General features: G+C 45.6%; 6 protein-coding genes across 9 annotated transcripts; 3 read left to right on the top strand and 3 right to left on the bottom strand.

The window, feature by feature from the left end:
- Window positions 1–737: 737 nt before the first annotated feature.
- lmf1 (lipase maturation factor 1) lies at window positions 738–13561 on the bottom strand. The gene is made up of 11 exons (XM_040176427.2): window positions 13322–13561; window positions 12450–12759; window positions 11781–11791; window positions 10671–10819; window positions 7441–7506; window positions 5508–5675; window positions 5191–5371; window positions 3607–3760; window positions 3287–3470; window positions 2911–3023; window positions 738–1514 (listed from the first exon to the last, which is right to left on the bottom strand). Exons 1-11 carry the CDS (start codon window positions 13530–13532, stop codon window positions 1319–1321), a joined length of 1743 nt encoding a protein of 580 aa, XP_040032361.1. The 5' UTR covers window positions 13533–13561; the 3' UTR covers window positions 738–1318.
- Window positions 13562–14436: 875 nt separating this feature from the next.
- On the top strand, window positions 14437–17708 carry LOC120819241 (transcription factor Sox-8-like). 2 transcript variants are annotated; one of them, XM_078102745.1, is made up of 4 exons: window positions 14437–15198; window positions 15960–16228; window positions 16343–16900; window positions 16971–17137. In XM_078102745.1, exons 1-4 carry the CDS (start codon window positions 14789–14791, stop codon window positions 17000–17002), a joined length of 1269 nt encoding a protein of 422 aa, XP_077958871.1. In that variant the 5' UTR covers window positions 14437–14788; the 3' UTR covers window positions 17003–17137. The 2 variants fall into 2 exon arrangements, with proteins under 2 accessions (XP_077958871.1, XP_040032392.2); XM_040176458.2 differs by having other exon boundaries at window positions 16343–17708.
- A 2052-nt stretch (window positions 17709–19760) lies between these two features.
- Window positions 19761–41194, bottom strand: LOC120819238 (arf-GAP with dual PH domain-containing protein 1). 2 transcript variants are annotated; one of them, XM_040176453.2, is made up of 11 exons: window positions 40880–41194; window positions 28721–28848; window positions 26650–26741; window positions 24784–24866; window positions 23242–23354; window positions 22994–23140; window positions 22063–22146; window positions 21856–21918; window positions 21212–21283; window positions 20910–21138; window positions 19761–20663 (listed from the first exon to the last, which is right to left on the bottom strand). In XM_040176453.2, the coding sequence occupies exons 1-11, from the start codon at window positions 40968–40970 to the stop codon at window positions 20635–20637; spliced, it is 1131 nt and encodes a 376-aa protein (XP_040032387.2). In that variant the 5' UTR covers window positions 40971–41194; the 3' UTR covers window positions 19761–20634. The 2 variants fall into 2 exon arrangements, with proteins under 2 accessions (XP_040032387.2, XP_040032386.2); XM_040176452.2 differs by having other exon boundaries at window positions 23233–23354; window positions 40880–41192.
- A 551-nt stretch (window positions 41195–41745) lies between these two features.
- cox19 (cytochrome c oxidase assembly factor COX19) lies at window positions 41746–42736 on the top strand. The gene is made up of 3 exons (XM_040176456.2): window positions 41746–41981; window positions 42131–42242; window positions 42322–42736. The coding sequence occupies exons 1-3, from the start codon at window positions 41900–41902 to the stop codon at window positions 42413–42415; spliced, it is 288 nt and encodes a 95-aa protein (XP_040032390.1). The 5' UTR covers window positions 41746–41899; the 3' UTR covers window positions 42416–42736.
- A 1376-nt stretch (window positions 42737–44112) lies between these two features.
- LOC120819239 (RNA-binding protein with serine-rich domain 1) lies at window positions 44113–47603 on the bottom strand. Of its 2 annotated transcripts, none has more exons than XM_040176454.2 (7): window positions 47380–47603; window positions 46471–46617; window positions 46111–46269; window positions 45860–45962; window positions 45340–45493; window positions 45001–45142; window positions 44113–44864 (listed from the first exon to the last, which is right to left on the bottom strand). In XM_040176454.2, coding segments are annotated over exons 1-7 (807 nt in total). In that variant the 5' UTR covers window positions 47382–47603; the 3' UTR covers window positions 44113–44764. The 2 variants fall into 2 exon arrangements, with proteins under 2 accessions (XP_040032388.1, XP_040032389.1); XM_040176455.2 differs by having other exon boundaries at window positions 46111–46260; window positions 47380–47466.
- LOC120819237 (solute carrier family 2, facilitated glucose transporter member 11) lies at window positions 47471–51077 on the top strand. Its single transcript, XM_040176451.2, has 2 exons — window positions 47471–47538; window positions 47661–51077. The coding sequence occupies exon 2, from the start codon at window positions 47970–47972 to the stop codon at window positions 49581–49583; it is 1614 nt and encodes a 537-aa protein (XP_040032385.1). The 5' UTR covers window positions 47471–47538; window positions 47661–47969; the 3' UTR covers window positions 49584–51077.
- The last annotated feature ends 9871 nt before the right edge of the window (window positions 51078–60948 follow it).

Here is a 60948-nt window from a genome sequence, read left to right as displayed (position 1 = left end):
TGTGGCTGTTTGTGTGGTTTGTCCACTGTGAGCTACTGTAGAAACATGGCCTTGTTATCTAGTGATAATACACTATAGAAACCATAAGTATTAATATGATATTCCAGCTCTGCCAATAAATCCCTTCTTGATGCTACATGCAGTTTTATGTGGAGCAATAACAACATAAAAAGTCATTGTGAATCAACTGTGAGGATGATGTGGCACATGACAGGAAGTAGGCAACAAGTAGAAGCATCCACATTTAAGCTGCACCGCACCTACTAAACAATAGGGACAAGATTCAGGCTACTCCTCGGAAAATATCTTCGATAGGTGGGAAGAATTCAAAGCCCCAAACCGGCTTGACAGGCGAGGGTCTGGGAAGGCTTGGTTGAATTAAGATAATTGTTTCATTTAACTTCCATACACATTACTTCTTTTTTTATTGTTATGAGGGACAAAGATTTAAGGCTGCTACTGGAACATACACGGTACCCAACTCTAACTTTAAGAAAGTATTCAAGAATGTGGATGCAGGAGTGAAGCATAAAGCCCAGATAGCATGAATTATCTGGGGAACTGCGCTATCTAGTGGCCTCCCACCATTACTACTCCATGTTAATGTGGACAATATGGATATATCTGCTCAACATTGGGGGTTTTTCTTCATAAAGTTGTTGAAAACAGTTTATACGTATCGAATTTCTCGAATCATAATTTAAATGAGGTTTTGTCAAATATACACACAGACTGTATTTCATTAAGAAAGATTTACTTGTGCTGATGTGGTAATTAAAGACTGTTTGGCATAAGTAGTTAGAGGTAAATTCCCTCGTAAAGCCATTCCAGAGACAATTAAAAATGTCAAGAGCTTGACAGGCATTAAAAAGTTAAACATGGAAATATGAATTTCGACCAATAATGAGAAAATGGACCAGCTAGAATGACATTTTCAGCATCACAGAGATGAACAGCAACAACATAATAATATTATAAAATGAAGCTGTTTTCTATGGAAATAAAATCTGCACTGAACAATTCCGCATCATCGAAATTTAAATACACACATTGTGTTGTGAGATACAAGAACTTCATTCGAGACTCATAGAATCAATCTCACAGATTTATTCCGTCAATGAAACCTTAAAAAGAATCACATCGCTTCCGAGAACCTTCCAGGTTTTATGAAGCAGTTCTCGTCCTTGACGGCATCCTTGGTCGTTTGAACCCACGTTCCACACCGGAAGCAGCGTTCCGACAATGACCTGAGCTGACCTCTCTCCCCCAACCGGACCCCCGCGGGGCTCCGATTTGACCCGGATACCCTCGTCGGGCATCACTTCTCCTCCCGCCCGCTCCCTGCTATGTGTGGGTGGGGCCAGCTCCGGGACTTGAAGTAGCCCCTGAGTCCTTCCAGGTCCACGGGGGGGAAGTAGGCCCCGATGCGTTTTCTCAGCCACCACTTCCCCTGAGCTGCGCTGGCGCTGCCCGGCTGGCTGAACTTGTACAGGAAATGTTCCCCTCGAACCCACCTGAGAAGGAGGAGGACACGGAGAAGAGTGACGTGATGCTAGAGGTATTTTAACTGTCTGCAGCTTAACATAAAAGCCCAGAATAAGCCACACAAGGTTTCCTCTTTGTCGTGGTGTTGTTCACAATGAGCAGTTTTTGACCTGATATGCTTGCAGACATGTCTGTTTACCGCTTTGGACCAATTCCTTCATTATTAATATTCTTCTTGAGCCTCACCAACATTCACGGGTTAATGCAATTGAACTTCTTATAAACTTTTAAGTCTATGAACACACCGTACAAACATTGTTTTGAAGCTATTTTTTTTCAATGAAAAGGAAAATGGCCATTTATTCCTCTCGTGGCCAAAATAAGTACCACAACCAATACAAGATCCTGACAACAACAACGAAATGCACGTTAAGTTTAAGTTATACAACGTTTTCACAGATGGAGAAAAATGACTTAAACCAAACTTGCTCACTCTCCTTTCAGGGCTTCTGCATATTATTACACCGATTATATTTGTAACTACTGTCATCACAAATGACTGTCGTCATTGCTTCCCTGGAGCACAGAGAGAGAGAGAGAGAGAGTGCTCATGGGTTTGTAAGCTAATATTTAAAGAGATATATTTATGTAACCATTAATGAACAAATGGGTTTGTTTGGTGAGGTGGATGTCTTCATAGAGTGCTTTGTGCTCTAAAAGTTGCCTCGTTCCGTAAAGGCTGGCGCATGCTTCTGCGTCTTTATGCGCAGCTGTGTCGACGCACTCGTTTCAAGTCATGGTTCTAAAAGTCTTGCATGTGTTGCAGAGCAATTCACCGCCAGAACAACAGGTGGAGTAATGTTTTTTTTTCTCATTTTTCACATCTTGTGTGTGCAAGTTGTTGGTTTGTTTATTTATTTATTATCATAGACTTTATTGCCCCGTGCATCGCCACTGTTGCTTTTCATCACAGACACATTTGTCCCATATTTTCCTCCACAACTTTGTACAAACCGACGTTTGCGGAAATCTCCCTCCATGAATCGGTGACCATCCACGCATCTTTGTAGTCCGCCAATGACGGGTAGTATAAGCGGTCATATTTACGCATTTCTTCCGACAAAAGTTCTTCAATCTGATCCGTTCTCTCGTCAAAAATCTTCGTTTTAATAATGGCGGTATTGTGCTATGAAAAGAGAAATGTGAGACTCCGTAAAGGATGTAGTTAGCCGACCAATCGCAGCCTTGCGCGCTGCGTGAGGCTTGCGTAGCTTTTGACGCAAGCCTAGAAAAATGGGTCGACGCACGCAAGGACGCAAGGAGGTGTGAAACGGCACGCAAGGGGCTCTTGCGTCTGCGTGTCCTTGCGTCTCTCTGAAAACGCAGAAGCGTAAACTTGGCTTAACCCTGCGGAGGGATCTTTACCTGGGAGTCTCCCTGCCCTGAAAGGGGTTGTGGTCGAGCAGCGAGAGGACTGCGCTGTCGTTGGACAGCAGACGCCCCGCTATGTGGATCACCCACTCGCTCTGCTCGTAGGTCTGTGGGGAAACAGGACGTGTTAAAGGAGAGGAGATAGAGACAGAGATGGAGACTGACCCCTTATTTCATTGAGGTTAGTACATGAAACTACTGCCTCCTAGTGGCTTGTTTGCCGTAATGCCACTAAGGATGGTAAACCAGCTGCACTCTCCTATCGGAATATAAGAGGCAACAAGAAACACTTGCCAAGCGACCATGGGTTTTTTTGGGGGGGGGCTGGTGGTGCACTTCACTCCTTACAAAATGTCTCGCACCCTCTCACCTGGAAGGCAGCAAACCACATGAGCCAGTCCAGCCGGTAGTGGTATGGTGATATGAGGCAGGGCCTTCGGTGGAGGTCCCCTGGCTTACACAGGAACTGGTACTCCTCCCACAGCGCCTGCGGGTCCTTGGGATCCTGGCTCAGTGTGCCCTGGAAAATCACCTCGGTACGCTCCTTGGTAATGCTGGACAGAGGTCAGGGGAGGAGTAGAGGTCAACTTTTTTGTTTTTTTGATAACTGAAACATTATGTGAACCATTCCTCTGAGAGCATTAAAGGCCTCACACTGAGACGTGGTCTCAGCTGCTTCTCCGGCTGTACCTGCCAAAGGCCCCGTAGGTGTTGACGATGCGCAGCGGGTCGAAAGAGGTGTTCATCACCTGCTTGGAACTGAGCAGGTTCATCACCACGGGAACACTCAGGCAGCCAATCAGAAGCCCCAAAGAAATGTTCACCGCCCGGCGCATCAACATACCTGTAATGCAAGCATTACGTCAGCCCCCGACACACACACACACACACACACACACACACAAACGCACGCGCACGCACACGCACACCTGTCTTCATTCTGTCTCAGCAGTTTGTTTCCTTGTTCAACGACTTTTAGAGAAAATCTTGTGTTTCCAATCCAGGGGAAAAACGGCAATTACAGCTGACACCAAGGTGACATATTTGTTAGTGTCTGGCTGGTTTGTGTGCATGAACATAATTACTGCTTTTAAGCATGTCAGTCTAGGTGTGTGTGTATGCAAGAACTTTGACAATTCCTGGGTGGAAGTGGATCCTCCAGTCCGTCCACGGGACGGCTGGTAGAGACAAACCTTGGCTGAGCCCTGCTTGTCCCAGGCATGTGGAGTACATCATAATCACACTAAAACCCTGTCACTAAATGCTCAAATGGTTGAACGCACCAGGCAGAAGCCCATTTCAGATTCAACGTCCTATGATGGAGCAAAGACACTCATGGGTCCAATCAGATTTTAAGGCGTCTGTATTGTAAAAATGGATTAATCACAGATTAATCCATTTTCTTCCCATAATTCCCTGTTTCTTTAAAAATTCCTTCGCTCTCTTATCCATTAGCATCAATACCAACATGTTCTACAAGAGTCCAAGAGAAAAATGTATTATTTTACAATAGCATTGAGTATATGTATAATTTCTGAATCTGGGGTCATGTGACAGACAACAAACAGATCTTATCGTACCTCCCGAAAGGCACTAAAAGATTTCCTCTAAGCCAGGTTAACTCTGATAATATGGATGACGTCATGTTTCAAGAATGAATGAACCTTCATAACATGTCACATCGATTGACAGGTGACCGGTCGATCACAGTTACAGTTCAAATTAAAATAATCATCAATACACAGGCGCTCGAAAAACAACATGGATGGACTTTCCCGGTCTCAGATTTGCACCAGCTGTCATTGTGACTCACTCGTTGGAGAGTCTACTGAATCAGGCGACAACATTTTCTAAACGCACTACATTTCTCTACTTTTCAGACACCTGTCGGTGTGGAATCAGAACAATCGCCTTCGCAGAACATTTCCCCCATTTGAGAGTTTGCCTTCTCACCTGTTAGTTCTTTCTGGTGATCGGTTACTTGTTTGTGTAATCGTGTGACTTTGCTGAATTTGACCTAATTAACCCTTTAAAACGCTTGATGCAGCAACAGAGTAGCAAAATCACTTTTTTTGTCAGAGGAGTCTGGAGGCTCTAGTGGTGACACAGCGTGGACCCTAACACTGTCCTAAAGGGCTGTCAGATTTCCGTGCTGGTGGGAGGTTGATGACCGGCATCCACTTCAGGTAACTATTAGGAGTATTGAAACATACCCCAAACCCCCGGAGCTATCCCTTCAACCCGCCACTCAGCCTTCAGAGTTTTTGTAAATACCTTTGGTGGGTTTGGCGGTCCGTCCGGCTGAGTCCTCATTCTGGATCTCGAGCACCGTCTTCTTGGCTCCTCCTCGAGAGTAAAACAAGAAGGCCAGCGACGCGTCATCAAAACAGGCCAGGCTGGGAACGATGGTCAGCCAGTTGAGGAAACTGAGGTTCCCACTCACTATCAGAACCACCTGTAGCACGAGACAGGAAAGACACACAGGAGACAAAACTTACTTTCAGTCATGCAAAATCGACTAACGTTAAATCTCGTTTGATCAGCTGTAATCAATATGTATATTATATTAAGCCCCCCCGAGGGACGCTTACCTGGAACAGGATCTGGGTTGCTCCGTTGAACATGCACATCCTCCGGCCCAAGAAAGTGAAGAGCGGGAAGATGAGCTCGACGAGGTGGTTGGAGAGCGTCTCCAGGCGGTGAAACCACCACGGCGAGCGATGCATGTAGTAGGACATGGGGTTGGGAACTGGCTGGGTCTGGGAAACGGGGGGAAATACAAAACCCAGATTATAAAGTGCTTTGCAGCCAGCGAGTGTCTGAAAGTGGGCGGTTTGTTGACATCACGTCCTTCGATCAATGGATTTTAGTTTATTTGCATTTATGCAAAACCTTTTAGGAAACCTTTTATAAAACGTAGACTTCTTCTAATGCCTAATAATGGATACTTTCTGAGCTTTGAGTCCAGGATGGAAAGAGGAAACATTTTCACGTCTAAATAAAAGGTGGAACTTTATTTAAATGAAGGCAACCTCAACTACACTCTAAAAGAAAGAAAAAACACTCGCACAGAACTGTGCAGTGTTCGTGTAGGTATGATTAAGTGTGTGTGTGAGACGTGTAATAGCTGGACATGCAAATAGTGTCAGGTGAGCTGGTAAAAATAAAGGCTGCACAGAAATAGGTGGTGGGGGAAAGAAAACAAGACTTTGGAGCACTAGTCTATACTCTTGTTGTTTTTTTGTGGAATGGAAGAAAAATAAATGGAAGGGAGGGGGGGGCAAGGAGCCTGCAACCTCAGATGACCAAACAACCCCCCACCTGGTCTGCGAGCTGGCTGCATTACGACAAACAAAACGCCGCCTGTGCTGGAGCACACGCGTGCAAGAGGGGATCTGAATGAGAGCAGTGTGGTCAGAAGGGGGTTAATGACGCCTCACCTGGCGCCAGAGACTTCCGGCGCCGTGTGTGTGTTCACGTGTCTGTGTGTGTGCGTGTGCATAAATCCCCCGTGGCCGTTGACAGTTGAGGTTGGAGCAGGTCAGAGGAAAAACGACCCAGCATGGAATGAGTCCAAAATGAAATACGACTTGTCAGGCGACAACATTTTCTTAACGCACTACATTTCTCTACTTTTCAGACACCTGTCGGCGTGGAATCAGAACAATCGCCTTCGCAGAACATTTCCCCCCTTTTCAGAGTACATTTCATTGCAGAACACACTACTCGGCCGTCGCAGCAAACTACGCCCCACCAACAAGTGTTGGTCAGGTTAGGAATGAAATCTCGGGGAAATGTACTGGTTGCGTAGCAACTAGCGGCGCCTTGGAACTGTCGCAGTAATTAGGTTGGTCTATGCTAGCAAGTTAGCATGTTAGCGCTTTCAGTATATGGCCGTAAGTCATCAACAGGCCCAGTCAATTGAAAGTGAACCATGATATAGTTGAGAACACCTCCGGTAGTTTTTATTCCCGATATTAAATCGACTACACGCACGGTGGTGAATCTACATTCAGAGAGCTACCAAAACATCATTCCCCCTGTCCAGTCCATTTCATCCCATTATTATCTGAGAGGACAGAGACAGAGTTTGGTATTTTACAAGAAATAGAGACAATGAATAAGGGTAGTGTACATATTAGCGTAGATCTAATCAATATTCGTCCATGAATGTTTGGCAGATGACAATGTCTACTGTTAATGTAAGACTCTTAGGTGTAGCCTGTGGCGATGAACATAGAACATGATGATTGAAGTTGTTTATGGCGCATTCTGGTTTTCAGCAGATTGTTTTAGTTTCGCAGCCCACGACTTTTTGCTTTGGTGGAGTCTCACCGCGCTCATCTGTGTAGTTTCTGGCAGCGGCGGTTTTCAGCAAAAAGAGAAAACGCTCCTTTGCCAACTGATAAGTTGACCACTGGCCAGTTAAATAGTAGAGGCGCTCTCAGTGATTGCAATTCTGGGGCAAACCGCGGCTAAAGAGAGAACCCAACACAGTTATTAATAACCATTCTGTACACGCACCTCGTAGTGGTAGTCCATGCAAGTGAGATCCCTCCAGCATTTGTCGCCTCGGATTTTTATGAGACCCTGAAAAACACCGAAAACATTTATGGTTCACGAGTTCTGTTGCAAATCAAGTCAAATAAGCAACCATTACCAACCTATTAGAAGCTCACATTGCTTTCACTCGAATCCCCTCAACCATCCAAAAGGAATAAAACCTGATTAGGATTCAACTTCGCCCAGCTGGTGCTATGAATGCGTCGACCTCCGCCAACTCATACCCAGCCGTGCTCTGGCACTGTTATCCAAGGAAGGAAGATGAAGGAGGCATGGTCCTTTGTAGAACCCAGCACCAGAAGATGGTTTGTTTGGGGCCATTGGCCGTGGTGGTCCATGAGAGAGGGAGGGACTTTGCCTCTCTATAGCAGAGGGTGTTGTTACTATAGAAACAGTCCCCTCGTGACAGTGCACGGTTAGCAGGGTACCATAGCAGCCTTTATCAGACGGGCCGTTATATTCTTCGGTAAGCTTTTCTTTCTCATCGTACTCGGATTACCTGCTCAATACAAAGTGGACAGATCACTTAAAAGACCAAATCTAAAAGGACAAATGGGATTGGCTTGATGACTTGCTCTGGCCTTCCAACGTTCAGCAGCACAGAGAGCTACACAGACCGGCTACTAGCCCTAACTAAACCACACACACACACACACACACTAAAATTGCTCCCATACTTTGGGAAACACAGAATGTATCCTCGGCACCAAGCTTGTTTTTCACCAAGTGAACTAAATAAAGCGACCCAGGACACGAGACTGTCAATATTGACACATCAGCCGGCCACATGGAATGCGGAATAAATCAACGGCTAACTTCTCTAACCAGATTTACAGAAACCAGGACATTTCACTCTGATTGTGAGCTTCGCTGTTGACTGCAGCTGCTGGCGTGTTGGGTTAGATGTTGCTGATAATCCAATTCAGTCATGAGACCCTGAAATGTCAACAATTACAAGATGACGGGTCTCTGACCTGACAAGAACCCAGACGAGAGATAGTGATGTAGATTTAATCAAAAACGTACATACATCTAAATACATATAAACCGGTGGCTAGAGGAATAAAAAGGTAAATACTCAATGTTTATCACTAAAAGAGGCTGTGACAGGCATCAGCATGACGTACCAATAAGTCACAGTGAGAATTGAACTTTAGCTAAAAAAGGAACATTGGTCTTTCAAAACAAGTTCTGTCCTCCAGGTGAACAGAGACTTCGGGAAAGAAAATCCACGAGCAATATATATATCCATCCATCCATCCATCCATTGTCAAACCGCTTATCCTGCACACAGGGTCGCGGGGGGGCTGGAGTCCATCCCAGCCAACTTCGGGCGATGCAATATATATATATGAAATATGAAAAATATGGTGTTAAGCTTAACATATGGTCAGAGGATAGATTTTTCTACATGGCCGCCACATGTTAGAAATGATTAGGTTGGGGCGACCTGTTGTACCAATACCCTGGGTGTGTGTGTGTGTTACAGCTGATTAATCCTCCTAAGAGGTGGTGATTTATCTACGTTAGCAGTTTATTATCAAAGGTAACCAAGGAAACATTAAATTCCTTTGATTTGAAACTAATGGGACACTTTTCCACAGCAACTCTCTCATGTTTATTTCCCCATTTGTGTTGATTGAGTACTACAAATGGAAATGCTGTCACAAAATATCAATGTACCGTGATGTCGGGAAAGAAGGAGCATCACCTCACAGATTAGAGATCAAAAGCGTGTGACAATTTGTGACATTTCTTCGAGCCACTTCAAAAAACACTCAACGGACATGACGGGTGTGCTCATACACCCCATCTACCTCCCATTTCCTGCGAGGGAGGGGTCCTTTGAATTGTTGTCCTCACTAGCAGAAACTCTGTGATACTGACGGATTGTTGGTGCCCCTCTGTCCCGGGGAGCGATGCATGAGACCAGGGCGGATCAAACACTGAGGGGCCGCGCTGTACTTCACGCTGTTGAGCTGCTACACTAATTCACTGTGACCGAGTCTCAGCTCCACCTCGTCCCATAAAACTTTGTCTCTCCCCCCGCATGTAATCAGGAGTGGATTTGTAGAAAAAAAGCTGTTTCTAGGAACATTGCAGTCGGGTTTGCACAAAACACAAAAGTCACGGAGTCGAGTAGCCACGAGGAAATCACATTGGTTCCCTTTGAATATTGTGTGACGTCGGAATACGATTTCCTGAAAAGCTTCAGAATGTCTAAAATTTTTACAAGCACTCAAAAGCGGCATTATTACAAAAATAAATGTTTTAATCTCAACGTGGGATTGCCAGATCTAGATTATTCGTTAAATCTAATGATTGGGTCCAATTAGGCAGAGAGTTACTGGAGTGAATTCTTGAAATCTTTTGCAAAATCAACACATTCTGTTGCTGTCAATGGCAATCAACCTTCACAATTTAACACAAGCAGAACTTGCGTTGTAATGTGATAACTAGTCAAAAAGAAAGTGTAATATTCAACAGCTATCAGTAAATGCACAAGAGGAGATTAAATTGGAGGCTTTCTAACTATCCCCTTGTATTTCAGGTCTCTTTGTGGTCCTTGTAGGAAAAACCCAGCTGGATTTGTGGCAACTGCAGTGATTGGAAGGTCAAACTGAGTTGGTGGTCTCAAATTCACTATGGAAACTGTCAAACAACCAGACATGTTGTTTAGCCAAGCATATATTTGGGTTGGATTTTTAAATACTGGCAGTGTTCTATAGCAAAGGACTGCTCCAAAAGAAACGTTCTCAAGTCAGGAGGAACTAAACTGTTGCAAAATGGCTTTATTTCTCCATGTTGGCTTGCTGGATGTACTGAAGTATGTCAGTGTGTGTGTGTGTGTGTGTGTTTGTGGATGTGCGTGTGTGGGTGTTTATGTGAGTGTGTAGGCAGTACATGCCTTTCTGGAATATCATCAATGTCCATGCAGGGTCTCCCTGCAGGACATGTGTTGGTTGAGGGGCTGGTTGCATCGAACAAGTTTCAGGAATAAGACATGTTGAGAGTCATGTCCTATTATTTTGTCTAATTGTGTCTGGCGAGTTGAATAATTGCTTTGAGAAGTTCTTTGCTAAAGAAAAAACATCCAGAAATAATATGAAAATGTGTCAAAACTGTCCCCCTTGTTTGGGTCAGAGAGAAGCAGCAAACGTGTGCATGGTATTGTTAACTGTTTTACTCACAGCTCCCAGCATGATGCGAACGATGAGCCATCTGAAAGTCCAGATGCAGATGAGGGAGGGGGGACAGCGGCGGGGGACCTGGGACAGAGTCCACACCGGACACAGGAAAATGGCTAGAAATCCGGTCTCCAGCAGCTGACTCTCCCAACCTGGAAAAGTAATCAAAATAATTTGTAAAGAAAACAAAACGAAGGGAAGTTCTTGTAAACTGTAAACTAAGACAATTTGTCACAGGGGAGGAAATGATGCTTGATGATATTAGCTGCACACAGAAGACATATTTTGTGAGGCTATGGGTGGCTTGTAGAGTAAACAGTAACAAACTTGTAACGTAACTGATGAAGACCGTGTTACATGGTCAAAAGCCCCAGAAGACATTACAGGTGTAACTGTCCTCTGTTTTCTGATCTACACTTGGAAACAACTGTTGGAGCTGCACTGCGAGCAACAAGGTGACATTTGCTCCAAAGGAAAGACAGTGAGAGTGAGACAAAAAGAAAAGAAATAAGAGAAACCGAGGCCACAATTGACAAACACAGACATTGGCCTGGTGTCTGTAACACCGAAGCGTCACCAACCAATCACAGAGCTGCCACTGACCTCGCCACTTGTCTTGGCTGGAGCTCAACCTACAACCTCCCATTTATAATTTAATATAATAAGTCTTTCCGTTCCGTCCTCCCCGCTGTTTATTTTTGCGTACATGAGAGGTTATTGGGTTCACTGTGTAAGTAAACACCGTCCTGTCAGTGGCAGCGTTTTAACCACACAGCTGGCTGTAAAATATCTGGGGAACAATCCTGAGAAAATTGGGAGTGTCACTGAGAAGCTTTAGGATTAAGCAGATTCATGCTGTGATGGTGCTGTTTTTTCATAATAAAAATCATACAATGCTTCTTGAATTGAATAAGAAGATAAAACATTTATTTTACACACACACACATCCATATATATATTATATATAATATGTATACTGTGAGTATCTCAGGTAAATACTTAATTTCAAAACCTCTATTAGATGTGGAGGACGAAATGAGGCAGTCCTGTATTCGGGATAAAACTTGAAAAAACTTGACGGAGCACTCGGTGTCGACAGTGAAGTTCACTTACCGAAGGAGTACCTAGTGAGAGGAGAAAACAAAAGAAAGGACACGGCAATATTAAACTACATTTTCTTAAACTAATAAAGAAACAGTCCTCTCGATAATGTTCACATTTACTTACAGCAATTAAAGTAACTTATCATACTGTTTTCCATATAACACAAGTGTTACCTTCTTTAAAATGTGTAGTCAATGTGGGCAGAAGACTTCGCCAAGACAGGTTGAGTGTGGTCAGATATAATGTAACTATGGTCACAGTGTCTGGTATAAATGAGCACTTGTGATGTATTTCTTGATCCAACAAACTAAGGGTTAGAATGGAGTAGCTGGAATTAACTTGACTAACTTGATTAAGTTGACTAAACTGGAGATTATTTGTATTGATTTATTTATATTTTGGCCACTTTGGGGACAAGCATTAAAGTGCCCTTTTCCGCATCTGGCTGTCGGACACAAACAATATAGAGAAACAGCAAAGTTGCAGGCCAGAAGAAGAAAAAGAAAAATGATCCAAAATAGACTACAGTTCCCTTACAATTCCCTCTAATGCTTGTTAGCGTACAAAATGCAAAAGATCACTAGATATCATGGAATTGAAATGGGGTAAATTGCACGTATAGAGTTCTTGTCAATCCTCGTTTATGTTTAATCTGTAATGTGTAATTCCCAAACTCACCACAGCTGCCCCACGCTGACCAGGGAGTGGTAGAGCACCCACAGCGTAACCATGACAACCACGTTGGCCATTCCCGTCACTAGGACGAAGGCAGACAGCGCCATCCCCACCAGGGCAATGCCGTCCAGGTTGCCATCCATGTCGCTCCAGTCCAGCAGCCAGAGGACGGACGGCGTGTAGGCGAAGGCGGCCATGCCTATCCGCCCCCCCACGTAGCGCTTCACGCTGTTGAGGTAGCTCTTGCAGGGCATCAAGCCTCGCTCGCCTATCAGCTGCTTGTTTTGGTTGTACGCGACACTGAACGCCACAACTGCAGAGGGGAGACAGAAGAGGGGCGGGGTCCAAGATCAGCAACAGTCTGAGAACCTGGTTTTACCCATGGAGGGATTTGCATTTGCCCCAACAAGGTGCATTTTCCCCAACAAGGAGGTGATGTTCTCCACCTCACATTGTTAAATCTCGTTGCGAATGCAGGATTTCTGCACTGAAGTTTTACTACTTCACATAAACAAAATGAAAAGTATGTTTAATGGCAAAAGACAATCAACACTTCCATTACCAACTAAATGACCACTCGTAATTGAGTGTCCCCAACGTGTCAAACCCATTCAGAGATGTTTTTGAACGTGCTAAATTGATTATTTACAGCATAGCAGAGCAGTGGGTCAGGTGACAGCTAACGGGACACCGACCTAAGAAGATTGTAAAGAGTCGCGTTAGAGCTTAAAATGAATACAGTCCGCTGCTATTTTAACACCAGCACAAAGGACAACACGAGCAAGCTAACTAACTACGCTAACTAACCAGATTAACTAGTACACTAGCTATGAATAAAACAACATGTTTGACCAGCAGCGCTACAGCGTGCTTACAGTAAATAAAGGCAACGGAGCGCAGCAGCACGATGCGAGTGAGCCAGTGAGTCCCGGTCCGTAACGACTGAGGTGCCGTTTCTTCCTGCGGGTCCTCGGCGCTGTTCGCTGCATCCTGCTCGCTGCTGTCCGCACACTTTGACTGTGTCTTTCTGCCGTCAACACGTCTCCTCCGCACCGAGCTCTCCCAACTGTCAGCGGCGGCCGCCATGTTTACGGGGCGTCATGGTCACGTGACTAATACGGAACTTCTTTATAATACTTATTATACCCTTATTATTGATATTATTAATGTTGTTAATATTGTTGTTAGCATTTATTTGACGTAAAGTAGTTACTGAATAAAGTAATTATAAATTAGTAATACAAATAAAAAAGCACTAATGGAAAAACAGGTTCGTAGGGCTTCCTCTTATTTTGGGAGTATATTTTACAAATAAATAATTTGATCAAAGTAATATTAAGCAGCAGAATTTTAATGTAATTCTTCCTCAAGATGGAGGGAACTCACAGTAGGCCTACGTCTATATTCTGCGTAGGCCTACATATTTTTTCGATAATAATTCTAAATACTGACTATAAGGGCTTACTATTTATATAGAAGAATAATGTATGCAATTTATATCTTATGTATTACATTACAGGTAATTTTAGCTGACGCTTTTATCCAAAGACTTACATTACCCTTTAAACCCATTGTCACTGTGTGGTTTTATTTCCTGTCTTATTTTGTAGTTTTCTGCTTCTTGTCTCCCTGGGTAACTTCACTTCCTGCCTTGTCATCGTCTGTGATTGTCTGATTGTTTCCACCTGTGTTGGAGTTTTTGACTATTAAAGTCCTTTTTGTTTCCTTGCGTTTGAGTCCTGCCTTCCTACTCCTCCCTGACACCCATGACTTTTTTGCCCGGTGAGAAATTAGGGGTTAGGTGTCTTGCTCAGTTTTGACTTGAGACATGGCAGCCTGGACTCGAACTAACACTAACCTTGCGGTTCCCAGCGCACCCGCTCTACCCCCTTCGCCACGACGACCCCAGTATATGGATATACACCTAAAAGTGTTTATCTTAAGATAGCCTAAAATGGAAAAGCTCAAGAAAAAAAATGTCTCTCTAAATGTGGACAAATACAATCCGGGATGAATTGCTATTCGAACCACCATACAATGTTTTAAATTGCAACTGCGTGCAACATTCTGACAAAATAGGAGGAACTGTGGTTGAAAAAGGCCAATGGGACGCGAGGGGCGGAGAGATGCAAGTGGACTAGTAAAAAAAGCACCAAAAGGAAAATCTAAACTGGTCAAAGTTTTCCCAGTTGTGGCAGAGAACGCAGAAGGGAAAAGTTCAAGAAAAGACATTTGGGAAATTACGTAATTTCGGTGGTGAAACGGAGTTCCGATCGGAGCCGTGCGCATTTACGCACTCGGAGAGTTCCTTGGGAGTCCAAGCAACGTTTTACCCGCCAACAATGACAGACGAGAGCATGTCCTTCACAGACCATGCGTGCAGTCCAACAGGCAGCGACAGCTCCGTGTCCCAGCATGGAGCCGATTCGGCGTCCCCGACCGCTCCAGCGGGGTCCGACGCGTGGGATGCAGCGCGCCAGCTCGGGATCGCGCCCAAAAAGGAGGGCAGCGTGGAGGCTGAGCGCTTCCCCGCCTGTATCCGCGACGCGGTGTCGCAAGTGCTGAAGGGCTACGACTGGTCTCTGGTGCCGGTGCACTCTCAAGGGGAGAGAGGACTAAAGAGCAAACCTCGTGTGAAACGGCCGATGAACGCGTTCATGGTGTGGGCGCAGGCGGCGAGGAGGAAGCTGGCGGACCAGTATCCTCACCTGCACAACGCGGAGCTCAGCAAGACGCTGGGCAAACTGTGGCGGTGGGTACACATCTATCTCAGCTTTGACCAAAGGGCAATTGTATTTCATCCAGTTTGAAGAGCACCGCTGATGAATACTGGTTTGTCCCCCAGTTACTCTTCGTCCCAAATGGAAATTTTACCTTTTTGGCGGTCATGACTCCTGATAATATTGGATAAGTACAAAGTAAATGTGCTTGTTATTAAGCATTTAAAGGATGCTGCTAATTGACTGGAAATTTGAACAACTGCAATAAACATATAAAAAAGTACTTGTAAATAGTGATGCAGAATTATAAGTTGGTGTGTTTTTGTACAATAAAAAACTATTGCAACTGATGGTGGAAATCAAGTAAGTAACAGTACTCCTGATACATAAAAACTTTTAAAATATACTATATCATACGTTTGCATACTTATTACTGTTTTACATTGTTGTGTAGCATTTTTCTATTTTTATGTATTTTTTGATATACTATTGGGTGGTTTAGTCTACAACAATACATCCAACCTTTATTATCGCAACATCTGTGTTGCGTGTTAGTTCTTGATCTGTAAAGTAATTCTGTTCAATAGTGGAGTAAAGATGAATTAGAAAATAGCACAAAATGTCAAAGTAATATGAAGGATTCTCATTTGGGATTTCCGGTCTGGTACTTTTGAGAATTCCACACAGTGAGCACAGAACATGGCGTCTGTATATATATATGCGCTGTATATATATGCGCTTGCTGCTGTTCAAAAGTACCTCCAATCCAATGACCAATGACCTTCTTCCTCAGACTCCTCTCTGAAACCGAGAAGCGCCCCTTCGTTGGGGAGGCAGAGAGGTTGAGGATGCAGCACAAGAAAGACTATCCGGACTACAAGTACCAGCCGCGGAGACGCAAGTCCACCAAGCCCACGGACGCTAGATCCGACCTCCAGGGGGACTGTAGACCCGGACTGGCCCAGCAGCAGCTGCAGCAGGGCTTGTATAAGACAGAACTAGGGGGAGGCAGGCCGGCCAATACGGGGGAAGTGCACCATCATTACCACCCAGACAGGACAGGTTAGATAACTCACAACTGAATACACTTGTTTTAAGTGCATGTGTTACCACTTATTATTATGTAAGTGCATGAGTATGATATTGATCGGTGCTTCTCTTGGTTTTGGTTTCCAGGTCAGTCTCACGGACCTCCAACGCCACCCACAACCCCTAAAACGGACCCTCACATGGGGAACAAACACGGGGACAGCAGCGCCGGCTCCGCCCCCCCCATTGGGCGGCAAAACATTGACTTCAGCAACTTGGACATCTCCGAGCTCAGCACCGACGTCATCGCCGCCATTGGCGGATTCGACGTCCACGAGTTCGACCAGTACCTGCCCCCCAACAGCCACGGCCCCGTTCTTTTGACCCCGCCAGACGGCGGCCAGGCCCACGGCAACCTCGCCGGGCCCTCCACGCTGCTGCCCGGCATCCACTCTCACTGCCACAGCGCCCCTGCTTGGACGGCCAAGGGCGGAACGCCGCCATCCAGTCGCGACGGCCGTGGGCTCCACGAGGACGCTGGTCAAAAACGTCAGATTAAAACTGAGCAGATGAGCCCGGGTCACTGCAGCAGCTCATCCTCCTCCACCCCGCCGCCGCCCAAGTACTTGTCCCTCGGCTCCCCCTCCACTTCCCCCTGCTCATCCTCCGCCAGCCAAGCTGACTACACCGACCTCCAAAGCTCCGGTATGTACAGCGCCTTCTCCGGGTACCCTGCCAGCCTGTATCAGTACCCGTACTTTCACTCCTCTCGCAGGCCTTATTCCACACCCCTTATCAACAGCCTGACCTTGGCGCCACCTCCACACAGTCCTCCCCCCGGCTGGGAGCAGCCCATCTACACAGCACTGAGCCGGCCTTGAAGAAGAGGAAACTACCCCCCCCCCATCTCAAACAGAAAAACCCATTAATGACTTTCGGAGCGAGGCCGAACAGTAGCCAGCTTTAATGACTTTTGAGAGATTCAACGACTTAAAAGAGTTCGTTCCGGAGGTTTTAAATAGGGATTTCTAAATGAATCCACTGATATCTATCTGCCAGAGCTCATTTTCTCCATCAATATAAGTAGTTACATTTGCTCATTTCCATGGAAACGAATACACAAGATAAGTGTAGTGTGAGTGTAAAGGACCATGAGGTCTATGAGCGCGAAGCTCAAACCTGCACTGGACACGAAAAGATTCCACTTGAACTCCACACTAATGAGATTTCGGTGTGTGAGCAGCACCTATTTAAGACGGGCCGTTTCACGTTTAATAGCAGTTTTTTCCACGGAAAAAACATAGTCGTTTCTTTACCCTCACCTTCATTCATGGGGTTCAGAGTCAAAAGTGTTACATTGCAACTGAATCCAAAGGTGTTTCTTGTCTTTTTCCCTTTTTTGGGGCAGAATTATATAAAGGGTCTGCATTGTTCTGTGAGGATTTCCAAGAGATACAAGCCAAGAGTTTGTTCTTCTAAATAATCTGATTAAAAAAAGTAGTAACTTTGAAAATGTCATATACGTTTTTGTGCTGATATTTCAATGGGAAAATTGATAGCACTCTCATGTCTGCTCACTGAATACGAAGGGACAAGCTGCCATTGACAGGCTGAATACTACAAGGGACCCCTTTTCTTTGTATTCACCTTGTCATTTGATACATTAAAATACATAAATAAGGTTATAGCTCTTTAAGATCACAAATCAATCCATACACAAAATAACTGGCATTTTATTTCTGGGCCGGGTTTATACATTTGGGCTTGTTTAATCTGAACCAAAACCCAACTCTAAATCCTCTTTGGAGGTAAAATGGAGCTCATGTTCAAATATAATCTCTCAAATCTTATCAAACAGGTTTCATATGATCAAAGATCTACCACTTCTGTAACCAGGAGAAGCACCATCACCATGCTCCATATTGGGATCACATGCTTGCATGTTATAGCGTAAAAACGTGTCGATCTCAACATTACACAGTGCTAAAATAAAGGAATGCAAGAGGCAGCACTCGGCGGACAGCAGGCGTTTCAGATCGGATGTTCTTGCTCCTGCTGCCGACCCGTCCCTCTCTCCTGCTGCACTAACAGTTGCTTTCCAATCCAGCAGCTGCTCCCGCTGCGTTTCCTGTGCGGAGATTAGCTGATTTCACAGTCCCGGCCCGGGTGGGGGGTGTCGGCGGCAGGGCCTGATGGACGGGACAGCTGGATTGGGGTTTTTCACGCATTGTAGCGCGGAAATGCTCGGTTGATTTATGACACATAGAAAGGAGTGTACTTGTATGGACAAATCCTATCTGACTTGTGTGCGTTTTAAAATTGATCCTCTGGGGTCACGGCTCGAACACATCACAGTAAAGTGTAATCCCCAAATGCTTCGAACATAGAAATCCAAGAAAAAAAGGAAATAAAGCAGAGCAGCATCTTTAGCTGCTCTTAATAATTATTGTCTTCAGGACAAACAAGGTGGCTGCTGAGCCGACTTCCCCTGCCGACCTTTTAACCACTTCCTGTGTTGGTCCCCGCTGGCCTGCATCAGCTCAGTGGCTCTCTGTCCGAGCGGTGCACGGCGGCGACCTGGCTCGCCAACGACAACAAGGAGGGCCAGACGGAGGCATTGAGTTTACCCTGCAGTTCTGCAGGGGCCCCTGGAAGCCAGCATGTGGAAGGGTGTGTCAGAGTGGCGAGATCATCGGGCGACATTTACAGCGCCAGTCCAGTTCACGCTGGGTACACACGGTGATCTCTTTTAGCAGGTGACTGATGGGCGCCATCTACGGGGACAGAAAGTAAGTGAACACTGGCGTGGAAGCACGTCGTGCAATGAGGGCCTCAGCATTGCTTTGTCTTTTCTAAAATAAATAATGAAAATAGTTTAACTTGTTGGGGACTACACCTATATTGAATGTTATATAGGTTTATTAGTCAATCAATCGAAGCCTTATTGCTATTGCTTCTTTAAAAGACAACCTACTTACACACACTAGAGCATAAAACAAGAACCGGCTGGCTTCAGAGAGAAATGATCTTACCAGACCTGCTCCTCATCTCTGCTTCCAGCATTTCACACCTGATCCTCTGTCTTTGGATGAGTTGCCTTGTGGGTAATGCGGGTTCCAGGCTTTTGGCAAGGAAGCATGTGTGGAAAAGACGGATGACCTCTCCGATTTTGCTGCGTCAGTTCAAATATGCATTCATTTTTATTGCTAGTCCGACAACGTTTTAGGAGCGCAATCATTGTAGCACAACTTAATGCAGAGATTGACAGGGAATTCAACCACACCGGACCAAAGTGCCAAAATAATCCTGTCACCTGTCTTCAGTATTGTCCAATGAGTGAGCTCCCAAAGGAAACATTAAGAAAATCCTCTGCTGGATAAATGGCCGGAACTACTTTCAGTATCCGCTTTAAAAGGATAATTTGCAATTATTTCAACTAGTTAGTTAATAATTAGTTTAACTAAATGAAATGCTGTAGTGTTCAAATGAACTCAGCCGAACATTTGAAAATTAGATCCAAATTGTAATTAACCCGAATAAAAAAAATCAAAACACTAGATGCCTCTTTATTTCAGATTCATCTGTATTCATTTTAAGATGTTCATGATGAAACAAACTCCCACTGTGATCAGAGTCAACACAACAATGTGTCTTTAAAACAAGATGCACAATGCAAATAAAAACAGTTGTATAGTTGAAGTGTTGTATAAATTACAATCCTGACACATTACAATCCTCTAAAGTAGCGATAACTGTCGACGAGAGAACAGCTGTCAGATTGAGGTCGCTGAAGAACCCCGTTTGGATGCAGATCAGCCACCTCCAGCTACGTCGACAGCTACGGTGATCACTCGGAGTTTGTTTGTGTGTGTGTGTTTAATGCATATTTGTTGTTAACAGCACTTTGTAGATTTCAGGTTTAACAGGGTCTCAGTGCCAGAGGTTCAACCTCACAGCGTCCTCAACAATAAACATCACGACTCCACCCGCACGCACACATAACGCCACTGTCATCAAAACTGTACATTCAATCAATCGACAATGCATTGTCTTTGTTAAGCGACCAGTGAAATGACTCTAGATTACATAATTACAATAGGTTACAGGGAAAGGGGTCCACATGGCAGATGAAAGGTAGGTGTGATGGTGTATAGCACAAAGTTTGGTAGGCGCAATCGTGATGACATCGTCGACCCTTTGGCTCCACGTTCCCGACGTTTCAGCCCCTCCATGGGCCCTCGGCCCCCGTTAGAGTTCTCCACACACAGATGGGTTCGAGCCCCTCTGTCTCTGTCTCTCGTCCCCTCCCTCCTCCTGTCCCAGTGAACCCCACCCCACCCCCCGCCCCCTCCAGCCATAGCGTCTGCTGACACACTGGGGTTGTCTCTGATCTGAATGAGACTGGGCCGGTCCGGCTGAGTCGTGGCGTCCCGCCGTCTTCAAGGCTTGTGTTTGAAATGGGCCTCCACTGCAGAGACACAGAACAACGCCGTCGTCAGCGAGAGCCAGAGCGGTCCAAGCGTTCTCCTATTTCCCCCATGCTAAATTGACAAACTTTATATTCTCACGTGTGATAATGACTTCTGTTTAAATAGCACAGGACGAGCTACTGGAGATACTACATGTTAATGCATGACACATAACTTTAATAACTAAAGAAAACCTTGGCTTCCCTTGTGCAAAGAAATACATTCAGTACGCTAATGTCCCGCACCTGCGTATTCCTGCGGCCTCATTGGTCGATTGATGACCCGCTGGAAGGCGGCTATCCAATCCCGTTGCTCGGCTTCGGTCTCGCAGGCGAACAGGAACTTCCGGTCCGGCGTGACGATGGTGATGCCGTGGTTCCAATGGTGGCCCTGGGTGGAGGAGGGTAAGCCGGACAGGACGGTGTAGCTGTTCTCCTTACTGCCGATGAAGACCTCGCCGCGGGCGTAGGCGTCCTGGGAGACAGGCGGAGAGAGTGAAGGGGACGTCCTGTGGACGGACTAGGCGACGGGGCAGGAGGCGTCTTACCAGAGGGTCTTTGAAGTACATGAGCCTCCTGTCGTCCATAGTGAACCACCTCTTCTTGAAGCCCTCGGTGTGCTGCGGCAGAGCGACAGAGACATTCAGCGGTGAACCAGCCGTTACGGCACTGCACAGGAACAATGACATATCCATACTTCCAGTTTTTTGTTAAAGTGTGGGTGGTTGCCAAGTACGGTTTTCAGCCGGTGTTATTACTATTATTCCTTTTGAAAAGAGAAACTCTCATCATAAATGGTTTTGTCATGCCTGATCTTTAACTCAAAGCATGTCGTATGAAATCGGCAGTGAAGATCAACTGGATTCAGGTTATGTAAGCAGTAAATGGGAACTCAAATTTGAGTTGATATTAATAAATGTATTGTTTTTAGGTTATGCTAAAGTTTAATGTGTAGTATCATGCAATGGTTTAAAAACTAGGCGCAATCATAGGATTTATTGGAGGCTTTTGTACTAATTCATAATTTTCCTAACTAATCCCAAAACTTTGCATTTGTTTGAGTAAAATACCAGATTATTGTACAAGCCTTAGCAGCTCAAATAACTACATCAACAATGATTTAAATGAAACATGCTGGGAGGGGAAAAAACATTCAATGAAAAGTCTTTAGCGAGTTCCAGGCAGCACAAACCTTTGGACCGGTTTTCTCCATAAATCCTTCCTTCATGAAGTTACGGGTCAGTTTGGGCACCAGCTGGAGGGGAAGAGACAACGGCCGTGAAGGATCATAGGAAATAAAAGCATGCGCTTACTAGTAACATGTGATGTGATGTTCTTGGTTTGGTAATGCGTGATGGATCACCTTTAACAATTACTTTCCTTCACAACCATTTCTCACCTCCTCGTCACTCGCTCCAGGAAAGGCAACCTGTAGGTAATGGAACCTTGCCGCCCTGATAGCGTTGAACCAGTCGACCATCTCCTGCAGGAAACAAAACAAGCCCCCTCAGTGGCGATTTGTCATGCTTGAGCGGTTTTGATCCACAGCCTCCACTTTGGGCTCAGGTGATGTAAGACGTCACTGCTGTTTTCTGCCGTGACAGTGAAGGGGGCAGCGAGGTGCAGTCAGAGGCATCTGTGCCACGTGGATGATGCAGAAGCTGTTGATAACTCCACAACAGAACAAGAGGCACAGTGACACCGAACAAACTCAGTGAACTCGCCCCGTCACAACCTGCAGTCACACTCCTCCGCCAGCAGGGGGAGCAGCGCTGCTTCTGTCTCAGGCTCCAACTGCTCTCTTTATTTGCTCTCTCAAGTCAAACCCTCTGTCTCTCTCCAAAAATAAAATAATCATTCTTGCTAGTTGCTAGTTGGAGCATAGGCTCTGAAAATCCAATTCCCCTTTCATTCCCCCGAAATGATTCTTTGCGGGAAATGATGTGATGCAAAGGTGTTCACAAATAATTCAAAGGTTGGCTTCTGACCCTCCAAATGAAACAACGTCAGAATACTTTGTAGTTCAGTCAGCTTGGTACGTGGGCTCTAACCCCATCCATGCTCCAGGGGGGACTGAGCTGAGCACAGCAGGGAGTGGGAAGTGATGACGGTAACCCCCCCCCCCCCTCCTCTGGGGTTTTCATGATTAAATTCAATTCTATTTAACCAAAACAAAAGCCAGAATAATGAAAGAAAGCAGACGTTTCTACCCACGTAGATGTCAATAAGCAGGACTGCGACACATTTCCTATATGTAATAGGCTTCGATCTTTGAAATGGATCAAGGCCAATGAAGGTCAATGTGGCAAAGCAGTGTTTAAAGGGCGTACCTTAGCATCACTGTGGTAGACAAAGATGTTCCTTGTGCTGTTGTCTTTCAAGTAGGTGATCTGGAGGCCGCAGGGGTTGCCAATCTTGGCCGGTTGGAAGGTGGCGTTGAGGGTCTCGATTTTCATCAGCGCTTTGGGATCCCTGGCCTACGCAGAGGGGGACAAGGACAACCAATAAACAACAACCACCCACTTGTTTTCCTTCATTTTTAAACACCTTTAAAAATCAGCTGAATCACCTCACTTACATCCTGCTTGTTGAAGTACTTCAGCGCCCCCTCCCTCTCTGACAGGATGAACTTTCGGCTGAGAAACTGACCGTTGTCTCGTCCTCGTTTCCATAGAAACCCTTCTCTGTACCCTGGGAAGAGAGTGAGGGAAAAAAACAAAAAGGTGTTTGAGGTTTGGAGGCTTTTTAATCAAAAGGAACATCGGAGAAGAGCTTGAACAACGGTGAGATGTTGTGATTGGTTTGTGGTTGAATGAAACCTCAGCTAAGCAGAAATCAAATAATTTGCAACTGCATTCAAAATAGGGGGGAGAACAAGAGAAAATGCCAAACAGATAAGAGAGGGGCAACTTTAGCAGGAAATGAGACAGCAAAACAGAGAGATTTTATTTGCCTCCAAAGACCAAAGAACATCAATTTTTCTCTTTTTTCCCAAGTTAATGAGACACTGTTCTATTCACAGCCTTCAATGCCGTCTATTTTTGGTAACAAGCTCCGCCCACACTGCCTCCTTTTCTGTCTTTTATCTTTTTCTGACGTGTGTTTTTTCTAATCTGGATCTATTTTGTTGGCCTAAGTGGGAGATGCCTCGGTATAATCAGGGGACCGATTTATATTCTAGCCATGTGACTGGTGATTGAACCCCAGTTATCCAGAGGGATTCATGATGAGAACATATTTCAGAAAAAAAAATTGAAATGTTTTCTTGAAACAGCAGAGAATAAAAAAAAAGAATAGTATGTTTTGAAGATATATGTGAATGTGTGTATAAAAAAGAAAGCAATGGAAAAAATGTTAAGTAACAGGATCTTACAAGTATCCTAATCTAATCCTTAACACACTGCTTCTTTCCTTTTCTGCGACATTCTCCATATTAAATGCCCACTGACATTGACTCCCCCTCCCCTGTCTTCTCGCCCTATGCGTTCCACTATATTCATGTGTGTGTGTGCGTGTGTGTCTTTGCGGCTGTGATGTACTAACATGAAACATTCACCGAGGTACATTGGCATTGCCTCATCAATCAATAGCCCTCCTTGTCCCCACCCTTGGCTCCTTCCCTGACACATTTTCTTCATCCTGTCCTTTGCATACTGGATCAATATCAACATTGGCCGCTGTGGAGGCCACGTTACTGCCAACGGTCAATCCCACACACACGCACACACGCACAAACACAGTAGCAACCAAACACACACATCCCTGTGTGATAATGAAAGTGCCACTGCTTTTGCAAACATATACACACTCACTTACAAAACCATAGAAGTAAAATAACGTTTGAAAGTCAGCGATGGACGTTTCAGGGTAGATTCATTGCAGCTCGCTGCATCCGCTGGGAAATGTTTGTCCGAGAGGTTTTCAAGGTTCTGTTTAGCGAACTGTTAAAAACGCCTGATCGACAACAAGCCGTCCATTTTTCATCCTTTTCCAAATAAACCTGGTGCACCAGTGGGCTTGAGCATGGATTCGTTTCATAGTGTTTTCACATTGGGGTGACCAAGTCGTTTCAACACACAGCTCATGAGGGTCTTCACAGATATAGTAAGGAAAAAGGTACCTGCAGAGTAAGGCTCCTGTTTTTCGATAAACTCAAACTCATTCCTCTCGTATTTGGCTCTTATCCACTGCTCTCTCAGCATCCTGGAGACCGAGGAAAAGAAAAGGCCCACACAGTTAGCGTTCAGTAATTGTCCTACAGACATTTGAATCTTTTTTTCTTCACATAAATAGAGAGAGAGGTACTCCCCTTCCTTTAAGTCAGTTTTTGTTATATTTGCTCATAATGCATAATATTGTGTATCCTGTCTGTATAGACATTGACGGGTTCAGTATCACAGACTCCAATGGCTCTTTCATGGAGCCGACATAACTGAATAGTAATTGATGCTTTCAGAGTACCTTCTGCGTAATATTGTATGTTATTATTATTATTGTTATATAATTGTAGGAGTACAAATGTGACATGTCTCATTTACAAATTCCTATTTATTGCATTTTTTAGGCAAATACAAAGAACGAGCCAAGATGCAATCCCCCTTAATCACGTATACATAATGTATTATATTAAAAGAATTTGTTTGAGATTTCGGGAAATACATTTTTTGCGAGTGAGATAACCAGATTAATATCACGGCATATCACCATGCCAACAACCTCTCTCATCCTGTTTCTGACTCCACCTTTCAGTCTCCACTTCAAGCTCTAAACAACCATTCCATCAACGCTTTGAGTGACACCTTCTGGTGACACTGGATCGGAACTAAAACCTCCTGATATCCCCTTCAGGGGAGTTGAGTGAGTGAACACGAAGAGACACCTAGGCATAGACACTGAGGAAGAAGACGCCACGTTCTTTGTTCTGTTTGTGTCTCTTTGAATCAGGTTCTGTTGAAAGGAAGGCGGACACATGAGAGAGATGGATGGACGAGGCCAAAATGTCCAAGACAATCTGTGTCACTACCTCAGCTCACACAACCAAAGGGCACGAGGTAGGAAAGGATTGAGTTAGTTTGTTGTGCTAGTCGGCGCCTTCCGAAACAGAAACTGTGATTCAATTACAAAACAATAAAAACTGATATATATATTTAAGCGATATACACACACTATAGAGAGAGAGAGGTGAAACTGTTTAATATATCTTCGTTAACACTAACAATAACCCGCTGCACAGCATGGCGTACATCGCTTTAGCACTAATCAGCATGCAGCTGAGCCTCCTCTTGAGAGGGGAGCTCGACACAGTATTAACATGCCCATGGGTAACCCAACTCTGTAGCATGGATGTTAAACAGAAAGAACTGGATACTGGACTCAAAGATGTCGGCCAGTCAACGGACTGAAAAATAAACTTTGAATACAGACGCACAACGACACAAACAGACATCTCTTTCAAAGTGGTGGTCATTGTTACGGTCATATCAAGTTCTCTTTATATATTTAACTTTGTTGTAGTACAAGAGCACAGGTGTTACTAATAACGTGAATGGCGGTTCCCTTCCCTTCATGCATCATTCATAGTACTGCTTACACCTGTGCTTTTCATGTGAAATAAAGGTCAAGATGTCTTTCATTAAAAACGGCACTCATGCAAACCAAATCCCGTCTCTCTTTACTATTTAAAGAGGGAACAGTTAAGATATAAATATCAAAATATAATATAAAATATAATTCAAGTCACCTTTGATATTCTGTCAAATAAAGGTTAAATGACACATTATACTGGTGCCATTATCGAAGCTCAGTAGAGAACTGCAGTTAGCAGTAGCAGAGGTTGTCAGCAGAGGGTTAAATGTTGGCTAACTAGCAAGTAGGCTAATGTTGTTAGCACATATTCCTCCTTTTCAGACAGCAGCTTGTAGAGTTTTCATACTGGCTGTGGCTGTTGGTGTTTGAAAGTCCCCAGAGAGAGAGAACTAGCACTTACTTGCAGTCAGAGTGTGTTGGTCTGTAGTAGAAAGCAGGAACCGTCTGCTCGTACTTGGCCTTGGCTGCATTGTTTCCTGTAGTAGCCATCAACTGAAAAGGGGACAGAAACATTGTAATTTAACATTAAATACTGTTTAAAGTGGTATTATTCACCTTATTAGAGAATATAAAGTAGATTCCACAATACAGCATTTATTATATCCAGGACCAACTAGATGTTCACCAGAACACAGTTTAGATTTTATTCTAAAAAAAGTGTCTATCATACCAGCCGTAACAGTTTTTACTGGAGATTGACTCCAAATATATAATAGTTAAAATAAAACTAGATGTTTTCTAAATAAAATTGGATGAAACAAAAGCAACATCTTTGCTGCTTTAGGACGTTATAACAAAAGTGATAATATTCAAAATATCAACACTACAACAACATCTTCAGAAGCAGGATTAATGAATTGGCTACATGGCATGTCTACGCTCTTCCCTCGTACTACCTACAACGTTTCATCCAGAGATAATCCGTGAGCCCATCCCTCAACACACCTCAGCGTAGCGCTGGGAAGGAATGCAGCATGGGTGTTGTATTGTGTCAACCAAAACCCAAATCTCTAAAAGGAATTAACCCCTGATGTGACCTTTAGAACCTGATATTGATTTCATCAAGGCAAAAGATCAGGCACCATTCAAAGTTACCTCTGCTTCATAGGGACCAAGGTGCTAGTGACAGTTACTCTTCAACAAATCATACAAATGTTCAAGATGGCGTAATTTACATGGCAACAACAAATGGTACCCAAAAGTCCAGCTTTTTTCTCTCTCATATAAAACCAAAAAGCTGGGGCCTCATTAATCAAAACATAACCCCAGTAATAACTAGAACTAATCTAATTTGCTCTTCAGCCATATGCTTGTCCACGTGCAGGGCCATGTACAGACGGAAGAATAATAATCAAGCGAATACAACTGTGGCCTTTTTACTAAATTGTCTCCCATGAGTGTGGATGTGCAGCTGCGGTGGCCTCAACAAAAAAGCCTATAACTGCAATTACAGAAGGGGTGATTCAACACGGACGTCACTTCTGTTTTTTTCCTGACCCTGCAATCCAATCCAGTTGTCCAATCAACTAGGACTATTTTCATATTTAAAACAGGCACCACTCCAATGTATTGCTCTTACATTTGAATCTTGCTCTCTTTTCAACCACCTTTTAAAATCACACTCACTGTCCGCCTTTGTCTCCAACTTCTGTTTTTTAAAACCATGACTCATGCCAGCATCACCTCCCCCACGTCCTTTTTGTCACCAAGTGGTGGTGTTAAACCGCTACCACGATTCACTGCGGGGACCACTTCGCTCACTTCACAAGCAACATTTTGGGCTACGGTCTTACGGATTTGCTCACAGAGCTTGTGTTTCGTGCTGATTTCTGAAGGGGCATCTTTGCCAGGTACACAACAGCTTTAGCTTTTTTTTGTACACACCAAAAGAAAGTGTCTGACTCATGTAACGGTGCTTCATTGAACCCTGTGAGGGAAACCTCTCCTCCCAAAGGTTGTCAGCTGAAGAGCAAGGTGTGAAGCACATTTCTTGGTCATTTGTATTGGGTATAATAAGTCAGATTAGATTCTTCTATTCTTTGTTGTAACCAATTGTTTTATAAAAAAAAAAAAACATGCGTCAGCATGAAACCACTCCGGCTTTAAATCAGAAACATGTTTCCTCATCCTGCTTTATTTTCATATTGTTAAGAAAATGCACCCTGACTAGTTTGTTTCCATGGAAACGAAAAAATAATACTTCATCATCAACATTTTGGAAGATATAATATGAGACTCTTAAACTGTGCACAGTCTATGGTCTTTAACCGATCAAGCACAAAAACCTTTGTTTGTAATGAAGAAACAGGATATAATGTGTTATCGGCTGTTTTACTTGAGATTTATAATGCCTTAAGCACAATAGATTTGGACAAAGAGAAGGGGAAGCTCCCTTTCATTTAAGCCGAGTACATGTTTTGGATAGATTTTTGGGATGCGAGCACGATGCACGTTTGCTACCACTGCCCTACCTCGACCTCGCTGGCGTCCCACGTGTCCTGTACAGACTTGACCCTGCTGATGTGGGGGATGCTCCGGTGAAGGAGCGAGCAGGCCTGGCAAACAAACACACCCAATGTCAGCGACGCCCAGTCCGGCTCTGCAGGGGACAGAGAGAGAGAGAGAGAGAGAGAGAGAGAGAGAGAGAGGCCGTCGAAGCAGGGAGGTGAAGGGGAGGGGGAGTGAGGTGAGCGAGAAACAGAGGAGGAAATTAGGTGGGACAAAAGGACGACAGAAAGGGCGGCGGTGGGGTTGAAAGAGATAAAAGAGGAGGGGTAAGAAAATCTTGTCATAAAAGCGCCGCAACAAAGAGAGTAATAAAAGGGAGCAGGACACCGAAATGGGATTCTGGGGAAATCCTTTTTAGTTTACTGGCAGCATGAGATCTGATCAAAACTCAGCCGAGTTATCAGGTTATCAGGTTAGTTACATCACCAGAACTGCAGACAGGCTCACAGTTGTGTGTCCAATTGGCCATGCAATATTTTGAAAAGGAAGCAATGGAAAAGGACAAACATGCTGGAAATGCACACACACAACATGTGCTTTCTGCCAACTTGAGCATGTAACTAAACAAACACTTTGACTGCAGCTCTACAGCTTCATCAGCAATAGACAAAAAAACAAGGATGAACGTCTTGGTAGAGGTGGTTCTAGTTTAATTTAGCTTACATCTCTACTGTTTATCAAAGAAAAATGAAAACAAACACACAACATATACATACAAAAGAAAAAGAACAGATCAAAAGTTCAGAACCAGAGCATTCTCTCTGACTGAACACAGAACATCTCTAACCTACATGTCTAATGTAACAGGTAACAGGCCCGTCTGCAGCTCCTGCAGCAAGGCTGCAAGTGAACAAACAGGAGGATGGGGAACAGGCTGTTTTATACAGCTTCATGAGGTCAGATATCGGTATATGTTGACCCCCTGCTTTGGGTCGGATTAAAATATCTCAACCACTGTCGGATGTGTCGGCACGACATTTAGCAGAAGTCAAAGTTTTCACTTATCTGTCTCAACATCTAAAAGAAAGGAAGCAGAGCCTGCAGAGCTGCTAGCCCCGCTATACGCCTTCGCTCAATAAATCATGATCGATTGATCGATAAGCAAAACTGTTGATGATACATTTGAGTTGCTTCAGCAAAAAAGTATTTTGGTTCTATAGTTTGCAAGCGTAGCATTCATTAGAGCCTTGTCAGTAAGGCCTAGAGGATGAGCTATTGTTGTAGGCCTTGCTTCATACGATAGTTTGTATGATATGTTATGGAGAAAATTAGACAGACACACACAGTCTTTTCAAAATGAACATCTGTCCTCACAGGAAACTACTTAGTTTCACATTCAACTTTGAAAGGCTCAAATCTGACTTGGTCTTATATGCTACCGTATCAGGCAGACTCCATCCACCATGTTTGAATATGTGCCCCTGTGTTTTTTAGCACGTGTTGGCATGTACTGCGTATGCGTGGCTCAAGGGGCCGAGGGCAGCGCGTCCTCAACGGGCAGCACTCAGAAGTCACCATATTGTCTCTCCTCCTCAATTTCTCTCTGCATCTGTCCTTCCTCACACACGGAGGGCCTCCTTAGCACGGTGCACCACAGCCATGTGAGTACATGAGCAGAGAGAGTGAGTGTGATACTCATGGGGATCTCCTCATTTGAGAGTCAAAGGAGAGAGGGAGAGCAGGTGGGGGCAACAGAACTCTGCGTTTCTCTGTCCTCTGGAGGCTGGAGATGGAGAATGGAGAGCGGCAGCGGTGATGAGGAGTTGAGGAGGAGAAGTGGGAGCCATGGAGGAGGGAGAAGGGAGAAGGAGGAAGAGTATGGGTTCATCGTGTGGAGAGATGATGTGAGTGCACAAGATCCCCCTGGGGCCGTTGCTGGCATCCACAATACGCTTTCTTTGATTTATCTTTCTTAATCCATGACAACTGCTAATTATACTTTTTTAATGTAAATGTCAACTAATCTTTTAATCCCTCTGGCTTGCGATCAAGTACAAAGCACAGTAGATGGAGCTTTTATGCGAACAAATCAAACCACTTTTTTTAAGTCCTTACATGTTGCCAGCAACACACACGCGCACGCAAACACACACCAATGCACACAACCACTGCTGACACAAAAACCCACAACCAGTCATTCGGAGGTGAGGTCATCGTTCTCTGAGTCAGGCCTTATGGAGAAGCAGACAGCACTCATGGAGATTACTGTGGCCGCAATGAATGACTAACGACACACACACACACACACACACACACACACACACACACACACACACACACACACACACAAACCCAGGGTTGCCTCCTCTACATGTTCATTGGAGATGTTTCACATCAGGATTACTGGGAACAACAGATGCACGCTCCTCGTAGTGAACAGGAGCAGGGGAAGTCCTGGTGTGGTGTGACTCCGCTGTTTGTTTGCCGGTGCATATGCTGTTTGTTCAAGAGCTGCTGCTCGGCCTCCGAGGAACTGTAAGGCTCTTACGACTCGTTTGTTGGAGAAACAACAGAGCTTTTGATTCCAACCACACTAGTCTGAAGAAAGAGGGCCCTGTGGCGTTACTGCAGGGCAGATGCGGGATAAATTAATAACGGAGGGGGGGTTATACAATGGCAACCCCTATGCCTGTGAGCATAAGCAGGCACTTTTCTGCACCTACAGCCTTTTCATTTGTGTGTCTGGATGTCTGATTTCTGGTGGGGGTTAATAACCAGACAGTGGGGGCCAGCAGAAGTTGTGACCCCTTATGTCTTGGCTCAACCCCTAAAGGCAGTACCACAGGCTTCATGTTTTTCAGCAGCATTGGCTGTTGCAGCAAACCAGGGGGAGGAGCCAAGACAATGCTGCCCAGGGGGCGGCTCCCAAGCACGGAGCAGCAGATTGAGGGGACCAAGGACTAACGTAACAGAGGACACCGCCTCCACCGATGATGGGGAATCTCTAGGGGTGTAACGATTCATTCACTGAATCGATTAATCGATTTATATTCATGCCATCCCACTGAATCGATCTGTGCTCCGCAAATCGGCATTCCGGACGACATATATTGATTACAAATCAATCGAAATGGTACATAACCGATTGTATCAATACTTGGAAACTGCACATTGGATTAAAGTACAAAAACTGTATGGATGTGTGTTTGTTTTTTAGCACTTTAGACACGTTAAACGTTACTGGATTCAGTCTGCCTGTCTGTGACGTCATCAGTACGCAGCAGCAGCCGCGCGAAACTCGGAACAACAACAAAACACAGCGTGGAGGAGACGACTGCAAGCGAGACATTTACAAACCAACTTATCGATCCAGCGTGTGGAAACATTTTGGCTTTTGCAAACACGGAGGTGTTCTAAATAAGTCGGTCTTTGTTTGTAGAATATGTAGAAGCCAAATAAAAAACACGGAAACACGACGAATATTTCCGGCCATCTACTAAGGCGCCGTGGGATTAAACAACGGCGACAGTCAGGCACCTCTAGCAGCGTCACCGCTGCAGCAGCAGCAGAAGGTAACTCCAGCTCTGCAGACACCTCAGGCCTCGCCAGCACGAAACTCGGCATCACAGTAACAATTGCCAAGTTTATCTGTAAAGACATGCGACCCCACAATGTGGTTGAAAATCCGGGGTTCTGTAAATTGATCCAAACATTGTGTAATTATTGTGTAATATTTACATTGAAAATGGCACTTGATTCAAATACAAGGTTAATACATTTGCTATTAATTGTTGTTTGCTTGTTTATAATATCCATAATTAATTTAAACCTGATTTCCTTACAAGAAACAACAGGGATCTCTTTGCCTGCACTGTCCAGTAAAGTTACTGAATCCATTTCAAGTCACTGAATCGAATCGAATCGAATCGTAAATCGTACGATAGGTGCTCAGTGTTGCTAGAAATGTTGAACATCTCCAATCTGGCAACACTGAGCACCTGGCCGCCTCCACTACTTGCATTGTGTACAGCACGTGACATCTGCAGCCACGCCCCCCCCGCGGCGAAGTGTCCTCTTTTTTCGGGTTGCCAGATTGGAAATAGTGAAGTATCGTACCAAAGGCTCAAAATGGTCGTATTTGGAGGATAATTATCTTGTATCTGGCAACATTGAGATCGGTCGACCAATGACTGTTCTCTCTACAGTCAGAGCTCGCGCAAGAAGGTGGAACGTAAGGGAGACACCATTTACAACACTTAAGGGCGGAATAACTAGTTTGTGAAAGACCCAGAGAAACACAAATATCCGACGAAGCAAAATCCCAGACGTCTTTGGAATCCCTGCCGGACGCATTTTTTAGGTCTCAAAAAGAGGACATGTCCGGAGAAAAGAGGACGTCTGGTCACCCTAGCATAACGCAAACCCAGGTAAAACGTTTGACTGCAGTATTTTATGCGTCTTATAATCCGGTGCGCCCCATTGTATGAAAAATGTTCTAAAATAGGTCATTCATTGAAGGTGCGCCTTTTAATCCGGTGCGTTGTATAGTGCGGAAAATACGGTACTGCCTCCACGTTCCCCTGGGTTGTCACATTTGGTGGGGAATGTGGGCATGGTGATCCGTCACTTAAAGATTCAGAATGAAATAGGTACACTGAGAGAGACACAAGCAGTGCTACAGTGGACTCATTAGCAAAGCCCGTAGACACGCATACACAGGAGTGATTGAGGTTGACTGTGAGACCGGTGAGACAACCTCGGAGAACAAAAACCTCTCAGATGTACCATATCAAGCTTTTAAAGAAAGGGCATACCCCTGACAGGGTTTCAATGGCAACCTTAATTGTTGGAATCCCAGACCCTGTCCTTCCACAGGTACCTTAAGCCCTCAGTTAGGCCGGCCCACTGACATCACATGGCGGAATTGAGCAGTCAGTTCAAGGATATGTTTTCCGACCTTCCTGGAAGCACCCATGTGGTTGAACGCAACATAATCAACGAACCAGGAAAGGTGAAGCTTCGACCATATTGCATCGCAAAGGGAAAAAAGGGAGACCAAGATATGGAAAATGGGGTTATTGAGGAGTCCCATAGTGCCTGTTGCAGCTCAGTTATTCTGACGCACAATCCAGGAGGCACTGAGAGATTCTGTAATGATTTAAAAAAGTTAAATTAAATCTCAACGTGATGACTGAGTTGCTTGAACGATTAGATACAGCCTGGTTTGTGTGCCCTCACTAAAAGAGCCAAGGGAAAAGACTGACTTTGCCTGACTGTGCCCCAACTAACTTTCAAAGGTTGATGTATCAGGTTCTCCAACTTCATCTTGAGTATGCAGCATCCTACTTAGATAGACTGCCAACGTAGTCTATCTGAGATCCCCTGACTTGGGATGCTTACAGAAAGCGGGCCTGACTACCAATCCTGAAAAGTACCACCTTGGTCTCGAAGAGGCAGAGTACCTCGGCTGCACTATTGAGAGAGGCAGGCACCACTTGCATGTTCTGATTCAGGCGTCACCTTCAGTGGCTCATTGATCAGGCATATTCAAAAAGGTGAACAGTAATCATTCTGACCCACCACACACTAATGCATGTTCACGCCACTCCTTGCGTCGAGTTCATTTGAAGCAGATTTGACTAATAATACTACATTTAGCTTTTTTTCAGCAGGTAAGTACTACTGTCCATGACAAAGGGCTACTGATACCTAAATGCATGCTATTTTAACTTTTTCACCAGTGTGTAGTAATTTTACTGACTATACTGAATACCTTTTTGAAAAGGTTTGATTGCTGCTAGTACTCTCCAGTTTTTCACCAATTTGAAGGGCAACTGGCTAGGTGTTAAATGGGTGAATACGGCACCACAAAACAGGAGATTCAGGACTCTTTATTCCCTCGATTTAATCTTACTGAATTGACTTCTCTCACAACAGGATGGCGTAAATTGTATTCAAATGCTGACTAAAAAAATACTTTATTTCAAGTTGAAAATCGAAATGCCTAGGGGCAAAACAGGGATCAGGACACGAGCAAACAAAACACATTCAAAGAAACTGACAAGGGACACACATGGTTTAAATACACTGGGACGGTGCAGGTGATTTATCAGTGGTGGAATCAATCAAAGACACGGCAGACAATCACAGAGGCTGACATGCCAGGGCAGGAAGTGACACTAACCAGGTACAACGAGAGGCAGAAAACTACAAAATAAAACAGGAAATATAATATGATATATTCTTATCCTTTTTGTAAAAGAAATATTAAATGTCCTGTTTAACCACACATTAAACAGGACAACATGATCCTGCCTTTCAGCGAGGGAGGAATGCAACTTGAAGAAATTTCTTTGGGAAAACATACAGTAGTATTTTTTTCACAAAAAGTATCATGGGGATTTGAGCATGAGGTGTATCCATCAATTGGCCGCATTGGGGGGTAAAAAAAGGTTGAGTGCTGCAGATATGCTATGGCTGAGAAACATATCCTTACAAATGTAAATTTAGAGTGAATATTTATAACTAAATAAAACAAGATAAAACATTAATGTACAGATAAGGACCTGAGAATAACAGTCACAGGCTATTTTTGTTGCAATGGGAAAAGGAAGTATTTATTTCTGTGTTTTGTTACTTTCTTTTGAAAAAACATTGAAAAACTATGAATAGACTGCCATAGGAGCCCATACTCCTCCTATCTAATCATAGTTCCTGCTGTTTCAGCTGTTCGACAAACATCTTCTTCACACCTCAGAAGACTGCTGAGGCTCCTCTCCGGAGGGAATTGCTCATTTATGTGTCCTTAACGAAGGGCAGAACTACAGCGATGCTGAGCTATGGAGAAATCGTGACGTATAAGCTCCCGGGCTCAACCTTTGAGCAGATGCATGGGGGTGTGGGTGGGCACTAGCAAAGGTAAGGAAGGGCACTGTGAGAATGGAAAAAAACACCTGGATGGGGGGAAAGAGAAAGAAAAGAAAAATAGTACAGTGGGGTTTCTATCCGGTTAATGGAATCTGTATCTGCGATGGGAAAGTAAGGTAAGAGTTTTTGCTCTGTAAGGTTGCATATTCACATTAAATAGTCTAACAAAATGTCTCGGAGTTGTGACACCCATTAAAGGGTTATAATACTTGCCAATAAATATTTTAGAGACATGCCTAAGTAACACACGTGATCCTTGAGTCATTGGGAAGACGCGACCAGAATTTTTCTTGATTTTAATACTGCATTAACAGCCGCCCTTCATCAATCATATAACATAGCTCATTGGTTGAAAGTATACATCTATAGAACGGTACTGCTGTTCAAACTACTTAACTTACCTCCTTACATCATCTCAAGTATCCTTAGCTTACTCCTGATCAAGTACACTGCATGTCTGTTTACTTTGCTCTGTTGAGATGATATGTGGTGTTTTGAGCTGTAATTAAACTTTTCTTTCTGAATAATTCAGTGGGATAAGGTCCTATTCCCTGTTGTAAACATGACATCCATTGTAGTCTGTCCATCCCGGGAGAGGGATCTCTCCTCTGACGTTCTCCCTAAGGTTTCTTCCCATTTTTCCTATTTTGGTGGCGTTTTTCCTGTGCCGATGTGAGGGTTTCGGGACAGAGAATGTTGCATGTGTACAGACTGTAAAGCTCTCTAAGGAAAATTTGTAATTTGCAATTTTGGGCTAGTTCTTTCAGTCATGACCCATCCTTCATGACCATAGGTGAGGGTAGGAACGAAGATTGACCGGTAGATCGAGAGCTTTGCCTTCCGACTCAGCTCTCTTTTCGTCACAACAGTGCGTCAAAGCGAGTGCAATACCGCCACCGCTGCTCCGATTCTCCGGCCAAACTCACACTCCATCATCATCTCACTCGTGAACAAGACCCCGAGGTACTACTCCTTGACTTGGGGTAAGGACATATTCCCTACCTGGAGTAGGCAATCCATCGGTTTCCTGCTCAGAACCATGGCCTTAGATTTAGAGGTGCTAATCCTCATCCCGACCGCTTCACACTCGACTGCGAAACGCTCCAGTGAGAGTTGGAGGTCACAGACGGAAGATGCCATCAGGACCACATCATCTGCAAAAAGCAGCGATGAGATCCGTAGCCCCCCGAACTGTAGACCCTCCTCCCCCAGACTACGCCTCAATATCCTGTCCATGAAAACCACAAACAAGATTGGTCACAAGGCGCAGCCCTGGCGAAGGCCAACCCCCACCGGAAACGCCTTCGACTTACTGCCGAGCACCCAAACACAGCTGTTGCTTTGGGCGTACAAGGATTGGATGGCCCCAAGCAAGGACCCCCTCACCCCGTACTCCCGCAGCACCTCCCACAGTTTCTCTCGGGGGACCCGGTCATACGCCTTCTCCAAGTCCACAAAACACATGTAGACTGGATGAGCATACTCCCAAGCCCCCTCTATGATCCTGGAAAGAGTGAAGAGCTGGTCCGTTGTTCCACGACCAGGACGAAAACCGCATTGTTCCTCTTCAATCCTTGGTTCGACTATCAGGCAAACCCTCCTTTCCAGCACCTTAGAGTAGACTTTACCCGGGAGGCTGAGTAGTGTAATATCCCTGTAATTGGCACACACTCTCTGGTCCCCCTTTTTGAAGGGGGGTACCACCACCCCGGTCTGCCACTCTTTTGGCACTGTCCCAGACAAGACGCAATGTTGAAAAGGGCGTGTCATTCAAGACAACCCCCAACACTCATTGCTTTTAGCATCTCTGGACGGATCTCATCAATCCCCGGGGCTTTGCCACTGCGGAGTTGTTTGACTACCTCAGTGACCTTCACCAGGCCAATTGACGATGATCCCTCCTCCGCCTCCAGCTATAGTATATATAGCCATAGTTACCCCGAACTCCTCCCATACTCGCTGCTTTGCCTCCATCACGGCAGAGGCTGCTGCCCTTCGAGCCTGTCGGTACACTGCAACTGCCTCCGGAGTCCCACCGGATATCATAACCCGGAAGGCCTCCTTCTTCAGTCGGCCGGCTTCCCTGACCACCGGTGTCCACCACGGGGTTCGAGGGTTACCGCCCCTTGATGCACCTAAGACCTTGAGGCCACAACTCACTGCCGCAGCTTCAGCAATAGAGGTTTTGAACATACACCACTCTGGTTCAATGTCCCCTACCTCCACAGGATGTGAGATGTGAGAGAAGCTTCGCCGGAGGTGTGAGTTGAAAATCTTTTGGACCGGGGCCTCCTCCAGACGTTCCCAGTTCACCCTCACTACGCGCTTGGGTTTACCGGGTCTGTCCCAAGTCTTCCCCCATCCTCTGACCCATCTCACAACCAGATGGTGATCAGTTGACAGCTCTGCCCCTCTCTTTACCCGAGTGTCCAGAACATACGGCCTCAGATCAGACAATACGATTACAAAATCGATCATTGATCTTTGACCTAGGGTGCTCTGGTACCACGTACACTTATGAACATCCTTATGCTCGAACATGGTGTTTGTTATGGACAATCCGTGACTTGCACAGAAGTCCAGTAACAAACACCCGCTCGGGTTCAGATCAGGGAGGCCATTCCTCCCAATCACGCCCCTCCAGTTATCTCCATCGTCGCCCACGTGCGCATTGAAGTCTCCCAGTAGGACTATGGAGTCCCCTACTGGAGCCCCATGCAGGACTCCATTCAGGGTCTCCAAAAAGGCTGAATACTCTGAGCTGCTGTTTGGTGGATATACACAGACAACAGTCAGAGTTTTCCCCCCCACCACCCGAAGGCGTAGGGAGGCGACCCTTTTGTCCACCGGGGTAAACTCTGATGTAGCATCACTCAGCCGGGGACTTATGAGTATCCCCACACCCGCCTGGCGCCTAACACCGTGGGCCACTCCGGAGTAGAATAGAGTCCACCCCCTATCCAGGAGTGTGGTTCCAGAGCCGAGGCTGTGCGTAGAGGTAAGCCCCACCAGATCCAACTGATAACGCTCCACCTCCCGCACAAGCTCCGGCTCCTTCCCCCCCAGAGAGGTTACGTTCCACATCCCCAGGGCCAGCATCTGCCGCCCAGGTCTGTTCCGTCTAGACCCCCCTAGAATTGAAATTGAATTCCCTATTTTTCTCACTGCAGCCAGTCAAATGCAAATATGTGCTAAATATGTGTATTAGTGTAAAAGTGTTGTATGCAACAAGTTACACTGTTCGGCCACTAAGCAGAGAATGTTAGCGAGAGTATATTACTCACTTTTACACGAGCTGTGATCAGTCCCCTTTTAGTTACCAGCTTCACTAATTACCTTGCAGCTGTTGCCCACCACAGAGACAGCTGTCCCACCTTTGCTTCACTGAGGCTAAATTTCATCACATTATAATTATAAAAGCAAAAACGGTTGCTTTTCACAACCTGATGAATAATCAAAGCCAATGCGTCCTTTGGGCACTTTGGATCGTTGCACAACAGTTTCGGCCAAATAAAATCCATATGGATATCGCTAGTTGCGCTAATTTGACCCTAACAAGGCTGAGAGTCTGCAGCCATGTGTATAGTGTAAAGTGCTTTTAGCCAAATGCTCACGCTAGCATAGTATTAGTTGCATAATGTTTACATGCCAATGTTTAACTATTGTAATGTTTACCATGTTCACCAAACTTAGCTTAGCATCTTAACAGGCTAGTAAACGAGCTTAATGAGGAATACTATGTTTATCTATTGTCTCCAAATGGCTCTCAACATGGCGATTAATGACCCAATGGCTAATTGGTAACAGCCATAACAGCGTTGTGCGGAGCGATGTCCATGAGAGAACCAGCTGGGTAAGCTCACATGCACTGAATGGCACGCTTGGTAACACACACAGCGAAAGAGAAACCTCAATTCCCTGCTTAGGTAGACATGACATGATGTTATATATAGCCATTTGCTGTTATATTAATGCTGTGAATATTGTAAATAGAAACTTTAATTAGTGCCATCAGTTTGCAGCATTAGGGTCATAAACAAAGAAAAATTAAGGAATCATTCAACTATTATAATTTCCTCCTGCAAGGTGCCTGAATGAGCCAAATGTCACAGCAATGCATCCAACTGTTGTTGAGACATTACGATATGCAAAACTTGAATATCTGGAAGAAACCATGTGCTAATCCATCCAGACATTTTGTAGGGTAATGTTTTAGCTGTTGGTGGTGCTGGAGGGAAAGTGAGAAGATCCCCAAAATGTGTAGGATTCTTCCTCTGGGAACCATTGAACGTCAACCAAGTTCCATGGCAGTTTAAGATGCAATAGTTCTGAAGATACTTTAGACCAAGTGTGAATGAACTGGCTATAACTGGAGGATCATCATCCTCTGCACAAAATGAAATCCCTCTCAAAGTGTCCTTTGCTCAGAACAAAGCTATCTAATTCCACGAGGGCGCCTCTGGCCCCAAAAGCTGCTCCCAAAGAGACGGTCCTCAGAGGAGCCATGACCAGGACCGAGGGACAGGAATCCTGGGCAGAATTGGCGCTGGGCGTACTGCCCGAGCCTCTATGGCCACCCACTGGTGTATTGCCATTTCAGTTAGAGGACTGTGGGAAGAGGGGGGATTTGAGGAGGGACGCATGGGGAGAGAATAGAGAGCGAGAGAGGATGGAGAGAGGAAAAGAGGCTTGATGGAGAACAGCATAGCTCTGTTATGCACACGCGAGCACACACACACACACACACACACACACACACACACACACACACACACACACACACACATACACACACACCTAGTAATTAAAGGGCAAGCATGGTGTTGCTGACAGTTTAGAGCATGATGACACCAGACCACAACACCAGCTAACACACACTGAATACACACACACACATTAACCATGGAGGGGAAAGTTGACGTGTCTGTGTGTGCACACCCTTATACACAATGACAGCCATCGACACACAAACACACACACACACACATGGGAGTGTCAAATATCGTTTTTGCCTCTGACTGAGTCCAGTGTCTTTAGGCCATAATATACCAGCAGAAATGGGTGTAGATGAGGCTTTAAAAATCATCCCCGGACCCTTTTTGTTTGGCTTTCTGCAGCACCAGTTGGCTCCTTCCCCCCATCCACCTCGTCCACCCATCTTACACGCATCAGTGGAACCGCGTCTGCATGCATCGGCTTACACCGGCATCACCACCGGGCTCGGAGGCAGGGGGGAGGCTTGGGGAGTTGCCTACCTGGATTGCCGCAGTCCGCGCACGTCTCGTTGCCCGGTCTCGCCAGCACGTCTCTCAGGAGCCGGTTGCTCCCCTCCGGTTCCAGCGACATGGTCAGCGCTTATCCGTCCAGCCTCGCTGCAGCGGGAAGAAGCCGGAGCAAGAACATCCGCTGCTGGAGACAGACAGACAGGCTGACTGACTGACTTGCTCACCTGTCACCTCACAGTTAAGCAGAGGGAAGAGGGGACGAGACTGGAGGATCCGATCCGTTGCTCTCTCTATCGCTGTGTCTCTCTCTGAATAATAATCAAACACGTTCCCGTCACCCCCTCCCTCCCTCCTTTCTCCTCCCCCCCACCTGCCCATCTCGTATTCCTTCCTCTCCACCCATCATATCGTATGAAAGTGAGACATCCTGCGGTAGACAATAAGAACACATTTAATTGCGCATCCCGCACCCATGAAAATGTCTTTATCTCTAACAATACGGACTTTTAATTATTTTAAATTTAAAACATGTTGTAGTGCAATTTATTATTGCATAGGCATATTTCTCGAGACAGTACGTATCATGGTGCGTGTGAGTATGTTCCTTGATAAAATATTTGAATCATTGCGCCATCTTGTGTCGTATAGTGCATTGTTAGCAAGCTTTCTCTCGATTTACGCAGGGTTATTGATTATTTTTCTGTTCTTCTGTTCTCTCTATGAATTTGTGTTACATTTTCACCTTAATATAGATAACAAATGCCCCAAAACAATTCGTTTATAAATAACAAAAGAAACCAACGTTTAGTTGAGTTCATAGTTATTTTTTGTTGAGATTGTTTCCCTATGAATGCATTGGAATTTATTCAAAAATGGTCGATGCGACTCAATCGACTGCTGATGTCTGTTTACTGAAACGCATCCTTACGTCATATTTACGCGACAGCAGGGTCACGTAACTGTGTTGCTGCGGACCTTGTAGCTGGGATACATCCAGGAAGACTCTAGGCCCTTCTAAAATCGTATAAAAAGAAACATACACAACAAAACATGTCCACCGCCATGAATTTTGGGTCGAAAAGTTTTAAACCTCGGGCTCCCGATAAAGGCGCGTTCCCTCTGGATCATTTTGGTAAGCTAGGACACCGACTGTCGCTCATTAATGCGTATTAGCTCGCTGTTCTTTGCGTTTTAGTCTGACTAAGCTATCTTGCTCATAGCTTGCTTTCGTGTCAAGAAATAATACCAAACGTCACGATCCGTGTCTGTGCCTTATTCCAGGCGAGTGTAAGGCCTTTAAGGAGACGTTCATGAAATGCTTGAGGGACAACAACTTTGACAACTCCCAGTGCCGCCTGCAGTCCAAAGACTACCTGGAATGCCGCATGGAGAAGTGAGAAGCGTCACCCGCCTCCTGGTGACTCGGGGCTAGTTCATCACGCTAATGTCCTTTCTGCTTTGTGATGTTGCAGTCAGCTGATGGCCCAGGAGCCTCTGACCAAACTGGGGTTCAAAGACCTGATGGAGCCTCCTCCCAGCCAAGCAGACGGAGACGCTGAACCCTGACCTGCTGCTCCACCACCCACCGGGGTCGAAAGCAGAGCGGAAGCCCACCATGCAATGGCCGTTGTTGACGAGATGGCCACCAAAGTGGTGTAAAAGCAGATTAAGGCCAAAGACTTCTGTGAGTGGAGCTGCGACGATGGGGGACTGAAGATGTGGGCTTTTAAGAGCACAAAGTGCCCAAAGGACGCATTGGCTTTGCTCTTTGTGTGTTACAGACAACCGATTAATTGTATCGGTCCTTTTGCGTGTGTTTGTATATAAGATATAATATATGGAGATGCTGTTTTGGAATGTCATTAAATATTTTGTATTTGAGATAAAGTAGGTGTGTAGATGGACTCTTATCATTTGATACGATCAAAATAGTGGCACCGGCTGGCAGATTTGTTTCATGATGATTCCCTGCTAACAAGCAGGGATACAAGTGGGTTATTTTATGACTCTGCTATAGATATACGTGGAATTCCAAATCCAATAACAATGCCATGTTTTCATCATTTTTAGAATTTGGGATTTTGATCTTGAAAGTATCCAATAAAGTGTAATGCAGAGTGAGCATCTAACGGTCAATAACTCAGGAACCACACCACTAATTTACATCTCTTTTTTAACACGATACAAACTAAAGATTTTCTAACTGCCATTTTACAATCAAACAGAAATGTAAGCATAATACAATAAAACCTAAACAGAGTACAACTTTAAAAGTAATTTTAAAGGAAGTAGTGCTGTCCAAAGTACCTAAAGTATTTCTCACTAGGATATAGTTTTAGTTGCATAAAATGCTGTGATATTCAAGCATTTAAATGACGGGCTTCTCAGTGTGTCAAAAGCCTGCTCACTTTTATTTGTGTCGTGTAAATCCTACAAAATATCCCAAACAACAATGTGCCAGTCTGTCTTTTAATTTATTTATTTATTGATTCTTCACAAATCAATTTCCAGGTATATCTGCACTGCAGATTTGAGGTAAAGCAGATTGTGGTTTGGTCGGGAACTATTCGATCTGCAGTATTCAGAGCAACGTGTGGACGCTGTAATGTCGGAACTCACTTACGGGTCTGTTGACATTTTGGGAAACACTGGAAATGCTTATTAGTAGCATATCCCTTTGAGTTTTTTAGGATTTGAAAATGTCCCTGTAGAGCTGCTCAGATTTTAGATCCACACAGTGGAGATTTCTTTTCGCAGAAATAAACCTGCAGGAGCTGCAAAGAAAATCAATCAATATTTTTTTCAAAATAATTTCTCCTGGTATTTCAGTGCCAGTAGCTTCACTAGCAGTACAGCTGCAATGTGTTTGTATTATTTTGCCTTGAAAATTTACAATTTTGAAAGGAAAAAAGATTAAGATATTGACATTTTGTTCATGGGTTTCCTAGAAGGGCGCCCTTGTCTACGAATGGGACTTATTTCATCAGAATTGTGATAAAAAGTGATGGCAGTTCATCCAAAGCCTGATCCCGCCCCCAGAGGTTGATTGAAGAGCTGATGTCATAAAATAAACATTTAAGAAAACCACTTCCTCTCTTTCATGCGAAGAGGTAAAGGGGCTTAATCCCTTACCCCTTAACAGTCCTCTGCTGAAGTTTCCCTGCAATGCAAAACATGCTCATACTCATCCCTACAAATAGTTAAAGTTTAAGATATTGTATTGAATGATGTGGTGTAAAAAAGGTGTAATGTATTCAGGTCACTGATAGTCCAAAACATGAACTTTATTGTCACTCCATAAGCCAGCTATACAAAACAAGATGTGTGGGAAAAACAGACAAAGTCAAACTAAAAAACCTCAAACATCTAAATCAGAAGGTCTGTGGAAAAAGAACCTAAATCCTGATGTGCCAGTGATGACGCAATAACCCCCCAAATCTACTAAAGATATATGACTATCAGCTATTTCAGGTTTCTATTGGAGCAGACACATGGCGCCAACTGTTAGCTGCGCTTGAAATGGACCATAACCAGTAATGCTGCTGGAAAGTAATTTGAGGAAGGTTAGAGGGGGACGGTTTTTAAAAACACAAGTACTGATTTCAAATTAAAATATGACCAATAGCACCTTTTCAAATCAGCAATTTAGTTATCGTATTCTATTGCACTAGACAACGGTTAACTTTTACGGTTTCAGAAATGACTGACTGCCACATTGTACTGCAGGATTTTTCAAAGACTAGTTCAGCGATGAGGACATAGACGGCAGCACAGTAGAAGTTTGGCTCCATGAGGTTGACACGTGATGGATTTTGGTGTCCATGCCCTCATCATGAAATGGTTCACGATTGACCATTTTCGGTCACACTGAGGACACATCACAGATCCAGAGGGGAGGAAGGGGGTTCCTTTTCACTAGCGGGAGGAGTTGGAGCTGGAGCGGGAGCGGTGCCGGCGGCGGCCGGGCGAACGGGACCTGCGACGAACCGGAGAGCGTCGCCGTGGAGACCGAGATCTAGGAGAGAGAGACAGAATGATTGCAAAGAACATGACATATACAAGTACATATACGGTGAATGTCTTGGCAAACAACAGTTAGCACAGAGGCCGTGTTACAACGCACAGCGTCATTTACAGTGCACGCTGCTTACCTCCTCCTCATACGAGGTGGAGTCCGTCGCCACATTGGCGGTGGAGGGGGCATCCTGCGGGGAGGCGACATCCTGCGTGGGGGAGGGCGCACTGTGGGAGTCAGCACAGCTGTGACCGTGATCTCCTGACCGTCGATCTGACCTGAAACAGAAAACATCCAAGAAATGAAGAACAGAAAAGCGTTTTGAAATAATTAAAAACCAGGCAGATTATTTTGAGACAAAGGGCCCGAAACAAACCTCTCAGCCCCTCATCACGTCTACACAGCGTTACAATCATTCATCCATGGTACCAATCATCGCTCCGCCAGAATGCTCTGTTCCTCCCCACTCTCCTACCTCCGTCCATGTGTTTCACAGCCTTCTCCGCCTCCCCGTGGGTCTCAAACTCCACGTAGGCGTAGCCTTTGGACAGGTGAGGGTAGACGCGGTTCACTGGCATGTCAATCATCTTGATCTTGCCGTAAGTGGAGAAAATCTCCTGGATGTGTTCCTACAAAACAGACACATTTGTATGAAGAGGGGCCTCATTCTGAGGCCTGGTGCATTTCAGCCCCCATGGATGGAGCCAAGCTGATGGAGCCTGTAGACTTCCAATCATGGATTTCTTCTATTGCTCTTCTCTTCACTGCGTCACAAATTGTTTCCTGGTGGCTCTACGTAACTCTTAATTCTCACTTAGTTAATGAGGACGGAAGCAAATTATTCTTATATTAGCTTCATTTCCTTAATTATGTGTGAGTAGGATCACACTTTCCTGATCCTAGATATCTATTTGGTGCTTGTTGCCTTTCATACAAGCTAAAAAGTACCCTTAAGGGAAAAGGCCTGTATGGATAATGGAGACTTAAAATTTCACCTTGATAACATTTCTGGTCAGACGGCCCAGGTAGACCTTGGTGGGTTTGGGTGTGGGGCTCCGGCGCCGTCGCTCCCTGTCATCCTTCTTAGCTGACTTGGACCTTTGGAAGGACATTTATATATTTCAGTTTCTGTAGTCCTCAATGAAATGCTCCCATCCTGAACATTATTATCCGTCCCAGACTACAGTGAGAGAGAATAATTAAAAGTACAACATTCTCTACTGAATCAAAATGACTTATTCCCTACTTTGAGCGGGAGCGTCGTCTGTTGTTGTGGCGCTGGCGGCTGGGGCTCGGTGAGGATGACGAGGAGGAGGAAGAGGAGCGGGAGCTGGATGAGCCCGAGTGGCTGGAGGCTGAGGAACTGGAGCCACTGGAGGAGCTGGAGCCCGAGCTGCTGCTGGAGCTAATCAAGAGCAGAGTTTAGGGTACGAAGGTTTGTCCGTTGAGCTTTCACTGTCCGGAAGTAAATAGGAACGATAAACACTCGCTTGACCTTGAGTTAAAGTCAATTCGCTTTCATCCAGTGAAACATTCTTAGAAGTAAAACATGGGACACAGATCTTCAATCTCGGCTGGTGTTATTTTGTGAAAAACAGCCTCTGACCTGCTGCTCCCGCTGGAAGCATTGCGTCTTGTGCGGTTCTTGTCTCGGCCGCGGCCCTTGTCAGCGCCTTCCTTCGGGGCCCCCGACTTCTCCTTGCCTCGCGGCTTACTCTTGTCGTCCTCCTTCCTCTTCGTTGGGGATGGCGCCCTGTCGAAGGAGAAGAAAACATCAGAGACAACTTCTGACATCTTGACAACTGTTGAATCTGATGTGTTCAAATAAAAAAATGATAACTTTCAAACTGACTGTTGATTAGGAGGTAACGTTACAGGATATTATCTTGGACTTCAAGCTACTCGACTTTGAATCATTAGGATATTACATTTCAGAGTGTTTACTTTAATGATCACTCTTATAGTTTGTGTTTTAGCTATAAAAAGACAAAAAGACACGTCAGGAGACGTTACAGATATACTGGTTCTAATGCCCATTGCAGATTTAACAACAAATCAAAAATATATTTGCATCAAGATAACAAGATGTGAAAGCTCAGTTGACTCGTACTCATGAATAAATCCTAAAGGAAGATTATACGTAAATGCATCGCTTTGTACAGAACGTACACTAGGGGAATAGCAAATTGTGATTTCATGAATGTTTTTGAGGATACTCTAAAGAAGAGATTGAAGTTGATTACAGTAATTTCACTTGGCGCGGAGAAAACACGTTACGTTTTATCGGTGATTAAAGGTATAACGTTAAGCTCGCACGTTAACACTTGCCCATGTTAGCGTTAGCTTACGGGAGTGAGCTAATGTTGGCTCCATACACAGCGCTGCTATTTAAACAAAAATGTTAAGATACAAACACGTTTTACGTAATACAACCCTGTAGATATAGCGACGCAATCTAATGGCCCGGCATACAATATTTAAAAGGAAGCAACGGGAAATGGTTGCGTTTACTCACATATTTTAGCCTGCCTGTCACTCGCGACACCAATAGTCGCATAGAGATGACGTAATAGGCTAACGTCGACATAAACCAATCAAATGACTGGACATTGAGAGGCAGATACCAAGACTTGCGAGGAGCCCGACAAATTATCCCTCAACAATGGCTGACAGGGTAATATTTCTCTTTTTGACGAATGGTGTGTAGGCTTTGTTGCCACTATTCAATACGTAAAAGCCAACTTAAACGTGGTAACACTGCTGGAAAGTTACTGTTTGCACTGTTTCATTGGGTAGGTGTGTGCTTCGCTGGCGGTTGACAGTTCGCCTGAGAGATCATACGCGGTGTAGAAATACCTAAACGTAACCGGCTTATACAAGAGAAGGTGAGTTCCCCCTTCCTCAATGTGTCCAACCGCACTGCAGCAGTTACTTTATAACCGAGGCGGCTCTAACATGCCCCCCATCATGAACCCTGAACGTTATCTATTACACAATCTATTTGAAGCAATTCAGAGGTCATTTTAGTGCTTAAACGCCGCAGGGACAAGGAAGAAAGGGCACGCGCGTTAGCTTCTCTTTCGAAACAGCAAGTCTCAAGATCAGATGAACTCCTCCGGAGAACCTGATGAAAAGCGCAAACCCCGCGGCTGGACCGGGACCCTCGCTTTGACCGTATGTTCCGCCGCCATCGGAGGCACCTTCCAGTATGGTTACAACATCTCAATTATCAACGCCCCCACCACCTACATCCAGAGCTTCATCAACGACACCTACACGCAGCGCTGGGGGGTCAGCCTGGACGGGCCCCAGGTGACCCTGTTGTGGACCCTCATCGTGTCGGCCTTCTCGCTGGGCGGTTTGCTCGGGGCCCTGCTGGCCGGTCCCCTGTCAGTCCGCTTCGGCCGGAAGTACTCGCTGCTTCTGAACAATTCCTTTCTGTTGGTCGGTGCCGCGCTCGTGCTGGCCTCCCGGGCGGCGGGCTCGTTTGAGATGATCCTCGCTGCCCGTCTTCTGGTGGGGGTGAACTCGGGCGTCAGTATGAACGTCCAGCCGATGTACTTTGGGGAGAGCGCCCCGAAACACCTCCGCGGTGCCGTGGCCTTTTCCTCCGCTGTGTTCACTGCCCTCGGGATCTTCCTGGGTCAGGTGGTGGGACTCACCGGGCTTCTGGGTTCCGAGCCTCTCTGGCCCTACCTGCTGGCCAGTAACGCCTTGCCAGGGTTGATCCAGCTCTTCGCCCTGCCCTGGTTCCCCGAAAGCCCCAGGTACCTTCTCATCGACCGGGGAGACCGGGAAGCGTGCGTCCTGGCTCTTGGCAGGCTTCGCGGTGGGGAGGCCCCCGCCTTGGAGATGGAGGAGATGCTGCAGGAGCAGGAGTTGCAGAAATCTGCTGCCTTAAAGTCTGGAAATGCAGCTTCTGCCAAGACGCCCTGGTCTCTGTTCAAGGATCCTGCCCTGCGATCCCAAATCCGAACTGTCACGGCTGCCAGCAGTGCCATGATGCTCTGCGGCAATGACTCCATCTACTTCTACGCCTCCTACATCTTCCTCGCAGCAGGGATCCCACCAGAGAAAATCCAATACATCACAATAGGCACGGGGGCGTCCGAGCTGACTGCTTCCATCCTCAGTAATCTGCTGATTGAACGCGTGGGCCGCAAGTACCTTCTCGTGGGAGGGTACGGCCTCATGTCTTTCTGGTCCGTAGTTTTCACCGTGGCGCTCATCCTCCAAAGCAGCGGCGTGGCCGCCATGGCCTACGTCAGCATGGGGTGTGTGTTCGGCTACATCCTCAGCTTCGGTTTGGGCCCCGCGGGGGTGACCGGGATCTTGCCGGCGGAGATCTTCGACCAGACGGCCCGGCCGGCGGCGTACATGTTGGCCGGCTCGTGCATGTGGATCGGCCTGTTCCTGGTGGGGATGCTCTTCCCCTTTATTGTCAACTCCCTGGGGAGCTACTGCTTCCTGCCGTTCTTGGCCGTGTGCCTGGTGTCGGCCGTGTTTTTTGGGCTCACCTTACCGGAGACGAAGGGAAAGACGCTGGCCGAGATCACCGCAGAGTTCGACGTGATGAATGGCTTGAGAAGGCCGACAATGGAGGAGAGGCCGGAGATGCAGTTGAAAGAGCCAGTTCGGGAGCACTACCAGCTGGGTAAAGCCAGCTCCTTCACTCAGCTGACGCAGGAGCTTGACCCTCATCAGAAGGATCGGGACTGAAGTTAAAGTTTAAAAAAGTGCCTTTGTCACCTCGTAATGCACTTTTAAGTGTGACAAAGGAATCCATATGTGAAATCTGAAGTGTCCGGTTTACGTAAATTGAAAAATTGAATCTTGTTTTTGTTTTATATTAAGTTAAAACAATGCAAGTATTCTGTTCATGCATAACATGCTTACATGCACATGCATGACCCTCTGATAATAATTATCGACAGCGTGTGCCACATCCTGACAGTCTATTGACGCTCGCTAAAGCAGGACAATCTGTCCTCTCCATGAAGGCTCCTTCGTGGCATAGCAGCTGAACACCTCTCTCTCTGCAGAGAGCAGCTTGAGAACTACTTGTCCACCCAATCTCCAGGGGGAGTCGGGAGGTCCGTATATGGCTGCATAAGTCAAAAAGAGATGAATTGAAGAGAAACCTTCCCCGATCTTAACCAAAACCATCCCTTATTTTTATTCTCCCTCTCACACACGACTTTATGCTGGAGTCTTTCTCGACGTTTTGAAGTCTGGCACTATTTAAGAATTCTCAAAGACTTGGTCCGAGCACCACACCAGTATAAAGCGGTCAACCGGCAGCGGTTTGGACAATAAGGCAGAGCCGGCCAGGATTTAAATGGTGTATATTTAACGTTGACCCAGTCCTAATTCAGTCTGCACCGGCTAGATAGCGGTGCTTGTTTACTGTGTAATCTGATGATACACTGGTTTTGTGGACACCTCTGCCCGGCCCATTGGTTCAGGCTTGTTCCATTTGTATCGTTCCACTCGGTTAATTTCACAGAACTACAAGCCTCTTTAATTCATGCTTTTGTTGTTATTTATGCATCAACCAAACTGTAGACGTTCTTAGTGCCTCTTACAGCATGGTCCAATTGTTCCACCCGTGGAACTGTTTGCCTTGTCCTCCTGCTCCTGGGTGCAGCTCTTCCTTACAGCCAGCAGTTGTCACCATTGTCATTGCACCGCACTCGTTCTCCCCTCGGGGCCCCAACAGGAAGATGTATGATATCGAACACGACTCACAGATGTAACACCCAGGCCGAGATGACACTTTTTGATTTAGCAGCTGTCAGCTCTCGTGGGCCTTCTGTTGATCTGTCACGGCCTCGACATGTTCCCTTTTTTTTCTTTTTTGTTGTTGACTGAATCAAGATGCTGCACATATTTATTATTTAACATTGAAGGTGCTTTTTTTATGACAATGAATGATCCAAATCTTCTGTCTCACTTCTAGTGAACTCTCCCTTTCTTGTTGAATGTCAGGAATTAACCCACGCACTGCTGTAGCACGCTGGCATCTTTGCACTACCCAAATTATTGCTGTTGTATGTTGGTCCAAAGCATGTGATGACAATTCTCCAATAATAAGGATTCTGTAAAATAACATCCTGTGTTTCACTTGAACTTCATTTTTGTGAGATACTATATTTTGCAAATTGCAACTATGTATTCAATGGTATTTATTCAATGAAAATCAAATCACTAACCATTGTCTCCTTTGTGATTCATTCAGTTTGACTAATTCAACGGCCCTCTCCACATTTATTCACATTACCGTAGCTCCTTTGCACTTCAATCCAACTGCTCCTTCTCCTATTAAAACTGTTCATATAATGCAGTTTATTTATAGTACATGTCACTCTTAAGTGGGGCCACGGGACAAGTTTGCCGTTTCACTGAACTGTATTGCACCATTTCAGCATAATTAAGTAATGTGTCCATGTCTTCCCAGTTTGAAATGAGACGAGAGAAAAATTTGATTAATATCAAAGTGCATGGCCGGAAAAGTGCAGGTTGTGTGTGTGTTGGATAGAATACTATCAGTGTTTCTGTTACAATCACACCAGGTAACATTTGCATATTTATTCCCTCGCTGGCCTTCAATTTAGCCGCTTGAAAGAGATTCTCTGAGAAAAAACTAAACATCAATACCTACTGAAGATAGAGAGGCAACCATATGTGAGATTTCGTCTCTCTCTCTTTATATATATAAGCAGTAAGGCGACAGACTAACAATGTCATTGTTACTTTGTGCTTATTGGATGAAACCCAGCTGATCTAAACAGCTGATATCAGGAAAGCCTCGAGCAATGATAGTGAGGAAATAATGGGGGAGCATGCATGAAGAGTTAAAGGCCGATGTATCAGAAATAATTTACGGGTTTAGGGATGCATGAGAAAATATCCTAGAGCTTCATTTATATTTTCAACACGGGCTACTAATCCCAGGCCACGTCTGTGGTCATCACCACAGATGACGGCTTTAGAATGAGTCCTCAGGACTTTTAGGGGTTCACTTACAGTAAAAACAGGGATTTACCTTTCCAACTGAGGGGGGCACTGTGACATTTATTACCAACACTCCCACTCGCCAAGCAAGGGAAAACTGGGCCAAAGTGGTAGGTCTCACAGTTGGGTACTGTTTGGCATTTGGAAACAGTGTTATTCATGTTAAATGAAAAGATACATCCCGCTCTCACGGCAGTCCGTTAAATATGAATCCAGCCCCAAGGTGGTTGACTCAGCCGAGCATAACGACTAAAAAGACTCCGCAGAAGTATGAAATGGGATGGCCACTATTTGTCAAGGGGTTGACGTTATCTATTACATCTGACATACACTCTGTCCACGTAAATTAACGGTAACTTACTGGCAGCAAGGAAACCAGGAATTTACCGCTATTTTTTTACACTATGTTACCGTAAAATGGATTACTGTATGTTACCGTAAACTAAAACCAATTTTACTGTGAATTTACTGCAATTTACTGTCAGTCGGCGCTAGTAACTTACTGTTTTATTTACAGTGCCCTACCGTAATATACGGTATGTTGCCGTATATTGGATTAGTTTGTTGCCATAGGATTACTGTTTTTGTGTTATAAATACCAGAATGTTACCGTTTACTCATAACCATATACTTTTGCATTTAATTGCCCACAAATTAAAGACAATCAAACTCATTTCGGTCATAGTGGTTGAAGTTTATTAGATGCCTTTAAGACAAAAATGTTAGACGTTTGTAACAAAGAACAAAACAAAAAAAATATGCCGCATGTATACAATAATACAAAAAATTAATCATAAAATGATTACGAACAAGGTAAACTGCAACAATAAGCTATGGAACACTTTCAATTGACCGCAGCAAACGGCTGGCTTCCTTAATCCAGTGCCTCTGTAAAACAAACCAAAATGAAATATTTAGAAACACTGTCATTGGTAAAATATTAAAATTACAAAGATGAGGCAACAAGATGTAAGGAAAGAGAACGTTAATCATGCCAGCAAATAACACTTACCAACGTTACTTGGAGAGACGAGGCAATGAGAAACTCCTCCGATGTTGAACTGTGCACAGGTGTTCTGGATGAACTGAGTTCAGGAGCAGTCGGTCACGATTGACACTCAAATGACTTTTAGGCAATGAACACTTTGAATATGTAGCATATTAGAAACAAATTGACGACCTGGTTCATACAATTAATAAAAATGCATATAGTGTACACCAGAATACAGCCATGATTCTGAAACTGTGTAATCAATAAAGTAATGACAATATTGTAAAACCACTATAATTCTGCAACTGTAATAGAATAATACGAATGTACAGTTATGATTATATTTGATGTAATGTAATCAACTGGAATGCATGCATGTAATACTTGCACAATAACTGATATGCCGCCCTCGGTATATGCGCTCCGATACACCTTGGCAGTTAGACAAACTCTTTTCTCACATCACGACGCTGAAGACAATCGTCTGTTGTCCACAGGTTTATTGACATGAGAGAAAGTGTACAACTAAAACACACAAAAGACATAAATACAAATGAAGTGCATTGTCTTTGACCGCTACTTTATATATTTATGCTGATTTACTTCTAGTTATTTATTAAGTCATATGGACTTTATTGACTGCCATAGCAGTGCAGTTACCACTGTGGCCTCCTCTTGTTCTACGTGAAGAGACACTCCAAGGGCCGAACACATCAAGCCCAACATTCGTAAAGGGAGGTTCTGTTGAGAGACGGTCCGCTGGAAGACTGGCCATCTTTTGGATTGTAAGTGGGGCTCTAAGCCTTCGGCAGGGTATACACTGGTGGATGATGTTGCTCACCTTTCTTTTGCGACCAACTATCCAAAAGCCAGCTGTACAGGATCAGGAATCAGGAATCAGGAATCAGGAAACATTTATTAGCCAAAATATGTCAAACATACAAGGAATTTGTCTTGGCGGTTAGTGCGCGACAGTAGACAGACAAGACAACAGTGCACAGGTAATAAAATAAAGTGGAATGAAATGCTAATGCAATGGGTTAGTAAGAATAAGGCTAAGGCTATGGGTTAGTATAAAACAGGGGAATAAAGTTAAACAAATTTTAAATATTAAAAAGTTGAAAAATATTAAGCATAAAGTGCACTAACAAACAAGTAACAGACAAGAGACAAAGTGACAAGTGACAAAGTGATGAATTGCAGTTAAGTGACATGTGCAGTATGAGGGGGAGTGACCGGTGGAGTGTTATAGTCAGGCAGTGGGGGACCGGGCTCTGTTGATGAGCCCGACTGCCGACGGGAAGAAACTGTTCGTGTGGCGGGAGGTCGTAGTCCTGATGGACCTCAGCCTCCTGCCAGATCGAAGGGGCACAAACAGTTTATGTCCGGGGTGGGAGGGGTCGGCCGCGATCTTTTTAGCTCGCTTCAGAGACCTGGAAGCGAACAAGTCCTCCAGGGACGGCAGATTGCAGCCGATCACCCTCTCTGCAGAGCGGATGACACGCTGCAGCCTGCCCTTGTCCTTGGCTGTGGCTGCAGCGTACCAGACGGTGATGGAGGAGCAGAGGATGGACTCGATGATGGCCGTGTAGAAGTGGACCATCATCGTCTTTGGCAGGTTGAGTTTCTTCAGCTGCCTCAGGAAGAACAACCTCTGCTGAGCCTTCTTGGTGATGGAGCTGATGTTCAGCTCCCACTTGAGGTCCTGGGTGATGATGGAGCCCAGGAAACGGAAGGAATCCACAATAGTGACGGGGGAGTCACACAGGGTGATGGGGGAGGGTGGGGCTCTGTTCCTCCTGAAATCCACAACCATCTCCACTGTCTTTAGAGCGTTGAGCTCCAGGTTGTTCTGGCTGCACCACGACACCAGATGGTCAGACTCCCACCTGTAGGCGGACTCGTCCCCACCAGAGATTAGTCCAATGAGGGTGGTGTCATCCGCAAACTTCAGGAGCTTGACGGACTGATGACTGGAGGTGCAGCTGTTGGTGTACAGGGAGAAGAGCAGAGGGGAAAGAACGCAGCCTTGGGGGGAACCGGTGCTGATGGACCGAGAGGCTGAGACATGTTTCCCCAGCTTCACGTGCTGCTTCCTGTCAGACAGGAAGTCTGTGATCTACTTGCAGGTGGAGTCGGGCACGTGCAGCTGGGAGAGTTTGTCCTGCAGCAGAGACGGGATGATAGTGTTAAAAGCAGAGCTGAAGTCCACAAACAGGATCCTGGCGTAGGTTCCTGGGGAGTCCAGATGCTGGAGGATGTAGTGGAGGGCCATGTTGACAGCATCGTCCACAGACCTGTTGGCTCTGTAGGCGAACTGCAGGGGGTCCAGGATGGGGGTCGGTGAGGGACTTCAGGTGGGACAGGACTAGCCATTCAAAAGACTTCATGACTACAGAGGTCAGGGCGACGGGCCTGTAGTCATTGAGTCCTGTGATCCTGGGCTTCTGGGGGACAGGGATGATGGTGGAGGCCTTGAAGCAGGCTGGTACGTGGCATGTCTCCAGGGAGGTGTTGAAGATGTCAGTGAACACCGGAGACAGCTGGTCAGCACAATGCTTCAGGGAGTGAGGGGAAACGGAGTCCGGACCGGCTGCCTTACGGGGATTTAGTCTTCTAAAGAGCCGGTTAACGTCTCTCTCCAGAATAGAGAGGGTCGTTGCTGGTGGGGGAGGGGAAGGTGATAATGATGAAGAGGCGTGAGCACCTGATGGGCTGGGGGAGGGAGGGGAGATGGACTGCAGCAGGTTGGTGGAGCTGTGGGGGATGGGATCAGGACATTGTCTTTCAAATCTGCAGTAGAACTCATTGAGCTCGTCTGCCAGGCGGAGGTCATTCATGGAGTGGGGGGTTTTTGGCTTGTAGTTGGTGAGGTGTTTGAGGCCTCTCCAAACCGAAGCAGAGTCACTTGCTGAGAACTGTTGTTGGAGTTTCTCAGAGTACAGTCGTTTAGCGTCTCTCACCGCCTTGCTAAACTTGTATTTTGCCTCTGTGTACAAGTCTTTGTCCCCACTCCTAAATGCCTGATCCTTCTGCAGGCGTAGTGTTCTGAGTTCCGCTGTGAACCAGGGTTTGTCGTTGTTGTAACTCACCCTGGTGCATGATGGTACACAGCTGTCCTCACAGAAGCCGATGTAGGAAGCCTCTGTGAACTCATCCAGACTGTCAGTAGCAGTCCTGAAAACATCCCAGTCTGTGCAGTCAAAGCACGCCCGAAGATCCTCCAGCGCCTCACTGGTCCACTTCTTGAATTCCCTCACCACAGGTTTGCAGAGCTTTAGTTTCTGCCTGTATGCAGGAATCAGATGGACCATGACGTGGTCAGAGTGTCCCAGTGCAGCACGAGGGACGGCGTGATAAGCCCTGCTTACTGTGGTGTAACAGTGATCCAGCGTGTTCTCCTCTCTGGTGGGGCATTTAATAAACTGTCTGTATTTAGGGAGTTCATGGGTGAGATTTCCTTTGTTAAAGTCCCCGAGGACAATAACTAAAGAGTCCGGGTTGGTCCGCTCCACACGCCGTATCTGGTCGGCGAGTGTCCGCTGTGCCTCGTGCACGTTGCCCGCCGGCGGCATGTAAACACCGACCAGGATGAATGAAGCGAACTCACGGGGGGAATAAAAGGGTTTGCAGTTGACGAAAAAAGTTTCCAGATCAGGAGAACAGTGTTGTAGGATCACCGTTACGTCGTTGCACCAGCTGTTGTTGAAGTAGAAGCAGATTCCTCCACCCTTCGTCTTGCCGGAGAGCTCCGTGTCGCGGTCCGCTCGGAGCAGCTGGAAGCCCGCCAGCTGGAGCGCGGAGTCCGGTATCAGAGAGCAGAACCACGTCTCCGTGAAGCACAAAACGGAGGATGTAGAGAAGTCTCTGTCTCTCCTCATCAGCAGCTGAATTTCGTCCAGTTTGTTGCACAGTGAGCGCACGTTGGAGAGAAAGATGCCTGGCAGCAGAGTGCGAGAACCACGCCTGCGGAGTCTCACCAGCGAGCCGGCCCGTTTTCCTCTCCTACGGCGTCTCACCGCGTGACGAAAGGTGAGCGCACCTTTGACTAGAATGTCCAGTAATTCCACGGAAGAAAGCAGGAAAGTTGGAAGTAACTCCGCTGGAGTTGTTCCACGGATGTTCAAGAGCTCATCTCTGGTGAAAGAGCTCCGGGAATCGCAGCAGCAAACGTAATTAACAAAAAAAAAAAAAAAAAACGAAGCGCACCGAAGCACCGAGGCGGCCATCAACGGCGCCATCTTGGATCTAATCTCTAATCTCTGACCTACTTTCCCCTCGTCAGCCCTCCGCCTCTCCGCAATGGTGGTGGAGGAGCTGGAGGCCTCAGAGCGTACGGACGGCCCCCTCCGTAAACAGACGACCTTGGTGATAGATTTGTTCGTGGTGATGCTTGATGAGTAAGGTTGCAACCTGATGTTTGCCAGGAATGATCACTGGGGTCTTCTCGCTCTGAACAAGGTTTGCATTGTGGAGGCGGCCTCCGACTCTCAGAAGGCCGAGTGCATCAATGAAAGGATCCAGATTTTTGAGAGGACTACCTTTAGGGATCTGCTCATGTTTTTGGACACATTTGATCTCTTGACTGTAGGCTTCCTCCTTTACTGCTCGAATGATGATGTGCGACGCTTGATTAGACTCCTCAAAATTGAATACTGTTTTGCAGTGATGCCAGCCCTTACAAGGGCTGTTCTTCAAAGTCTTGTTGAAAAGGCAAGCTATGTGTATGAGGCGAATAATGGCCCGAGTTAGCGACTTCCAGGATGAGAACCTTGCGAATCGCTGAGAGCCGAGCTGCTTGGATGTTGTCGTAGTGCTCAAAGTGGATACCAGAGAGCGAATGTCTGAGTCTGCACTCGGGTCCACAAGTTCATGGATGCTCTCTGAGGTACTGGTCTCCGGTGTGTACAGATATTTAGGCCCGCTCAGCCAGTTTGTGTCATTCAAACGGCCTGCAGTGACAGCACGTATAGCGTGGTCTGCGGGGTTCTGTTCTGTTGACACATAGCGCCATTGATCTGGGCGAGAGGATCTTCGGATACGCAATACCCGGTTACTTACATACACATAAAAGCGCCTGGTTTCATTAGAAATGTAGCCAAGAACCACCTTACTGTCTGAGTGGAAGGTTGTAGCATCGAGCTGAAGGTCTGCTAACTCCACTCCAAGCACTGCTGCGCAAAGTTCCAGTCTCGGAATTGTTTGCTCAGGACGGGGGGCCAGCTTGGCTTTGCCCATTACAAATCCCACATGGTTATTTCCAGCAGAGTCAGTTATTTATAGGTACGCCACAGCGGCAATAGCTTTCGTGGATGCGTCAGAAAATACGCACAATTCCCTTCTGACAGCTGTTGCGGGGGAAGTTGTAGTGTAGGCTCTGGGAATAGACAGCTGGGACAGTTCTGTTAAAGATGTTCTCCACGATGTCCATGATTCCTCCATTTTTCGAGGCAAAGGCAAGTCCCAGTCACCTTTCTCAGTTGTTAGCTCTCTCAGAATAGCCTTGCCTTGTATTGTGACTGGCGCTACAAACCCTAGAGGATCGTAGAGGCTGTTGATTGTTGACAAGACACCCCGTCGAGTGTATGGTTTCTTCTCATCGGAGACGCTGAATTGGAAGCAGTCGGTCTGGAGGTCCCAATTGATCCCTAGACTATGCTGCATCGGCAGCGCATCTGCACTGAGGTCAAGGTCTTTAAGGTCTTTTGCACGATCTTCAGCCGGAAAGGCCTCCATGACTTCCTTGTTGTTTGCTGCGATCTTGTGTAGTCTTAGGTTGGATTTGGAGAGAATATCCTGTGTTTTTTTCAGAAAGTTGACTGCAGCTTCGACTGTGGGTAGGGACTTTAACCCATCGTCTACATAGAAGTCACGCATCACAAAACGTTGGACGTCAGGGTCAATGTGGAGTTCACTGAACAGACTGGTGCAATCCATGAATCGCTACTGCGGGTGAAGGGCTATTTCCAAAGACGTGGACCGTCATTCGATACTCCACAATGTCTTTGGAGGGGTCGTTATCTTGGAACCATAGAAAACGTAGGGAGTTCCTATCGTCTTCCCTTACTGAAAAACAATAGAACATCTGCTCTATGTCCGTTGTAAAAGCGATTGCTTCCTTTCTAAAGCGCATCAGTACACCGAGCAGTGTGTTGTTCAGATCAGGCCCAGTCAACAGCACGTCGTTGAGTGACACACCGTTGTACTGGGCGCTGGAATTGAAGACTACTCGGATTTGGTTTGGTTTTCTTGGATGGTACACCCCAAATATTGGCAGGTACCACTGTTCTCCACCCACACTGGGAGGAGGGGCCAGCTCAGCGTGATCATTCTTGAACATCTTGTCCATGAAAATGAGAAAGTGGTCTCTCATTTCAGGCCTCTTTTCGAAGTCGCGCCTTAGCAACTTGAGACGTTTCACTGCCTGTGGCCTGTTGTTGGGGAGCCCTTGACGTGGGCATTTAAAGGGTAATGGAGCTACCCAACTGTTGTTTGCATCTTTTGTTAGTCCATCTTTCATTATTTTCATAAAGGAGATGTCCTGGATAGACGGAGCAATGTTGTTGTCGTCTTTGGCCTGCTTGAATATGTTATGTCCTAGGCTGTCAACATCACAGTTTGGTATCTCCACAAAATGGGGTTGGAGGTGGTTTCTGGCCTGGGTGTCACTGTAACTTTCCTTTACCCAGAACATGTTAGGATATGGGTCAAAGAGAGTGGGGGGTCCCCGTTCTATGGTGTTAGTGGCTTATGAACGCGACCTAAACACACATTGCCCACGATGACCCATCCCAGATCCAACTTCTGAGCATAGGGTAGGTTGTGTGAGCCATTGACCTGTTTGCGGACCTTATGGACCCTGAGAATATCCCGACCTAAGAGAAGCATAATTTGGGCCTGTGGGTCGATCTCTGGGATGATGTGTGCAACTGACTTTAAGTGTGCGTGATGAAAGGCTGCATTTGGAGTTGGAATCTCATCTCTGTTATTTGGAATGTCATCACATTCTATGAGGCTGGGTAGTGGAATGCTGAGGGTCTTATCCAAAGATTCCACGATGTAGCCACTGGCCTTTCTTCCTGTCGCTTTCTTTACTCCAGCACATGTTTTCAATGAGTAAGGAGCACTTGGACTTTGGTCATTGAAGATTTCGAAGAACTGTGAACGAACTAGTGATCTGTTGCTCTGTTCGTCCAGAATCACATACATTTTCACTGCTTTACCAGCGTGGCCGGTTGGATACACTTTCACGAGGGATACTTTAGAACGGGATCGGCCCGTCATGTCTCCGCCACAGACATCTGTACATTTGGTGGCGACATGGGGTTGTTGAAAGCTATCCTCCTCCCCGCCATGCTCTGGAGCCGAGTCTGTGTCTTCAACCCAAGGTGCAGGTCCAGGGTGAAGCGCTGTCTGGTGTTTTTCACTTTTACATTCATAACATCGAACATTAAATGTGCAGTTCCTTGCAATATGTGATGATGAAGCGCAGCATTTGAAACAGATGTTGTTCTCTTTTAAGAATGTCTACAATGGGCTTTTCTCTGAATGCACAGCATTTGCGTATGGGGTTTGTGGATTGGACACAGTTGTTCACAGTCAGCGAATTTTGTTGGGGGTTCCCTAGGACCAGAGGTGTCTTTTGGAAATTGCCCCCCTCCCCAACCCCCCCAGCGGAATACGTCGGACTTGAGATAGAGGTGGGGAATATGTCGGGTATCAAATAAAATAAAATAAATACAAAAAACATGAAATAAAATAAAAAGTACAAAAAACATCTTTACGGCAGCTAACCTGTCGCACAAACAACGGCCGTTTCGGGAAAGCCTGGCTCCGCCCACTCGGAGTGGCGTTGAGACGCCCGCCCCTTACTTGACGCGAGTTGTGCCACTGAGAGCCACTGAGTGCCACGAGTTGTGCCAATGAGAGCCACTGAGTGCCACTGCGTGCCAGTGCCACAAGGAGGATCTCGCTGTCTCTCTCCAAATTGTTTTTTCTGTCCTAAGAGACATGTCTGAGTAAGTTGAAACTTGGGTCATTTTTGACACTAGCTTCATGGCTAACAAAGTTTACAAAGAA

This window comes from Gasterosteus aculeatus, chromosome 5 (genome assembly GCF_964276395.1).
Source record: "Gasterosteus aculeatus chromosome 5, fGasAcu3.hap1.1, whole genome shotgun sequence".
Classification (NCBI taxonomy): domain Eukaryota; kingdom Metazoa; phylum Chordata; class Actinopteri; order Perciformes; family Gasterosteidae; genus Gasterosteus; species Gasterosteus aculeatus.
This window is presented reverse-complemented; position numbering and strand designations above follow the sequence as displayed.

Bases quoted from the DNA above. Each gene is read 5' to 3' on its own strand.
- lmf1 (XM_040176427.2), bottom strand. From the start codon at position 13,532: ATGGCGGCCGCCGCTGACAGTTGGGAGAGCTCGGTGCGGAGGAGACGT. The intron at 12,760-13,321 runs GTAAGCACGCTG...TCCCCTCTGCAG, and splicing joins CTCCGTTGCCTTTATTTACT to TTGTGGCGTTCAGTGTCGCG. The intron at 3,024-3,286 runs GTGAGAGGGTGC...GTTTCCCCACAG, and splicing joins TGTGGTTTGCTGCCTTCCAG to ACCTACGAGCAGAGCGAGTG.
- LOC120819241 (XM_040176458.2), top strand. From the start codon at position 14,789: ATGACAGACGAGAGCATGTCCTTCACAGACCATGCGTGCAGTCCAACA. The intron at 15,199-15,959 runs GTGGGTACACAT...CTTCTTCCTCAG, and splicing joins ACGCTGGGCAAACTGTGGCG to ACTCCTCTCTGAAACCGAGA. The intron at 16,229-16,342 runs GTTAGATAACTC...TTTGGTTTCCAG, and splicing joins TTACCACCCAGACAGGACAG to GTCAGTCTCACGGACCTCCA.
- LOC120819238 (XM_040176452.2), bottom strand. From the start codon at position 40,970: ATGTCGCTGGAACCGGAGGGGAGCAACCGGCTCCTGAGAGACGTGCTG. The intron at 23,355-24,783 runs GTACCTTTTTCC...CTCTCTTCCCAG, and splicing joins ACAGGAGCCTTACTCTGCAG to GGTACAGAGAAGGGTTTCTA. The intron at 23,141-23,232 runs GTGATTCAGCTG...CCCTCTGCGTAG, and splicing joins ACAAGCAGGATGTAAGTGAG to GCCAGGGATCCCAAAGCGCT.
- cox19 (XM_040176456.2), top strand. From the start codon at position 41,900: ATGTCCACCGCCATGAATTTTGGGTCGAAAAGTTTTAAACCTCGGGCT. The intron at 41,982-42,130 runs GTAAGCTAGGAC...GCCTTATTCCAG, and splicing joins GTTCCCTCTGGATCATTTTG to GCGAGTGTAAGGCCTTTAAG. The intron at 42,243-42,321 runs GTGAGAAGCGTC...GTGATGTTGCAG, and splicing joins CTGGAATGCCGCATGGAGAA to TCAGCTGATGGCCCAGGAGC.
- LOC120819239 (XM_040176454.2), bottom strand. The intron at 46,270-46,470 runs GTCAGAGGCTGT...GCTCTTGATTAG, and splicing joins GCTTCCAGCGGGAGCAGCAG to CTCCAGCAGCAGCTCGGGCT. The intron at 44,865-45,000 runs GTAAGCAGCGTG...TCTCTCTCCTAG, and splicing joins CCACCTCGTATGAGGAGGAG to ATCTCGGTCTCCACGGCGAC.
- LOC120819237 (XM_040176451.2), top strand. From the start codon at position 47,970: ATGAACTCCTCCGGAGAACCTGATGAAAAGCGCAAACCCCGCGGCTGG.